General features: G+C 38.5%; 5 protein-coding genes and 1 long non-coding RNA gene across 8 annotated transcripts; 3 read left to right on the top strand and 3 right to left on the bottom strand.

The window, feature by feature from the left end:
- Window positions 1-2,216: 2,216 nt before the first annotated feature.
- Window positions 2,217-6,625, bottom strand: LOC119079740 (chromosome transmission fidelity protein 18 homolog). Of its 3 annotated transcripts, none has more exons than XM_037187806.1 (9): window positions 6,464-6,625; window positions 5,666-6,318; window positions 5,417-5,604; window positions 5,199-5,353; window positions 4,975-5,142; window positions 4,686-4,914; window positions 4,436-4,619; window positions 3,985-4,362; window positions 2,217-2,679 (listed from the first exon to the last, which is right to left on the bottom strand). In XM_037187806.1, exons 1-9 carry the CDS (start codon window positions 6,507-6,509, stop codon window positions 2,344-2,346), a joined length of 2,337 nt encoding a protein of 778 aa, XP_037043701.1. In that variant the 5' UTR covers window positions 6,510-6,625; the 3' UTR covers window positions 2,217-2,343. The 3 variants fall into 3 exon arrangements, with proteins under 3 accessions (XP_037043701.1, XP_037043702.1, XP_037043704.1); XM_037187807.1 differs by having other exon boundaries at window positions 2,401-2,674; XM_037187809.1 differs by lacking the exon at window positions 2,217-2,679 and having other exon boundaries at window positions 4,175-4,362; window positions 4,420-4,619.
- A 2,593-nt stretch (window positions 6,626-9,218) lies between these two features.
- Window positions 9,219-11,906, top strand: LOC119079733. The gene is made up of 5 exons (XM_037187797.1): window positions 9,219-10,417; window positions 10,487-10,630; window positions 10,682-10,827; window positions 10,887-11,208; window positions 11,270-11,906. Exons 1-5 carry the CDS (start codon window positions 9,219-9,221, stop codon window positions 11,904-11,906), a joined length of 2,448 nt encoding a protein of 815 aa, XP_037043692.1.
- Window positions 11,907-29,902: 17,996 nt separating this feature from the next.
- LOC119079766 (transmembrane protein 17B-like) lies at window positions 29,903-31,238 on the top strand. Its single transcript, XM_037187849.1, has 4 exons — window positions 29,903-29,990; window positions 30,067-30,173; window positions 30,252-30,365; window positions 30,944-31,238. The coding sequence occupies exons 1-4, from the start codon at window positions 29,939-29,941 to the stop codon at window positions 31,199-31,201; spliced, it is 531 nt and encodes a 176-aa protein (XP_037043744.1). The 5' UTR covers window positions 29,903-29,938; the 3' UTR covers window positions 31,202-31,238.
- A 1,519-nt stretch (window positions 31,239-32,757) lies between these two features.
- LOC119079764 (glycolipid transfer protein) lies at window positions 32,758-41,604 on the bottom strand. Its single transcript, XM_037187847.1, has 6 exons — window positions 41,347-41,604; window positions 40,258-40,527; window positions 40,126-40,181; window positions 36,845-36,966; window positions 36,642-36,783; window positions 32,758-32,958 (listed from the first exon to the last, which is right to left on the bottom strand). Exons 2-6 carry the CDS (start codon window positions 40,379-40,381, stop codon window positions 32,791-32,793), a joined length of 612 nt encoding a protein of 203 aa, XP_037043742.1. The 5' UTR covers window positions 40,382-40,527; window positions 41,347-41,604; the 3' UTR covers window positions 32,758-32,790.
- Window positions 41,605-44,823: 3,219 nt separating this feature from the next.
- On the top strand, window positions 44,824-47,803 carry LOC119079741 (zinc finger protein 62-like). Its single transcript, XM_037187810.1, has 2 exons — window positions 44,824-44,955; window positions 45,515-47,803. The coding sequence occupies exon 2, from the start codon at window positions 45,533-45,535 to the stop codon at window positions 47,768-47,770; it is 2,238 nt and encodes a 745-aa protein (XP_037043705.1). The 5' UTR covers window positions 44,824-44,955; window positions 45,515-45,532; the 3' UTR covers window positions 47,771-47,803.
- A 311-nt stretch (window positions 47,804-48,114) lies between these two features.
- LOC119079781 lies at window positions 48,115-55,442 on the bottom strand. Its single transcript, XR_005088231.1, has 3 exons — window positions 55,290-55,442; window positions 53,138-53,139; window positions 48,115-48,124 (listed from the first exon to the last, which is right to left on the bottom strand). It is a non-coding gene; the product is annotated as an uncharacterized LOC119079781 (long non-coding RNA).
- Window positions 55,443-57,700: the final 2,258 nt, after the last annotated feature.

Here is a 57,700-nt window from a genome sequence, read left to right as displayed (position 1 = left end):
GGCACTTCCACCAGTTACCATTCTCCTGCAAGCAACGTTTTTTTTTTCTCGAAGATATGCCCCTATCTATGAACGCGACTGTAATCCAAAGTTCACTTGCAAAAGTATTCACAATTTTACGAAACAATATTTAGAAAACACGGAGATGTAGGCAAAAAGTTCGGTTGAAATCGAAACACGAAATGTGTCCACATCAATTTTTTTTTTGGATTTCACAGTTTTGCACTGTATAGTGATATGATAACGGTTCTCAAAAGCTTTTCTTACCTTCCAATAACAATAAAATCGGTGATTGAAAACAAAACTCAGACTTAATCCGCCAATCGAATATTTAAAAACAAACCAACAACACACTATATACAAGCACAATGTCAACAATTTAATTTTCTCTAGAAATATTACTGTTCTGTTCGCTGAAACCTGTTTACGGTGCTAATCATTAATCAGTCTTTCTATCATAAGCAGACTGTCGATAAAAAAAAACAAGAAATCGAATCAAATTTCATTTATAAAATAGGAATTGAATTAAAATTCAAGTTGAATGCATTTCGAAGGATCTATCCTACTCAAGAATAAGGTTATGTAAAGCACGGGTGGAAGCACTGCCGTAATTCGCATGTCGGACTTAGTGCAAAATTTAAACAAAGAATTCTTTTGTTTAAATTTTGCACTAAGTCCGACATGCGAATTACGGCAGAGCACCAAACAAATTTTATCGAATTCTGAAACTTGTATGGTAATGACTTATATTGACTTGCCATACTAGCCTATGATGTCTAGTGTGGGTATTACCCAGATAAATATAGTGAGGAGGTAATGTCATAATTTAACCGAATCAGATGTGCGGTGGCATCAAAGTTCGATACAAACGCCATCTCATCCCTTCGTTGAAAGCAAAAAATGGAATAGGAAGCTGTGAGATAGTGAAAATTACCTCCTCACTATATTTACCTTGGATTTTACCCAGCGGGTACGTACACACAGTCTATTAGATAAAAGATAAATGTTTACACTTTTCTATTTGCATATTCGAACTAGAGTCTATTGGTAAAAGAAAATGATTTACGAATTATGATTACTGTCAAGTTAGTACATGAGAGAGCCGAGTACATGAAAAGTGAACGGACCCCAAATTCTCTCAGTACTCCGAATATTTCCAATATTTCTCTAGAATTGAAAGACGAATCCGACGACCTATCACTCATTTCAATTGGGGAACCCGTGTTCCCAAAGTTAATGAAATAACCTGCAGTTTTTGCGATATCACGAAAAGCTAAAAAATACACTGAAATGTCACTTCGCAATCTGTTGACAAATGAACAATGAAAATGTTATGAAAAGAATCTTGCATATGTTATGTACCAAGAAGGCGGATATCGAAAACGGTAGAGGTACAGCCGATCGATATTTGCGCAACATCTTATGATTAGAATTTTACTATTTTGTCCAATTTAAACTCAACACACGTTTTTAACGCTTTTGTTGGATTTCTCCATGTAATGCGTTCCATTCCTTCTACATGTATTTCATTTGCGTTTTACATTTCTCCCATTTCACACGAATTTCCTTCTCATGTTTGAAAGACCAGAAAAGCATTAGTATTTTACATGACTTGGTATAAAAAGATGAAAAGTATGGTTTTCGTGTGAATTTTGTTGATCCTCGCGCAGCCGAGGTGAATAAACACACAAAAACGAGACATTTCATCTTTTTATCCCGAGTGGATTTTACATGCTTTGGGCGTTGAAAGTAGTGCGTGAAACATGAAAAGTACCGTTTTCGACGCATGTAGCATGTAAAATACATATAGTAAACAAAAACAACCTACTAAATTGCTTACTGCCTTTGCGATCAAGTCAGATGTGATCTAAACTGTCCTTTCAGAATTTTGATTGACGCTACCTGGTACTTCTTTAACTGCTTGGACACGCGAAGTATATAGTGCCACCACAAGCAGATAATGAGAACTAACTACTTGTATGTCAATGGTGCCAATCGACAAAATCAAAATTGAAATTGAATTCGTTGGTTCAATTGAATGTGGGAAGTGTGTAGGATCTAAAAGTAATGCATCCTACAGCCCTAGTCATAATATAATTGGGTAACTGTATATTTTGTTAGACATGAGGACTATGTTGAGGCTGACAGCAGCCTATGGCCTAGGAATGTTCCTTGTCAGAACTGATTTCAAAAGTGAATTTTTTTTTCTTACGCACTTGTTTTTTTTCGGTTTGTACCCGCCGTTGTCCCCACCGTTCTCGGAATCGTCTAACATATTCAAAAAATCCCTCATTTTTCGTCGGTTTACGGGATCTTTTGGATTTTTCCGGAAGTCTTCAATCATCAGATCGACTGTCTCTGGCAAGACGGGTGTGTTTGCCCGTTGCGATAGTGGGCTGGGCTGGGCTCACTTGCCGAACTGTTCGGCCGCTGATGGGGTGGCGTCGACGGTGTGGATGCCGAACCTTCTGCCGGGCTGTTTGGCGAGTTAAATCGTTGTGGTGGTGGGCTCGGCAGCGATGGTAGGCTTTCCGGACTGTTTTGTGGCTGGGGTGGTGGCGTCGGCGGTGTGGATATTGAACATCCATCCGGTGAGCTGCGCCTCTCCTCCAGAGGATTCGAATTTATGTCCGACCCACCCCGCAACCGAAGGACAGCGGATCGCATTGGGTATCTGTTCTGAAATTTATGTGACGTATTAGTCAACTATCAGAAAAATGAAATTTGTGTTTCTACGTGTTTTCGCACAAATGCCTCATTTTATCGGTTAGTAAACCGTAGTCATCTTCTACATACATCAGTTATCTGCTAGAAAAGCTTAACATCGACAGAAATACCGAAATTTAAAAATTAAATTTCATTTTTCCTATAATTCGCTAATGTTTTGCACTACCATTTCGTATAACTTCGACGAGTTACTTTCTGATGACTAAAATATTTTCAGGATTCTAACTCAATGCGTTTCTGGAGACATCTTTTCTCAACACAATGGACAAAAATTTGTACGGATTGGTTTAGTTTTAAAGACAAACGGCATTTCGCCCTGAATCTTTGCATTTTTATGTCTGTGACCGTACGAAGTATCCATAAAAGCGTCATACAGGCCATAGATTTATGATGGAATCTCAGGAACCACCTTAACAACCCCGAAAGTACAGAAGATTCCCCAAAAAGCTCTTAAATCCTTCCGAATTCTAGAAATGGAAAGATGGTAGACCATTGGGAGCTGTGATTTGGAGAACCAACACATTGACACCTCACCAATCCTCAATAATAACCTCAAAATTCCCGAAGGGGACAAAGAAGAACATCACAAACTTCATATTCCTTGATTTCTAAAAAAATATCATTATTTTGGATGGGTGAACTTGATCCACTATCTTCCCAGGTGGATCAATTGGAGTTGTGGAATTTTTGAAGCAACACACTGCCAACTCAATAATCCTAAAAGTCCAGAAGTAACCCAAAAAAATAACCTAAGAAATCTTTCAAATTCTTTGAATCCTAGAACTGGGAAGACGGTGGGCCATGCTAGAACTTTGAGAACTAACATCCTTGAATTCAAGACCTGAAATTACACGATTTACGCTCACTCCGAGGGCTCTAGACTTATAGACTCATACACTTATTTTCCCCCGATTGGTTTAGTTCTCAACCAATTCTTTTCATTTTCATCTGCGATCGAACAGTTGTCATCACCTTTCATTTCAAGCAGCGTACCAGCAGTTCCTAGAAACCACTTATAGAACATCAACACATGTGAGAGAATGACGCTCAAACCTCCGATACTCAAAAATGTAAATTTACAATCGATTGTAAGTTTATCTTACATGCAGTGAGCTGCATAAAAAACACTTGTTTCTTATGCCAATTACGGCAGTGCGGGTAAACTTCACTGTTTCACTAAACTAACTTCACTAAATTTCGATTGACAGAGCTAGGAAACCTTGAATAAAGATTCAAACAACTCCATCGTCAACATACCTCGTATCCCTGCTTGGGAAACGTAATTTTCGGCCATGCCATACTCGCAAACAGCAAATGCCAAGCCACGAACCCGTACTGCATGTACGAGTAAACCGAATAGTTTTGTTTGTGATTGATAAACTGATTGACGCGATCCGAGAAGCAAAACCAATCGGCACCCTCCGCCACACCAGTCATGTTTGGGTCGGACATTTTCTGCTTCAGATAGTTCTCAAACACTCCGTTCATCAGCCGACTGTAATCGCCGTTCATGTGCAGTACGTGCAGGACATTAGCCATTCGTGATTTGGCCGATGTGTCTGTCATCGAGACCATTTGTTCGGAATTGGCAATCTCATTGTCGTGGTCTTTCAGTGTGCGACGTGGACGCTGAATCTGTTCGGAAGGGGGACAAGTTAGAGACAATGATGAAAATTTGCGATCGTGGCTCACCTGGAAAATGGCTCACCTGCATGTCCTTTTGTCCGATATTGCTTTTCAGCACATCGATGATGGTCAACGGTTTGCCAGCACTAACGAAGAACTGTAGCATCGACAAACAAGATCGCACGTCGTTTCCACTTTTCTCGGCCGATGCTAGCAAGGATGAGAAGTCAGCGGCGATTTTCTCCCGTCGACAGATCATGTGCAACCTTAGATAGCAAAAATAAATGGTTTTGAGCATCGTTTCGAAAGGAGCCTTAAGCCAGGGTCATTACCTATCCGCCAATCGTCCACTTTCCATCTGCGGAAAACTCACCACAAACGCTATCTGTCTGAGTTGACGCAGTGCCGGTACGTACATATCGTTACAGATGCATATGATCGGTCGGCGCAGCAGTTGTTTCGCTTTTCCCTTTCCTTTTACATTCGACGTTTGGACGACTTTCTCGCCAACGAATTTGAGTAGAAAGTCAATTGACTGTACGGGAGCGCCGTCAATTTCGTCTGGAAATATTTCATTGTTCACATCACAAATCACAGGGCCGTCGGAGACAAAACACCCACCCAGAATGATGCAGTTCGGTCGGTTGTCTTTCGCCAAAAACGATTTCATTTGGGTGCCATTTTCCAGCGCTAGTTTAAACGCTTCCGGGGTACGGTCGTCGGATGCATTGATCTCAACGATGTTGTAACCGGCGTGTCGTGCAATCGTGTGAGCAAGGGTGGTTTTTCCTGTTAAAGCGATTGGACAAATGAAGTGGAAAGTATCTCAGAACGTGAGAACATACCTAATCCAGGTGGACCGCACAACAAGGCTATTTTTTGCATGGGACGACCGTGTTCGTCGTAGTCGGTTTTGAGGGAGTTCCGTTCTTTTCGGCGAAATTTTTGGAGTTGTTGGAATTGGACTGTTTGTTTCTTCAGCGACTTGATGTCGACGTCGCTATAGACCGGGAGAGAAACAGTTGGCTTTAGCTGAAACGTTTGATTAGCTACACATACGTACCGTTGGAACACAACCTTGTCCCACATTTTCAGCCATTTCAACAAATTGCGATTGGTCGATTCATCGGAGAGAAGGTCCAAGTACTTCTTCGGTCTGTACTTCTCCACCCACAGATTTGAATCGATCAAATGGTCCGCTGTGACCACAACATCAGGTATCGACGCTGTTGCGGTCATCCGATCGCCCAACTAATCACAAATAAACAAATTCATTCCCTGACTCCATTCAGTGATGACCTTTCACTCATACCATTTTCTGAGCCGTAGCCCACATTTGTTCTTTCGCCGCCACCGACATGATCGAAACGAAACTTTTGCCACACTGAATCTCCTGAATCCGTTCCGATTCAAAGTCCTCCGAATGGAAACGCACATAGATCCGGTCACCGTCGCTGCGGATCGGAATGAACGGATACTTCGGAATGGAGCTGCTCAGATTTTGTTCTTTGAATTTCTGTAACGCTTCCAGTTGATCCAAGTCATCGAATTTCGCCGCATTCACTTCAACCACCAGCTGCTTCCTCAGCTCCAATATCCGTTCGATCATCTCCAGGTCGATTTCTTCCTCGGTTTTTTGTCGCTTTGCAATGATTGTCTCGCAAATGTTACGGTCGTCGATGTCATCAATGTGCTGTATATCACCGAACAACTCTTCCAGGCAACGTTTGCGCGCACCGAAACCACTGCGAAATATTTCCTGAGATAGTTGTGTCGATGTGGTGGGCATTCCTGGTGTTGATGATGTGCGGGGATTGGTGGGGTATGGCGAGTCAAACAATTTTCGGTTCAATTGACGAATGGGCTGATCGACGATAGACGAACTGGGCAATTGAACGGGAATGCCGGGTAACGTTGTTTGAGATAAAATCTCTTCCGGAATCTGTTCCTCAACAGCCTGACTTTCTGAATATTAGAGAAAGAAACAAAATCGCTGTCAGTTCGTCGCTCATTTTCTAGAGAAGATATTCGGTGCACAAATGACGAAGGTAAACACCGTCAACCTTAACCTCTCGTTGTCATTTTAATATCTTTTGATTAACACACGTACCGCGTTCTATTTCTCTTTCAATTTCCAATTCGTCATCGTAGAGCATTTCAAACTCTTCCTCTTCCGTTGGTTAGTAGGACATTTTCGTTAGATTTTCACTGAAACTTTATTCAATTTCTCAACTTTTCACATTCATCTTCTCTGTGTTATTCCATTTAATTTGTTTATGGCGCTAAATCCACTGTCAAGTGACGGATTACTTACTTACACACTAAACGCACTAAACCCACCATCAAAACTGGACGCATTCTTTTCTCCAGTTTGATGTTCAACATACAAATTGCGCGGAAATAATTCAAAAACCAAGCAAAAAAAATGAGTCGAAAAGTATATACTGGTTTTTAAACTTGTATACACTGCTGTTCGAGGTGTATATATGAGAGTATAATTAAATCAGCCAACTAAAACCCTCAAAGGGTATAAAAGTGACGCAACTCCTTTATCTTACTTACAAAATAACTGATATCGTTGAGGGTGCCGCATTCTGCGCCTGTACGCAAAAGTTTTACCAACACAAGATGAACCCAACAAAATTTAGAAAGAAAATTTTACAAAAAAAATGCGTCACATAGTATAATAAGACATGGGTAACTGCCTGCCTTCTGGTCATCTTGGACCAATCAATTATTCCCAGGAACAAAATTCTCGTAGTGATATCTCGGGAAGGCAGGCAGTTACTCATTTGAAATTTCGTATTTACATGTCTTATGATACAAGCTTTCGAACGAGTATAATAAGACACGGGTAACTGCCTGCCTTCTGGTCATTTTGGACCAATCAAATATTCCCAGGAAGAAAATTTTTGGAGTGATATCTCGGGAAGGCAGCCAGTTACCCGGTAGAAAAATTGTTTCCAGATGTCTTACGATACAAGCTTTCAAACGAGTATAATAAGACATGAGTAACTGCCTGCCTTCTGGTCATCTTGGACCAATCAATTATTCCAAGGAACAAAATTCTTGGAGTGATATCTCGGGAAGGCAGCCAGTTACCCGGTTGAAATTTTTTTTTCAGATGTCTTACGATACAAGCTTTCAAACGAGTATAATAAGACATGAGTAACTGCCTGCCTTCTGGTCATCTTGGACCAACCAATTATTCCAAGGAACAAAATTCTTGGAGTGATATCTCGGGAAGGCAGCCAGTTACCCGGTAGAAAAATTTTTTCCAGATGTCTTACGATACAAGCTTTCAAACGAGTATAATAAGACATGAGTAACTGCCTGCCTTCTGGTCATCTTGGACCAATCAATTATTCCAAGGAACAAAATTCTTGGAGTGATATCTCGGGAAGGCAGACCCGGTTGAAAAATATTTTCCAGATGTCTTACGATACAAGCTTTCAAACGAGTATAATAAGACATGAGTAACTGCCTGCCTTCTGGTCATCTTGGACCAATCAATTATTCCAAGGAACAAAATTCTTGGAGTGATATCTCGGGAAGGCAGACCCGGTTGAAAAATATTTTCCAGATGTCTTACGATACAAGCTTTCAAACGAGTATAATAAGACATGAGTAACTGCCTGCCTTCTGGTCATCTTGGACCAACCAATTATTCCAAGGAACAAAATTCTTGGAGTGATATCTCGGGAAGGCAGCCAGTTACCCGGTTGAAAAAAATTTTCCAGATGTCTTACGATACAAGCTTTCAAACGAGTATAATAAGACATGGGTAACTGCCTGCCTTCTGGTCATCTTGGACCAATCAATTATTCCAAGGAACAAAATTTTGTCTGATAATTAATGTCTTATATATGGAACATACGCTAAGTTGAAAGTGTACGACAATTACCATCTAATTGGTATGAACGATTTAGATCAGAAGAATTATTGTGGACTGGTATGTGAGAAGGCCCGAGTTCAATCCCAGCGGTGGGCAGTTTTTTTTATTAAGTAGGAGAGACGAGAGAGTGTGAGTATTCGGAGTATTGGAAATATTCGGAGTACTGAGAGAATTTGGGGTCCGTTCACTTTTCATGTACTCGGCTCTCTCATGTACTAACTTCACAGTAATGAATTATGCATACCTTTCAACGGTTTTCAAGTTAGGGGCCATTCACAAATTGTGCACTCTCAAAATTCGGAATTTTTGACCCCCCTCCCCCCTTGCACGCTTTCGCACGCTTTTGGCACACCCCCCTCCCCCCCTGAAATTACGCACGAATTTTTTAAAATAGAAAAAATTGAAATTTAATTCCAACATATTTAGTTTTATTGTAATAAAACGATTTTTTCGAAAGCACAAAGTGCAGCCTTCAATTTTACAATTTACACTATGTTGTTGATAACAGGTTTGGGGAGTAAACAATAGATAAAAGAATATCTAAGCGTTGGTGGTTGCAAAATAAAATTCTCTTCTCTCTCTGCTGTTAGCAATCAGTTGATAGATATCGGTCATCGTGGCGCGTTCTAAATGTGTTCGATATAAAATGGAAAACAAACGTTGTGACAATAAACTGAAAGAATTAAAACAAAAATATGCATTCGAAGCGAGTATTTGTGATTTAATTCCCTACGAAAATATACCAGATTCAATTAGTGATATATTACGTGACTTAGAAAGAATCAATTCAATTATTGAGAACAATGAAGACAGTGACGTCCGCAGCGTGCGTGAAAAATTAAAACAATTGTTGAACGATATCCTACAATATTTACAAGAAAAACTTGAAAATTTCCTAAAAATCAAATTAGACCTGAATGGTCAATAATCAGTAGTGATCTCGTATTACTCAACGTGTTGCGTGATTAAAATGAGTTCCATCAATAGAGGAAAATTGTATAAAGACTTATTTTGTGCTTATTCAAAAGCATATTCCGAAACAAAATCGAAACAATCGATTCAGGACAATGTGAACAACATTTGGTCAAACATCAAAAACGATTCAAATGTTGCTAGTCTAATTGAGGCTAGAATTTCTGAACTAAATAAAATTAAGGCAAGAAAGCAGGTTAGTCTTCATACACTTTGGCTTCGTCTTCTTCTTCTTCTTCTTTGGCTTCGTGCCAGTGAAAAAGGAAATGGTTTTAGTGTTAAAGCACCTGAAGAATCGACAAATCGATCAAGTCCCGTTGTCGAAAATGAAGAAATAGTACATCCAACGACTTCTCAAAAAACAGCCGCCTCGAATGTTATTGAAGAAGAAGGTGCACCATCAAACAAAGAAACACAAATCGATGTAACCGACCAGGTACAGAGCGTTAAAGCCAACCCAACTCCAGCTCAATGCAGCATAAAAAGTGAGATTGTGGTGTTACTATCAGATGTTAAAGCATTGAAAATGCGTCGAGATTGTGGACTGTTGACCGAAAATATGGAAAGTGAACTGAAATTAAAGACAAAGAATTTAGAAGCATTAAGGAAACGACTAAAAAAGAAAGAGCGTGATATGATTCGACACCGGAAACGACGCCTTAGAAAAAAGGCTTCGCTTGAAAATGCATGCGAAAATAATCCAGATCTAAAGAAGAAATTGAGCATTCGAGGCAAAGTGGGCCGACCACGTATCGAAGAAGATCAGCCGTATCTTTTAAAAGCTATTATTGACTTGGCCATGCATGGGTCTGCAGCGCACGAGAGGCGTCGAGACGATTCCATAAGAACAGTAAAAACCCTTGATGATCTAGTAACAAAACTGCGCGAAGATTATGGTTATAATTTGTCACGGAGTGCAACGTATTTGAGACTATTGCCTAAGAGAGCTAATTCAACCGAAGGAAAGCGTCATGTCAACTCTGTTCCAGTGAAGCTAATCCGACCTGACAACGACTTGCATAAAGATCATATGGACGGAAGGTTTGCCAAAACAACAATCAGTCATATTGACAGTATGGCTTCGTTATTAGGGCCGAATGAAGTGACATACATTAGCCAGGATGACAAAGCTAAGGTTGCAATAGGCCTACCAGCGGCATCCAAACAAGCGCCATTGCTAATGCACATGGAGTACAGGTATTTATCAGATCAGTTAATTTGTTATAGAAGTTCATAGCAATAAGTTATCTCAAAAATAATTTGTAGAGTCAAGCTTCCCGATCACGACTTTGTGATAGCGAAAGGACACAAACTGACTCCATCGGTTTATGGATTTTGTCAAATTAAGGCAAACGGTGGTGGCGATGCGTCAGCGATAAGCTATTCAGGTCCAACGTTTGTGGCTATAAGGTAATGCTTACTCTAGAAACTGCATATGAGCCTACAACGATTTTTGTGCAGGTCATCCAAGCACTCTTCGTCTACAGCTTTTTCGCACGCACGGGATTTGGAACAGATCTACGAAAAGTCTGAATTCAGCGAATTTACACATACGACGATCGGTGGAAAACTGAAACCAAAACCGGTTCTTGTTTGTATTGTGGACGGTAAATATTGATTTTCGACAGTTTTTTTTATATAAATGCTATAAAATGTGTTGAAACAGGTGGGCCAGACGAAAATCCGCGTTACGAAAAGGTTATTAGCATGGCAGTTCATCATTTCGTGCAACTAGACTTAGATGCCATCATGATCGCGTGCAATGCACCAGGACGTAGTGCCTTCAACCGGATTGAACGGCGTATGGCGCCGTTAAGCAGAGCATTGACAGGCCTGATACTTCCGCACGATCACTATGGCACTCACCTAAACAGTCAGGGACAAACTGTTGATATAGAATTGGAGAAGCAGAATTTCTCATACGCCGGCAAGGCTCTAGCAGAAGTCTGGTCAGATACACTTATTGATGGACATTTGACTGTAGCTGAGTGAGTATCTGACAGGAAACGAGATTTTCTGAAACCTTATTGTTTGCTACTTAACTTCCAGATATATAAAGCCTGAACAATCTGATATCGATCAGGCATCGATCATCTCGAAGGACGAAAAGTGGTGCAGCCGACATGTGCATCAGTCTCAGTATTTGCTTCAAATACTCAAATGTTCTGACAATCGTTGCTGTAAACCAAGGCGTAGTTCTCTGTTTCGATTTCTGCCCAAGGACGGCTTGCCACCACCGTCGCCTATAATACAGTCAAACGAAGGATTGAAACACGCCAACATCAACGATATTGAAAACTATGCGTCATTATTCGTGACGCTGGCACTACAAAAGATTGGGCATTCACATGCCATTTATGACACCTATTGTCCTTCGGTGCAATCAAAACTCGATTCACGAACATGCTCGTGCAATCAATATTTCAGTTCCGTTGTCTCGATGAAACGACATTTGAAAGACAATTTTATTTGTAAAAAAAACATAAAGATCGTGAAGCCTGTGAAAATTCTCGGAACACGAGGGAATGAGTCGTTAGTTGTAGTCCGCTATAATGTTGAAGAAGATGTCGAGTGGCTTCCGAGTGTGGAGGTAGACGGTGAATTTTTAGATAAAGACGAACAACCTTCGAGTAGTATAATTTATGACAATGAAACAAGATTAAAACCAATTTGGAGAACTGTTTAATAAAGTTTTTGTACACAAAAACAGTGCGCACGCTTTTGTTTCTCCCCCCCCTCCCCCCGCGCACGTTTTCGCACGCTTTTCGCTAACCCCCCCTCCCCCCTAAGGTGAGTGCGCAATTTGTGAATGGCCCCTTAGGTTTTGTGTGCTTCTGTGGTAGTTATGGCGAATACGGTATATGTGAATCTAGTGAATATCCCTTTACGCACTATAGTGCAATGACTTTGATCACATTAGTGTGCACATAAAAAAGTTTCGAATGATCTTGCTTATGCTCAAAACACACGAGACATTGAAAACGTGTTTCGGTCCTATTTTTCATGACGAAATTGTCGAAACTGTCAAATGAAGTTAGAACTTTTTCTATTCAAAATCGCGATTGCTGCATCTGTCAATGAAAACTAGGACCAAAACACGTTTTCAATGCCTCGTTTGTTTTGAGCATTACGATTCTTGTTTTTAGTTGTGCGTGTGTGTTACTGGTGCGATGAAGGATAGATCCATTAAGGTATATAGATCCTATGAAATGAAGTAAAGCCAAATTTACGTACAGCAGTGTGATCAAATTAGTGCGTCAATGGATTCTCACATATACGCACTAGTGCGTAAATTGACGTTTGTAAAAAATGTGGATCTCACTGCTGTACAGAAAATCTTGTTGCTAACACGTTAGTAAATGAGTGTTTTGCGCATACGATGTGTTGCCGAACTCGCCCTCACATCTATTGCGCAAAATATCCAATTTACTAACTAGTTAGCAAAAAAGCTATTTCCTGCCATTCCTATTTTGCAAATGAAAATTCCAAGGTAACGTCAGGTTTCTGAGCAATTTTGTGTTTTTAAAGAAAGCCTGAGATGGCGTTTGTATTGCACATCTGATTCGGTTACATATGGCAATACCTCAATCCATTTATGATATATCTACCTTGGAAAATTCATGCATGCCTTTTATTCTCGCCTCGCTAGCAATTTGATCATGATCTCTTGTTTTTATTAGACTCGCACGATACGAAGTAATCGTTAGAGTCTCTTTATTTTGCCCACCAACGTGTAAGTAAGTGAAATAATCGAAAAAGACCTAAGTTGTTGTGGACAATTATTATCAGGATGATAAGATAAGACGATTTAACCATGTCTTTCCGTGCATCCGTCGATAGAGCGACACAGACAGACTATCTACACTTTGGGTACCGATCTGATTCACTCTGCCCATCTACAACTGTGTCTGATAATAATTGATTCCATCAGAACTCAAAAAATGATAGGTCACAGCGACTCGCGCAACGACACATCAATCTAATTAGATTTTTAGTCCCGATCAAATTCACTCTGCCCAACTACCATTCTCACCGCTGATGGGTTAACATCTCCGCTAAAACATTCTACCTTTTAACCATTGATAGTTGACTAGCAATTACACTCAACTACGAAATATTGCGAAGAATGTTGTTTAGAAACGTGCGAGTAGAGGTGTGCGCCGATCTTAAAATAGTCGGCGGCGGTGCGCCGACTGGTAAGGGATCGGCGGCGGCGCGCCGGAAGAAATTTATAGTCGGCGGCGGTGCGCCGATCGGCGCGCCGATAAATTTACAAAAAATCTAAACTTTCGAAAATAATGCAAAAACATTTGAAAAAGCGTGCGCAATCATTTTTCCGAACACTGAAATCTTACTATCTTGCAATCTGAAGTATCAACCACTTATACAAGGGGAATCAACTGAGGCGTATCTCACCTTTTATATTGTGTACAATGTACAATCACCTATTATTTTGAAAACATCTAATTTAATGAATCCAAGAATGATTAGTGCGTTTGCGTAAATGACACATAAGCTATAAGTCAACTTATAAGTTGGAAATTTTAAGTCACATCTTCATACCAGATGTTCTGCAGGCTTCTTATTTCCAACTTATAATTTATGTCATTTACGCAAACTCACTACTATTATCTTTCGATTTATGCAATAACCGTTCCCGTTGCCTTTAGTCCATCTTCGATGAAGGAGTGAGATCGTAGTAGAAGGTTTTCGCAAATAAGAGATTTAGATAAACTTAAATTTATAAGTAATAAGTGCATAGACTACGCCAAAATGATTTTTTCCCCAAATTTTTTAAATAAAGCAGCTAAAAATTGAAAATAAAGATACCCGTGTCTCGTCTTTTTGACGAAAAAACTTGAAACCGGAAAGATTTTCCACTTTATAAATTCCTAAAACACATGATTTGCGCCATTTTCCACCCAAATTCCACATAAGGTCTTAAGTTTGCCCCTCTTACAGTAGTTTTGACTGATTCACTGAATTTTTTTCTCCTTCTTCTTCCTCTTATATGCACAGAAAATAGAGTAACGTACCCAAGAGTTCACGTTAAGTGAGGATACAGAAAAGACAAATGCTGTTTCGACCTCGGGTATCGATGGCGGTCTCGGGCCAGCGTGATCTGACCATCCTCAGTAGTATCCATCGATACCCTTCCCAAGACAGCAGCCAACTTTTTCTTTGGACTAGTATTTATATGGCGACCATATAAAAGACGAGCTATAGGTAGACCACCAGAGAGATGGACAAACGGAATTAAGAATATTGCAGGTACAAACTGGCAGCAAATGGCAATGGATCGTACGAAATGGAAAGAAGTTGGAGAGGCCTACATCCAGCAGTGGATAGAAACAGGCTGAAAAAGAAGAAGAAGAAGTATTTAAAAATATGCATAAAACACTTGCCATCTACTGATGGAAATAGGATACGTTATAGAAAGCTACTTCGAAGATAACCCTATCGTAGCATCAGAAACAAAATCACCGTCGTACAGTGCAAGTAAGAAGAAAAACCCAAAGTTTCAACAAATTTTTTTAAACAAAAAACTCCTTTCTACCATAGCCTATTTTAGGAATTAAATTCCCGAAAATTCTTGAAATTCTCGAAAATTCTAGAAATTCCCGAAAATTCTCGAAATTCCCGAAAATTCTCTGAAATTCTCGAAAATTCTTGAAAATTCCCGAAATTCTTAAAAATTATTAAAACACTAGAAACTCGCTGCGTTTCGATTTTATTGTTCTTCAAAGTGTGGTAGTCGACCTCTATGGTGTGGCTTTACATATTTCAAGGGACAAAGAGCTATTTTTAAGATTTTTCGATTTTCCGATATTGGTGTCACCGCCTTCGTGATCAACTCAGAGGTGTCTTACCTGTTATTTCAGAACCTTAATAGAACTGACATGTATGAGGTAAAAGTAAAAATTTTAGTTCACAGTTCGTAGTTTTTACCAATGAATGTACATACTAGTTATGGCAGATTCTTCAAAATCTGTCGATTTATACTGAACGCACTCATTATTTTTGTCAAGATAAAAATAAGCGTTAAAATCCGTTTTGAAAATCGTTATTTCCTCCGAGGTGACATTAGACCGTACCTGGGTGATTTATCCTGCATTGGTTTTTACGCTAAGAGGGATTCTTTTGAAAAACAGCCTACCGAAATCGGACGCATTTTCCAGTCGACTTTTTTATATGTGCCTAGAAAGGTATTCGACCCTAGAAGCCAAAACCGTTTTCAAAGTCCACTGGAAAATGCGTCCGATTTCGGTAGGCTGTTTTTAAAAAGAATCCCTCTAATTCAATATTCGAGCTTTTTATTTTTCACTTCTTGCTGCGCTGTGGCATTATTTTCAAGTGATCAGCTTTCTTTTTCTATATGATTTACGTTATTGAAAGTAATAGGATAGCGCAAACAAATGAAGATCAGCTCAGCCCTCAAAGTAAGGTCTGTAGTTCTAAATGTTTCATTTTAGACTTCACCATTCATGTTTCCTATCAAAACAATTTCTTTTTGTAAATATTCGGTTTTAATACCCTGACGCGCGAATTGAAATTTTCCCTTTTAACTCATGGACTCTTGCACTCATCAAACTAAAAAATTTGGTACGTATTTTTTACGAGATTAGGCAATGTAAAGTTAATTCGCAAACTCTACATAGTTTTTATGATAGATTAAAATTTCTCTTCAGACAATAATTGTCCATTCAGTGACCGAGCTCAGCGCATATTTTTTCCAGCGCAATGGGCACGGTACCGAATTTCCCATAGGGTAATACGCCTCTGAGTGGTTTAAAGGTGTCTTCGAAGAAGCACCGGCAAAGAAAACTATGAAACAAATTCCGAAAATCAATTTTAATTTTTTTCACTTCCTAATGTCGATATCTTTTTTAGTTGCTTATTCTAGAATTGTTATCAGTATACTTAAACCGGAAATTAAAATCAACGAATTGTTGAGCGAAGGTATATTTTACTTGCAATGAAATTCTCGAAATTCCCGAAAATTCTCTAAAATTCCCGAAAATTCTCGAAATTCCCGAAAATTCTCGAAATTCTCTAAAATTCCCGAAAATTCTTTAAGAAATTACCTAAAATAGGCTATGCTTTCTACGCATATAGAAACATAGCAGCATATAGAAACCTGACTTATAAATTAAGAGCGATAAACATTTGCTAAAACCTTGTACATGTACTCAGGCACACACTTTTGTATAGATTTTTCAATTTAAGTTTATATTTATTGTCGCCCATTAAAATTTCTGAAAGCACTAAACGTATAAAATTTCGGCGCGACGAAAATACAATCGGCGGCGGCGGCGGCGGCGTGAGCTATTATTTTTCGGCGGCGGCGCGCCGAAAATTTAGCAAAAAATCGGCGGCGCGCCGGCGTAAAATCGGCGGTGCACACCTCTACGTGCGAGTCTATTGGTGCCGCGCCTGCCTATAGAATGGCTAATTGATGACTGACGTAACATACCGGTATATAGCAAAGAACAGAAACTTATGTGGTTGACATTGTGCTCATACACAGTTTATGCGTTTTTCTGAAATACACGACGAGCGTATAAAGTTTAAGCTTTAATTTCGTTGCCATTTGAGCGTTGTTTTTAATCATCGGTTTTCTTGTTAGTAAAAGGTAAGAAGAACTTTTGCAATCCGTGTTACAACTTTAAAAGAGAAAACCGTGCAATTCAAACAAACTTTTATCTCAAGAGGAATCTACACATGGCTAAATTGTTGCCTACATTTCGGTGCAAAATTTTTATTATTTTGATAGTAATTTTGGACTCGCATTCTTTTTGGAAAAAGTACGACCATCGTTTGGTGTTAAAATGTGTTAGCTTTCAGCAAAAAATGAAATGATTGTGGTGCTGTAACCTCAGTCCGAGAAAACTCAATATTTCACGAAAATTGACACATATTTTGAGTTTTCTCGGAGTTAGGTTACATCACCACAAACATTTAAATTTTTGCTGAAAACTAACACATTTTAACACCAAACGATGGTTGTACGTTTTAGAAAAAGGACGCTAGTCCAAAACTATCAACAAAATAATAATAATTTTGCACCGAAATGTAGGCAACAATTTGGCAATGTGTAGATTCGTCTTAAGAGGCACCGGTACTTAGCTCAATTTGAAGCCTACATTTGTGTGCCTTATATTTCATTTTTAATAATATCTTTCCATCAGACCACGAATGTGGAAGCTTTCAACAGAAAATACATTTGGTTGTAGTTATTTGACCAGCTCTGAAAAAAGTGAGCAGATTAACGAGTTTAACGAAATTTTCATAAACTGCTCACGTTTCTCAGAACCGGTCAAACTGCTACAATCAAATGTATTTTTTGTTGAAAGCTACCACATTCGGTTGGAATTGTGATCGTACATTTTTCAAAAAAGATTCTGATGGAAAGATAAACTAAAATCCAATATTTAAGAATCGCCCCAGTGAATGCTTTTCAGCAAAGCAAAGGTTAAATCAATCTGACCAGACAGACGTCGTCGCCGTGTCTTTGTTTGAAATTTATAGATATTGTTTGTAAAGTATAGTTTCCACTTAAAAAGAGCACTCCGTTTAGCCTCCGTCTACATGACAGTTGTAAAATAGAACAAAAGAACTGTCACGCAAACGGAGTGGAAATTGAATTTATTTCAATTTTTTTTACCCTGTTTACGTGACAGTTCCTTTGTCCTGTTTTACAACTGTCATGTAAACGGAGGCTAAACGGAGTGCTCTTTTTAAGTGGAAACTATACTTAAGATTGTGACAACAACACAGTGAAGCGGAAGTGACATCGTCGAGTCTTTTCTTATGCAGAATTTTGTTTGTAGAAATATGTAGCGATTAGTTACCAGAACAAACAGTTTTCATTATACTGACGGTACTTCAGCAAAATTTACTTTCAACAATAATGGAAGACTGAAGTTTTGACAAGTTATTTTTAATCGACGTAAAACATTATTCTAAACAGAAAATTGTTCAACTGGATGTCTCTAAAATGCACTCATCTTTTTATAAGTTCGTCGAAACGTCGAAACGTAAGAAAATTACAAAATGGCGGCCCTGTATTTTTGATTTTACACTGTTTTTAGAAATTCTTTTGATCAGAATTGTTGATACCCATGTAGTTCTTGTTGCAGAACACCTTACACAGAGCCTATTGTAGGGAATTTAATTTCCAAAATTTTCACAAATTTCACAAAAATTCTTAAAATTTCTAAATTTTGTTTTCTGTTAGATCTCATTCCAAAGTAATCAGTTAAGCTGAAAGACATGAAAAACACCTAAAAATGCAGTAAAAACAACATTTACGATGCAATCTGTTGTGTTTTTAGATAAAATGACGAAAAGTGATGAAAAAATTTAAGAATTTTTGGAAAATTAATTTCCTTAAAATAGGCCCTGCCTTACACATACTTATTTCATCGAGACTGGAAACGGTCTCCGGCACATTTTAGGCAGCTGACAAAATTGGGTCGTACTTCGTAAATAGCTAACGCCGACCCGTACGAAACACCTATTCGTATCAAAAGCCTTTAATGTGAAACTCTTCATTTCTCTTACTTCATTTTCTTCTCTGCTGAAAAACTATTCTTCCTTTTAAATCACTTACATTATCCACTCTTTGCCTTGTTATCATATACAATTAAATTGCCGGAGGCAATATATAGACAGCCCCGTACGAAGTCAAATTTCATAAATTCCTATTTAAACAGCTATATACCGCTATATTTACCTATATTTCACTGTAAATAAACATTTCACAGAGGAATATGCTATTATATAGCTCTATATGCCTGTATATAGCTCAATATAGCTGTATATAGGTATATCTAGATGTCCATATATGGAATCCCTGAAACCCCTCACACTTAACACATTATTTCCATGTTAACAGCAACTATCTAAGCATCATTTTTCCCACTTTATATCACTTTTAATAAAATCCAATATGGCCGCCGGCAGCCATTTTGTTAGGAAACCGAAAATAGTACCGACGCTTTACATTCGTTAATACCTTTCAAACAAAAAAAAATCATGAAATTCGGTCAAAATTTGCTCGAGATATTGACAAAATACACCACGTTCACTGTACGGCCGAGTAGCCAGATAAGAGCTCACTCCAAGAGACCTAGCTCACGCTCAGGAGAACATAATTTCATAAACTTTTTTTTCCCTGATTGGTACGGTCAATACCTATCTAATAAAGCTAAAACGAACGAAATATGTTCAAATTTGGCCGACCTACAAGCAAAAACTGCTTGCCGCCCTGTGCCTGGTTCACACCAATGGGTCTAACTCACGAGTCGGTCATCCGACTTCCATAAACTTTTTTTTTGTCGATCGGTAAATATCTTTCATTCGATGTATCATTTACGAGTATAGTGTTTAAATGTCCGGAGATATCTTCGAAAAACCGTAAAGCACTTATTGGGCCCCAGCTCAGGAGGGGTCGATCCAAAATCACTCATCTTCGAACTTAGCCTGTCTTTTGACATTACCAAACGGGAAAAAAAAGAATTTTCAAAATCGGATGCGTTTTACTCAAGTTATCGTGCAGACAGACAGACAGACGGACTCACACGAAAAGCATATCCGATCGAGTGATATACGTAAGCCTGAAGATAAATAACAGATACAGTGTCAAATTAATTCAGGTTTACGCACCCACGTCCACCCATGATGACGAAGAAGTAGAAAGATTCTATGAAGATGTCGAGAAAGCTCTGGACGAAAACCCATCACATTACCAATATCTCATCGGTGATTTCAATGCGAAGCTGGGAAAACGAGAAGAAGACTCCGAAGTTTCTATTGGCAGTTTTAGCAACGACCAAAGAAATGAGCGTGGAAATGTTTTACTCAACTTCCTACAGCAACACAATTTGTACGCAATGAATTCATTTTTTGCAGGAAAGCCTCAACGTAAATGGACTTGGGCTAGTGCAGATGGTGTAACGAAAAATGAGATCGATTACATCATAACTGGCTGTAAGTCAACCGTTAAGAACGTTACGGTCCTAAACAATTTTTCAACCGGTAGTGATCACCGAATGGTTCGTGCAAGAGTCACGTTAAATACCAGATTTCAAAGATCACAACTAGTTCAAAAAAGTGAAAGGATTGACGTACAACGGCTTTACACACAAAATGAAGAATTTGCTACGAAAATGACTGCCGAATTAGATAACGTCAACAATCAATATGAAACATTGGACGAATTGAATACCAAAATCGTCGATACAATAATGGGTTTCATGAAATCCAAATGCAAATCCGTCCAAGGGAAAGAATCAAAACTCAGCAGAGAAACATTAGATCTGATCGCAAGCAGAGCAGAGTTGGTAAAAAACGGAGGACGAGATTCGTTGGAATACCGGAACTTGTCTAAAAGTATCAACAAAGCAAGGAGATCAGATGAAAGAAAATAAAACGTCCAATTGGCTCAAAACATAATTGAAGCTAACTGCAATAATATGAAAGTCCTACGGAGAAAAATGACAAACGCCAAAAAAGAAATCTTCAAATTACGAGACAAAACAGGAACGATCCAAACGGATCGAAATGCGATATTAAACATTGCAACAGAATTTTATGAGAATTTGTTTTCTTCAGCAAGACAGAGCCCAACGGAAGAAACCGAAGATAGACCAATAATAAGAAACGTGGGATCGGAGGATATGCCCGACATAACTGTTGATGAAGTCAAAGCTGCAGTAGCCGAGATGAAAAACAAAAAGTCTCCCGGAGAAGATGGTGTTCCAGTGGAAGCCATTAAACTAGGTGGAGACTCATTATTAAAGGCAATCACGGCTTTGTTTAATCAATGTCTCCAATGGGAAGAAGTACCAGAAGCCTGGGAAAATGCGGTAATTACATTGCTGCATAAAAAAGGAGACATAACAAAGCTGGAAAATTACCGACCCATAAGCCTATTGTCAACACTCTACAAGTTGTTTATGAAAATCATTACGAAGAGGAACACTAACAAGTTCGACTTCTACCAACCTGTTGAACAAGCTGCTTTCAGATCTGGTTTCAGCACAAACGACCATTTGCAGGTGATGAGAACGCTTATTGAGAAGTGTCGTGAATACAACATCGACATAGTCTTGCTATTCATAGACTTCGAAAAAGCTTTCGATTCAGTGGAAACATGGTCGATATTGGACGCATTAGACGAATGTAGAGTAGACTCAAGGTACTCCAACACAATTCGATATGTGTACAAAAATGCTACTTCATGTATAAAACTTCATAAGAGCACGGAGAAATTCAGAATTGGCCGAGATGTAAGGCAGGGTGACACCATTTCACCGAAATTATTCACGGCGATTCTGCAGAGTATTTTTAGGAAGTTAAACTGGAGTAAAATGGGATTAAAGATAAATGGAGAGTACCTGAGCAATCTCCGCTTCGCTGATGACATTGTACCGATAGCAGCGAATCTAGGTCAGGCTCAGCTTATGCTACAACAGTTAAGTGAAGAGGCGAGCAAAGTTGGCCTCAAGATGAACTTATCGAAAACAAAAGTCATGACCAACATCGGGGACGATAGAGAAATCAAAATTGGTGACACTGTCATTGAACGAGTCGACAGCTATGTATATCTAGGACATAAACTGAAGTTAGGTCTGGACAACCAAACTGCAGAAATAAGACGTAGGATTGGTCTTGCATGGGCAGCGTTCGGAAAACTCAGACTAATTTTCAAAAGCAAAATGAATAATAGTCTGAAACGCAAAGTTTTCGACACTTGTGTCCTTCCAGTGCTCACTTATGGAGCGGAAACGTTAACTTTAACAAAAGCATCCGAAGATAAATTGAGAGTGACACAAAGAGCCATGGAACGGAGTATGCTTGGAATAACACTCAGAGACAGAATGACGAATCAATGGATTCGACAACAAACCAGGGTCGTTGATGTCATGGAAAGAATAGCATCTCTGAAATGGAGCTGGGCGGGACATATTGCAAGAAGAACAGACGAACGTTGGACCAAAAAGATCATGAACTGGCGACCATATAAAAGACGAGCTATAGGTAGACCACCAGAGAGATGGACAAACGGAATTAAGAATATTGCAGGTACAAACTGGCAGCAAATGGCAATGGATCGTACGAAATGGAAAGAAGTTGGAGAGGCCTACATCCAGCAGTGGATAGAAACAGGCTGAAAAAGAAGAAGAAAGAACATGCTTGTGATGGAGTATGAAATACCAAAATGACTTCCTTAGCTTTCTCCTTTAGCTAGCAAATCATTTTGGAGTTGTGTACTCCATTACAAGCATAAAGGAGTGGTTCAAATTTTCCTGAAGGCGAGGCAATCGAAAAATTTTATTGAAAAATGGACAAAAATGACGTTTTAAACATGTTTAAAGACGTAAATTTTGTGTTTCTATATATTTCTTACGATTTCAAAGCAATCTAAACAATAAAATCAAAAAAAAAATTTTGATCAAAAAACCGGTCTAAAAATCATAATTTTTTCATGAAAAATCAATGTGGCGCCTTCTTCTTCTTTTTCAGCCTGTTTCTATCCACTGCTGGATGTAGGCCTCTCCAACTTTTTTCCATTTCGTACGATCCATTGCCATTTGCTGCCAGTTTGTACCTGCAATATTCTTAATTCCGTTTGTCCATCTCTCTGGTGGTCTACCTATAGCTCGTCTTTTATATGGTCGCCAGTTCATGATCTTTTTGGTCCAACGTTCGTCTGTCCTTCTTGCAATATGTCCCGCCCAGCTCCATTTCAGAGATGCTATTCTTTCCATGACATCAACGACCCTGGTTTGTAGTCGAATCCATTGATTCGTCATTCTGTCTCTGAGTGTTATTCCGAGCATACTCCGTTCCATGGCTCTTTGTGTCACTCTCAATTTATCTTCGGATGCTTTCGTTAAAGTTAACGTTTCCGCTCCATAGGTGAGCACTGGAAGGACACAAGTGTCGAAAACTTTGCGTTTCAGACTATTATTCATTTTGCTTTTGAAAATTAGTCTGAGTTTTCCGAACGCTGCCCATGCAAGACCAATCCTACGTCTTATTTCTGCAGTTTGGTTGTCCAGACCTAACTTCAGTTTATGTCCTAGATATACATAGCTGTCGACTCGTTCAATGACAGTGTCACCAATTTTGATTTCTCTATCGTCCCCGATGTTGGTCATGACTTTTGTCATGACTTTTGTTTTCGATAAGTTCATCTTGAGGCCAACTTTGCTCGCCTCTTCACTTAACTGTTGTAGCATAAGCTGAGCCTGACCTAGATTCGCTGCTATCGGTACAATGTCATCAGCGAAGCGGAGATTGCTCAGGTACTCTCCATTTATCTTTATTCCCATTTTACTCCAGTTTAACTTCCTAAAAATACTCTGCAGAATCGCCGTGAATAATTTCGGTGAAATGGTGTCACCCTGCCTTACACCTCGGCCAATTCTGAATTTCTCCGTGCTCTTATGAAGTTTTATACATGAAGTAGCATTTTTGTACACATATCGAATTGTGTTGGAGTACCTTGAGTCTACTCTACATTCGTCTAATGCGTCCAATATCGACCATGTTTCCACTGAATCGAAAGCTTTTTCGAAGTCTATGAATAGCAAGACTATGTCGATGTTGTATTCACGACACTTCTCAATAAGCGTTCTCATCACCTGCAAATGGTCGTTTGTGCTGAAACCAGATCTGAAAGCAGCTTGTTCAACAGGTTGGTAGAAGTCGAACTTGTTAGTGTTCCTCTTCGTAATGATTTTCATAAACAACTTGTAGAGTGTTGACAATAGGCTTATGGGTCGGTAATTTTCCAGCTTTGTTATGTCTCCTTTTTTATGCAGCAATGTAATTACCGCATTTTCCCAGGCTTCTGGTACTTCTTCCCATTGGAGACATTGATTAAACAAAGCCGTGATTGCCTTTAATAATGAGTCTCCACCTAGTTTAATGGCTTCCACTGGAACACCATCTTCTCCGGGAGACTTTTTGTTTTTCATCTCGGCTACTGCAGCTTTGACTTCAGTTATGTCGGGCATATCCTCCGATCCCACGTTTCTTATTATTGGTCTATCTTCGGTTTCTTCCGTTGGGCTCTGTCTTGCTGAAGAAAACAAATTCTTATAAAATTCTGTTGCAATGTTTAATATCGCATTTCGATCCGTTTGGATCGTTCCTGTTTTGTCTCGTAATTTGAAGATTTCTTTTTTGGCGTTTGTCATTTTTCTCCGTAGGACTTTCATATTGCAGTTAGCTTCAATTATGTTTTGAGCCAATTGGACATTATATTTTCTTTCATCTGATCTCCTTGCTTTGTTGATACTTTTAGACAGGTTCCGGTATTCCACCGAATCTCGTCCTCCGTTTTTTACCAACTCTGCTCTGCTTGCGATCAGGTCTAATGTTTCTCTGCTGAGTTTTGATTATTTCCCTTGGACGGATTTGCATTTGGATTTCATGAAACCCATTATTGTATCGACGATTTTGGTATTCAATTCGTCCAATGTTTCACATTGATTGTTGACGTTATCTAATTCGGCAGTCATTTTCGTAGCAAATTCTTCATTTTGTGTGTAAAGCCGTTGTACGTCAATCCTTTCACTTTTCTGAACTAGTTGTGATCTTTGAAATCTGGTATTTAACGTGACTCTTGCACGAACCATTCGGTGATCACTACCTGTTGAAAAATTGTTTAGGACCGTAACGTTCTTAACGGTTGACTTACAGCCAGTTATGATGTAATCGATCTCATTTTTTGTTGCACCATCTGTACTAGCCCAAGTCCATTTACGTTGAGGCTTTCCTGCAAAAAATGAATTCATTGCGTACAAATTGTGTTGCTGTAAGAAGTTGAGTAAAGTATTTCCACGCTCATTTCTTTGGTCGTTGCTAAAACTACCAACAGAAACTTCGGAGTCTTCTTCTCGTTTTCCCAGCTTCGCATTGAAATCACCGATTAGATATTGGTAATGTGAAGGGTTTTCGTCCAGAGCTTTCTCGACATCTTCATAGAATCTTTCTACTTCTTCGTCATCATGGGTGGACGTGGGTGCGTAAACCTGAATTAATTTGACACTGTATCTGTTATTTATCTTCAGGCTTACGTATATCACTCGATCGGATATGCTTTTCGTGTGAATTATGCGATCCGACCACCGCTTGTTTATGAACAATCCGACACCGTGCATCAGCATCTGACTGTGGCGCCTACACTTTGCAAAATACAATTATACTTTCTTCGGAAAAATTGTAGCAAAGTACACAGAGAACAATATTACTAAAAAAAAATTTTTACTTCGGAACATATTTAAGAAATTATTTAACTTTAACCTTAAATTTAAAACATCAATTTGAAGAAAAGTCGGAAAAGTCTTAAACGATTTGGAAAATTCGGAAAATCTAACTGCGCCAAAAAAAACTTTGAACCTTTTCCTTTAAAATGAGCTATCACACGTATCTCTCCGTTTCACACAGCCCTGTCAATAATTCGACAAAGACACCTCTGCATTTAAACTTTGAAGGGGTGGGGACGCAGGGCCGGATTATCGTTTCCAGCGCCATGGGCTACGTGATAATTTAGCGCCAATACGAAAACTTAAGAGTCAATTCGCCAAAACTTCGGAGAACTTATATGGAATAGGGATTCAAGCCGACTTCGATCCAAACGAGCTGTGGCTCAAATGAATCGCCATTCCATTCTGTGAATTTCGTGGAACAACGTTTTTCCCAAAAAAATCTTGTTGGGCTGTCATGGCTCTTAGAAAAATTTTCTCCGAAGTGGTCGTGAAAATTGATTTTTATCAATAACTCCAACATGCAAGATTTGAATAATGTCAAATTGTATACGCATATGAAGGTCGATGAGAAGAATATTGTTGACCAACAAACGCCGATGACCCAGCCGCCAGAACAGGTGAAAAACCTCGAAACAACTGAAATTTTTGAAGAGCAGCTCTGTCACAGAAAGAAAGAGTTGATTTTTCGCAATGTAACTCAACCCATCAAATTTTTGGAAAATCGTTGAACTTTGACGTTCCCCTAATAACGATTTTTCGAGTGAATTTTCCTCTTTTCAGTTTTACTAGATGATAGTTAGTAAAACTAACGTGATACAGCTGGAAGATGTGTCATAGATCTTTTTTGTAGATGCCAAAATTCTAAAAATTTTTGAAAATAGTAAATTGAATTAAAATTGATTTGTTCCTGTTTCACCAACTCACATATATTTACAAAAAATTGCAGTTCCATGTGGATATAGTGCAATGTATCGAGAAATATCAATTTTTACAATTCACGTATTTTGGTTAGACCAACGCACTTCAAACATGAGTGGTACTCTAAATAGGATAATGAAACAGGACAGTGTATCGAGCAAATTTTTGCACTGTAACAAAATCTGGAAATATTTTTCATACAAAGTAGTACTCTATTTGGCAGCTGTCACTCGAAGCACCTTTGTTTGAAGTGCGTTGGTTAGACAGAATCGATATAATAGGAAGATCCCTTATCAGATAGACCAGAAAAACAATTTTGAGCTCAATTTACTATTTTCAAAAAAATTATGAAAATCTTAGAATTTTGGTCTATTTTGTCAGTCTGGCCTCTACAATAAAGATCTATGACCACAGCTCTGCTACTAGCTACGACACATCTTCCGGCTGTATCACTTTAGTTTTATTAATTATCATCTAGAGGAAGTCAGCTTGAGGAAGTCACTCGAAAAAACGTTATTTGGGGAACGTCATGGTTCAACGATTTTCCAAAATTTAATGGCTATGGTCGAGTGGGGTATCAATGGATAGTGCTTTATGTCATCGTTGGAATTATTGATAAAAAAATGTTTTCACGACCACTTCGGAGAAATTTTTTGTAAGAGCCATAACAGCCCAACAAGATTTCATTTGAGCCATAGTTCGTTTGTATCGCCTTCCCTCTACTTGGTTCATGATGGAAATCCCAGCGCCACTTTTTTCCAGCGCCAGTGGGCCGGGCCCCCCTAGCCCATATGGTTAATCCGGCGGCTCTGGGTGGGGAGAGGAAGGACGAGGAGGAATTTTTTGTCTCTTCTTCAGAAAATTGTTTCTTCGATGTACCCAACTCCAATCACTCTTTTGCCGGAACTCCCTCGGTAAACGTTCCTTAACAGAATTTGCGTTATCGACTACACTATTACATTTTCAGAAATAAACTTTTAGGCTACCCTCGGTGAATTTTGGACGCTTCATTACCTTACTGGTAAGAGTATTTCCCGTCAATTTGGTTGCTTATATGGTAGCTATACGCAATTTCTAAGATGTACACACTTCATAATAATTTTACTTTAACTACATTTACGGGCGCAATAGGCTCACGTACGTAATAGATAAACGGGTTCGTACGGGGCTCAGTCGCAGCAAACGCTCCGACTGTTCTGATAAACAATTTAAACAACATTCTATTCGGCCTTCGGTTACCTGCCAAATCAAGCAAAAATTACGAAAAACGAATGAAATTTACTCGAGATATATGTAAAATACACATAGGGCCGAGTAGCCTTTCACTTCTAAGGCCCTAACTCACGGTCGACTCACCCGATTAAAAAAAACTTTTTCCTTTATTTTTTCCTGGATTGATATTGACAATACCTATCATTTGCCGTGTCATTTACATTTCCATCGTTTATTTTGCCCTAAATATCACCAAAAGACCTTAAATCACTTAAGTGGCCCTAACTCACGAAGGGCCGACCCGAATATGACCATCTTCGAACCTAACCTCACTATTTGGACTATCTTTCTGGGGAAAGAAATCGGATTTCAAGCTATCGACGTGACAGACAGACAGACAAAATTTTTATTGTGGATTTGTCATCTATGAACATAGGCAAACATTTTGCTCTTACCGTCTGCTTCGAATTCCATCAATTACACACGGCATCATAATCCTATAAGCCCCTTTGTACTTCGTACGGGGCTAAAAAGTATCAAGATTTAAAGAAAAGAACGAATCATCTGCAAATTGTGACTAGAGGTGTGCGCCGACCCTGTTTTAGTCGGCGGCGACTGGCCGAGTGTTTGTGAGTCAGCGGCGACTGGCTGAAGCACAATTTACCTCGACTGAGCCGAGTGAGTCGGCTAGCCGCATAATTTTTTAAGAAAGATCTTAAATGAAATACAATGAAAAATATGAAAAGTTGAAGTTTGTTTCTCGGTGCAAGTTAAGAGCGTACAAGGGTTTAGCTTTGGACAAGAACCAAAATTGCGCGAAAAATTGGACATGTTTAGGAACATAATTCTCAGGATTCAAGAGATGGAATACAACAAAAAATGGACGAACGATTAATTTGAACCTTTCTTCACAAAAATGTGTTTTCATATTTATAATATTGTTTCATTTTCACGAATATTTTTCACAATTGAAACACGTCTGCAAGGCAAAATTTAGCCTGTTTCAGCCTGTTTCTATCCACTGCTGGATGTAGGCCTCTCCAACTTCTTTCCATTTCGTACGATCCATTGCCATTTGCTGCCAGTTTGTACCTGCAATATTCTTAATACCGTTTGTCCATCTCTCTGGTGGTCTACCTATAGCTCGTCTTTTATATGGTCGCCAGTTCATGATCTTTTTGGTCCAACGTTCGTCTGTCCTCCTTGCAATATGTCCCGCCCAGCTCCATTTCAGAGATGCTATTCTTTCCATTACATCAACGACCCTGGTTTGTTGTCGAATCCATTGATTCGTCATTCTGTCTCTGACTGTTATTCCAAGCATACTCCGTTCCATGGCTCTTTGTGTCACTCTCAATTTATCTTCGGATGCTTTCGTTAAAGTTAACGTTTCCGCTCCATACGTGAGCACTGGAAGGACACAAGTGTCGAAAACTTTGCGTTTCAGACTATTATTCATTTTGCTTTTGAAAATTAGTCTGAGTTTTCCAAACGCTGCCCATGCGAGACCAATCCTACGTCTTATTTCTGCAGTTTGGTTGTCCAGAAATAATTTCAGTTTATGTCCTAGATATACATAGCTGTCGACTCGTTCAATGACAGTGTCGCCAATTTTGATTTCTCTATCGTCCCCGATGTTGGTCATGACTTTTGTTTTCGATAAGTTCATCTTGAGGCCAACTTTGCTTGCCTCTTCACTTAACTGTTGTAGCATAAGCTGAGCCTGACCTAGATTCGCTGCTATCGGTACAATGTCATCAGCGAAGCGGAGATTGCTCAGGTACTCTCCATTTATCTTTATTCCCATTTTACTCCAGTTTAACTTCCTAAAAACACTCTGCAGAATCGCCGTGAATAATTTCGGTGAAATGGTGTCACCCTGCCTTAGACCTCGGCCAATTCTGAATTTCCCCGTGCTCTTATGAAGTTTTATACATGAAGTAGCATTTTTCTACACATATCGAATTGTGTTGGAGTACCTTGAGTCTACTCTACATTCGTCTAATGCGTCCAATATCGACCATGTTTCCACTTTGTGCGTTGCTGGAGTTAAACTATTGAGTATGAAATTCGATAGTAAAAGATACAAATTGTGCACAAAAAAAAACTGTCGCTCAATAGTAACTTCACCTTGTGTAATCCACCCAAGCCATCCTCAAACCTATAAGACCTCAGTACTTCGTACCGGTCTGAAAGTGCATAGTCCCCTAAACATAAGAGAACTATAACATATACCGAATATACCGAATGATATTATCACTTTGTGTGTTTTAGTGTTGCTATAACGACGCAACCAAACAAAATGCAATCGATACGAATGGAAACACTTATAGTTCGTCCTGCTAAAATGGAAAGTAAGTTTGTTGTTTTTAAATCGCAATTCGAACGAATTCACTGCCGACAATCAAAAATTCAAATTTATATTTGCAGTTCAAAAAGTTCGTACAAACATTTGGCTCCAGATTTCACTCTACTTGAACGCTTATTTCGCACCCATATGGATAGTTTCGTCCATATATTATTATCATATCTCAAAGGTGAAATTGCTTCGTTTATTACACATAGCACTGTTCTCAACACTCATAACATTACAACGGATTACATTCTATTCTCAGCAATTTATAGTATCACCGATTGAAGAGATATTGACGATTACAGCAATTACCATTGGTATACCTACCGAAATCAGTCGCTTGTACTTTGGATACTCTGGAAATTTACGAGAGCAAGTGAGATCAATGCGTATTATACGTAGAGCCACCTTATGACGAACCTTAGATCGTTGCTTTTTGTTGATTTGCCACTAAAGTTTGGGCATATGAAGTACTGGGGGCTTGGCTTATTGCACCGCCGTGATATGTGGTGATATGTGTGACTGTGGTTATGGATACCGAATTCTTAAAAAAAAAATTGTCCGTCTCTCTGTCCGTCCATCCGGGTACACGAAAACCGATTTTGAAATTTTTGAACTGTGAGATCTCAGATGAAAATGGGAAAAATCGGTCGAGTCGGTTCAAAGATATGTTGGAAACAGTGCTATTTTGAAGGCTATTGAATATTCTTCACAAATATTTACGGCAGTATAGCCTTTGATTGACAAAGCACTTCTAAATTCCTCGGAATCGTTTTATATAATCCAAAAAAAGCGATATCATTGATGAGTAGTCACCTTTAAAGTGACTTTATGTAGAAAAATAATTACGGGTGGCGTCACCGTGGCGGTATACTTCCACAAAGCACTGCACCTGTTCTCAATTGTTTGATTTTTACTTTTATTTCCTAAGCTCTACCAACATTTTTCAAACAGATACCGGACCTCGCCGCCTTCTTAATATCAACATCTTTCGTTCGATTGCCAATCCAATGTTATTTGCTACTTGCCGAGCACACAGCATACCGTACCGGATCATTAATTGTACAATCGATTGCGATGACTCTTCTACTATTACAAATGATCATTGGATTTTACGTAATTCGAGTTTATTCGAAGACTCGCGCCAAACAATTTCGAATGGAAATGTTAATCAGACAACAAAATGCTACAATGACGTCGACGGGGAGTTGATTCAATAAAATAAATTTAAAAACAATAACTAAATATGAACACTGTACTGTACTGTGCGTTTAAACATTCAACCAGTAATTACTGGTTACCTTTAGGGGAGACTATTTTCAATACCTCAGTAGTACTGAGTCAGTACACGATATAGGGAATCTATAGTCTACATCCAAACCAAACTGACTCTTAAAAATTAATAATTAATTCTACCTGAAACCCCGCACCCGCATGTTCATTTTTTACACCTTATCTTAGGGGCCATTCATAAAGTGCGCTACACTGACAAAAAATATTTTTTCACATTACCTGCGGCAGATAATATGGTAATGTTAAGAAAAGTTACCTGACACAGTTGATGTTTCAGAAATAAATCATCTGTGAGCAGTAACTTACCCCAAATTTTTCTGTAAGTAGACATAGCCAATCTGTCAAAAATTACCTGTGGCAGATAACGTGCGTTACATTAAAGGCTCTGACGGGTTATGTTAAGCTTGTATTCACTATAAAGCTTTGGAGGGTCTATACGGACCGAGCCCAGCGAATGTAAGATTGTTTTTTTGGTTTGAAACATTATCGGATGTCACAACAGATAATGTGTCGAAAATACCAAAGCTGCATACTTGGGGAGGTCATGCAGATACAGATACGCGGGTGGCATTCACAAAATTTGACAGTTTAATACATTTTCGTAGTATGTGGATTCTTAAATTTGACAGCTTCATAGGAGATGAATTCTTTGCGTGACCTCCTCCCCAAATATCCTTGGAAAATATTTACCTGCAGGCGCACATTACCTGTGACCGGCTGTTCAATTTTCTGTCAGTGCATACAGAGAAGTTGAGCCCAAAAATTAAATACCCAGATTTCGGACGAATGCAAAGTATATAAACTCTGAAGATAATGTAAACCCTCAGAGGATCAGAGAAATTACAGATCGCGACTTTCAGGTGAATTCATTTTTGTAATGTTGCCATCATCATATTTTGTTGTGACTGGTAAGTTTGAACGGAATCGAATTCACCTCACCAAATGAGGAAGAATGTCTCAGGAATCCAGCTTACTTCTCGCACGGCGAAAATTCTAGAATTTTCAGAAATTTTTCACGTTTTTTTGGGGTTTCTGGACTTTTGCGATAATTGAGGTGAGATGGTAGGTTGGTTCCTAAAATTCCTTGGTCTATCATCTATCAAGCGCAAGAATTGAAGGAATTTTCACGTTTTTTTGGTTTTTATTTTGGACTTTTAGGATCATCGAGATGGTGGCAGGTGGGTTCCTGAAATTCCACTGTCCATTATTTTTGCAGGGCAAGAAGTAACAGTCCTTCTGAGGATTTTGTTGGGTTTCTCGCTATACTTCTGGGAAGTATTGAAATGATAACGCCTAAAATTCCATGGCAAGGTACATTCACGGTAGTTAAATAAATTAATGAAGATGAAAGGTGTCAACACTTTTTGTAAAAAAAAATCTCTAAGTTGTGGGTCTAAGTCTGCGCCTAGAATGCGTAGGCCAAGGCGATACCAGTTATTTTGTAAGGAAATATAACTCATTTATTGGTACGTTTAACTTTTTAATTAAATTTATTATCTCATTCACATTCAAATGCTGTTGATCTTATATTGATGGTCTAAATTATGCTTCGAATAAAATGCATTTATTCCGTCCAAATGCGCTCGAAATGGATCCAAGAACGTCTTCAAGTCTTTCAAATTTTCATCATCTTTACCGATCAGTACAGATCGATCGGAAATAAATCGGTAGACCACCTGAAAGTAATTGCAAAACTGGACATTAGTGAAAGCGTTGTGTGATGATTTAACGCAGAGGTGTCAAATGTTTATCAGTCCCGCACATTGGCTCACATTTTAAATATAAGCCCCACCCCACATTGTTTCGCTACAGAACCGCCGACAAAACCAGAGAAATGTGAAATGCTCACATCACTGCTCTGTGGATGGGATTTTGTGCTAGTTTTGAATTGAATTCTCTCAATTTATCGTTGTAGCATGAACGGGGAGTAAACGGAGTGGTGTGGGCTTCGTGCTGTAATTGCACTTACGCCGTTTAGGTTTTCGGTTACTTTTCAACAATGACAGGTGGGAGGAGTTTCCATTGTTTGAAACAGAGTGAAATACGTAGTCCAGGGCCTATTTTTGGAATTTTTTTTCCAAAATTTCCAAAAAATTGCCAAAAATTTCCAAAAACTGCGAACGCCCAAAAACCACCATTTCGAACAGTTTTTGGCAACTCCTGAACTCAGTCTTTCGTGTTAGCTGACACTCATTTATTTTGTTTGATTCTTGACACTATCAGCTTCCAAATAAAGTCGAGCATGATTAATTTGATATATAAGAGCGTCAATAATCAAACAAAATAATTGAGAGCCGGCTAAAACACACACTGACAGAAAAATAAACAGCGGTCACAGGTAATCTACGTCCCCAGGTAATGTATTTTCATAACATTATCTGTGACAGGTAATCTTGTATAAAATTAGCTGTGACTGGTAATGTAAAAGCTTAACTTCGACAGTTAATTTGCAAATAAAACGAGCCATCAGAACAGTCGGAGCGTTTGCTGCGACTGAGCCCCGTACAAACCCGTATATCTATTGCGTACGTGACCCTAGTGCGTCTGTCACCCTACTTTGACCGTAAGCCTATGCGCCGGTTAAAGTAGTTAAAGTAAAATTATTATGTAATGTGTACATCTTAGAAATTGCGCATAGCGCAATTACGAAGCCCCGTACGACGTTCCTTTCAAATAAAACAAAACTTTCAAATAGCCCTAAAATTTTAATTTATTGAGTATAAATACACATAGGCCTAGTATCGGCCTCAGTCCGAGGATCCAAATTTTTTTTTTCAACTACATTCTATTCGGCCTTTGATTACCTTCCAAATGAAACAAAAAATACGAAAAACGTATGAAATTTGCTCGAGTTATATGTAAAATACACATAGGGCCCTAGTAGCGGCCTTAGTCCGAGGACCCAAATTTTTTTTTTTTTCAACAACATTCTATTCGGCCTTTGATTACCTTCCAAATGAAACAAAAATTACGAAAAACGGATGAAATTTGCTCGAGTTATATGTAAAATACACATAGGGCCCTAGTAACGGCCTTAGTCCAAGGACCCAAATTTAATTTTTTTTTTCAACAACATTCTATTCGGTGTTCGATTATCTTTCAAATGAAACAAAAATTACGAAAAACGGATGAAATTTACTCGAGTTGTATGTAAAATACACATAGGGCCCTAGTAGCGGCCTTAGTCCGAGGACCCAAATTTCATTTTTTTTCAACAACATTCTATTCGGCCTTTGATTACCTTCCAAATGACACAAAAATTACGAAAAACGAATGAAATTTACTCGAGTTCAATGTAAAATACACATAGGGCCCTAATAGTGGCCTTAGTCCAAGGACCCAAATTTAATTTTTTTTCAACAACTTTCTATTCGGCGTTCGATTACCTTCCAAATGACACAAAAATTACGAAAAACGAATGAAATTTACTCGAGTTCTATGTAAAATACACATAGGGCCCTAGTAGCGGCCTTAGTCCGAGGACCCAAATTTAATTTTTTTTCAACAACATTCTATTCGGCCTTTGATTACCTTCCAAATGAAACAAAAATTACGAAAAACGGATGAAATTTGCTCGAGTTATATGTAAAATACACATAGGGCCCTAGTAGCGGCCTTAGTCCAAGGACCCAAATTTAATTTTTTTTTCAACAACATTCTATTCGGTGTTCGATTATCTTTCAAATGAAACAAAAATTACGAAAAACATATGAAATTTACTCGAGTTATATGTAAAATACACATAGGGCCCTAGTAGCTTTTCACTTCTAAGGCCCTAACTCACGGTCCACTCACCCGATTTTAAAAAACTTTTTTTTCCTGGATTGGTATTGACAATACCTATCATTTGCCGTGTCATTTACATTTCCATCGTTTATTTTGCCATAAATATCACCAAAAGACCTTAAATCACTTAGGTGGCCCTAACTCACGAAGGGCCGACCCGAATATGCCCATCTTCGAACTTAGCCTCACTATTTTGACTATCTTTCAGGGAAAAAAAATTTTGAAATCGGATTTGATTTACTCAAGATATCGACGTGACGGACAGACGGACAGACGGACAGACGGCCCAAATTTTTATTGCGGATTCGTCATCTATGAACATAGGCAAACACTTTGCCCTTACCGTCTGCTTCGAATTCCATCAATTACACACGGCATCGTAATCCTATAAGCCCCTTCGTACTTCGTACGGGGCTAAAAAGATGCACGCACTGGATTCGATCCGGGGACCCTCAGATCATGAGTCTAGCGCGTTATCACTGAGCCATTCAGTACGTAACGTTTCATAGTTTTATTGTGAATATAAGCTAGAACATTACCAGTCTCAGCTATGTAGGTTACCCACCACAGATAATGTACATTACCTGTCACAGCTAACATTTGACGGATACATTATCTGTCACAGGTAATGCTTCACAGATAGCCTACTTACAGGAAGCTTTGGGGCACGTTACCAGTCACAGATAATTTATTCCTATAACATTACCTGCGTCAGCTAACTTTCGTAACATTACCATCTGCAGGTAATCTTTTTGAAAAGATTATCTGTCACAGGTAATGTGAAAAAATATTTTTTGTCAGTGTAAGGCTGAGCTCACGAATTGCCAAAACCGTTCGAAATGATGGAAAAATTCGGTTTTCGGACGTTCTCAGTTTTTGGAAAATTTTGTCAATTTTTTGGAAATTTTGGAAAAAAATTCCAAGAAATTTTCCAAAAATAGGCCCTGGCATAGTCTACCTCTATTGAAGTGCGTATTAAAATTCTTATTAAGTGGTTGTGCTGTTCATAATGAATAAACCGAATTGCTGTCTCATTAACGCGTTTGAAACCATATTAAGATTTAAAGGAAAAATAATATTTTTGTCGTGTGTCAGATAAATTCTCCAAACTTCCATTCGTGCCGCTATAATTCTTTTATTTTATTGATTTTCTGACCCCCTCCCCCTGCATCACACAATAAGGGTCTGAATTTTGTTACAGCGGTCACGTTTTCTGGTACACCCCCTACTCCACTCAAGGCGTGACGTCATGTGTATACGGCCCCAGACCAATAGCATCGTCGACTGCATCACCAAGCACCATCCGCCCGATGACAATTTTAAGTTTTTGAGGGTTTGGACGGGGCTATCAAGTGAATCGTCACAACGGTTTTAAGCTGGCAGTTTACTTCCGACGCCTGCCCCTACCTCAATATATGTACACAAGGATATATATGCAAATACCGAATGGAGGACTTCAAACTTTAAATGCACTGTGTGCCTACATTTCGCTAAAAAGTTTCGTCAAGAAAAACCATTCCTTCCTGAGAGACTGATGTATACAGTGGGTCAAATGTTTTAAAAAGTAATTTACCGAGAATGCTGTCTGTACAATAATGCCATGGTATGGTTTCAATGTCACTTCGTATGCCTCCTTTAAATAGTATTTCAGTCTTTCCTGCAATGTTTCGTCGTAGGCGACCTTACGGAAAAACACCTCAATCAGTTCTAAGGCTCTAAAAAGTTTTCAAAATGTCATGAATGCGAGCTTAGAGAATAATCTGAAATTGGTGTCACCTTTTCAGCCAGAGCAGGGAATCAAATATTGCACTCTGTTTCGTGTGTTCCAATTCGTGACGCAGTAGGTCTTCCAAGTAAGGACTCTGGAGCGATCGTTCTATAAAAATTTTGTTGATTTTCTGGAATTTGAAAGAAGAAAAAATCAAATTTAAGCTAACTAGCCAGCCATGTTTGCTCTCAACTCCTTTTATTTCCGTTTCATTCAACGTCTTCAGCTAACACAACAAGACAATCAAGACTTGAGAATGTAATGAGAGTTGGTGTTTGTCTCCTCATCCAGATACTGTCATTGAATGTTGTGTACACTTTGCGCATAAGACGAGGCATAAGATATCTTTGACTAAACAACACTGCCTGCAGTACCTGCACCAGCATCCCTCACGACCTAGATGCAGTTAAATAAGCCATATAAAAGAATTCTTAAAAAAGTGGTCGTGGGTTCACTTCTATCAAGAGTATCAATTAACCAAACAGAAATTCCTATCACCTCGTTTGCACAGATTTGTAAAAACGTCTGAGCATCATATTCTCGACTTGGGTAAGGGATGGACGAATTGCCCTGTTTTTTGTGACTCTTCAATTATGCTAACTATACTGTAAGTGTTAGAGTGTGCGTGACAAGTCCGCTGCTAAAGCACTGAAAAAAACGCTTCCGTAATTTTTAATATCCCCCACTGGTATTGTTTGTTTTATTATCATCCGCACGTTAGTAAGCGGGCGTGACGCAAGTCCACCACCAAAAAAGATAAAAAAAAAACTATTAACAGCAACTTTTTGACTCCCCCTTGCCACTTAGATGGCTTAGATATTTGGAATCCAGATGTTGAGGAAAATAGTTGAAAAATGTACTGAAATAATTTAAACGAAAAAAAAACTCGAATCATCTGTCATTTGTGACGTAAATTTCTTTTTGTAAAATTTTCTTTCACAATTTTTTTTTATAAAACTTTTGCGTAAGGCGCACAATGCGTGACCCTCAGCGATATCAGTTATTTTGTAAGTAAGATGAAGGACTTGCGTCACATTTACCCTTCAAGGGTTTTTTTTTGTCTGATTAGGGTTATTCCTTTTTCACTTTAGAGTCAGTAAAAGAGATGTGCGGGTCGACCGAAATTCATCTGCCCGGTGATAAAAATACGTGCCGGGCTTTACTAAGAAAAATTCGCGGTCGGGCTCGGGTCTTAAACATTAGACCGAGCCGAGCTGGGTCGGGCTTTAAAAACACGTCGGCTCGCACATTTCATTAATTAAATGATGTAAATTACTTGGTCTAGACATTTATCATCAGAAACATTTACTATTTAAATTATAGTTACAGTCTCTAGGAGTAATTATTAAGCCAACTTCCTATTTAGTAACTTCCTATTTACATATCTACGAGAGAAAAGACCCAAAAATGCCAGTCGGCACCGAAAACTCGGTTTTCAAGTGTTCGCACGGAAAGTTCGAACTTATTTTTTTTATCAGCAATTTCTTGCTCAGAGGTCAGTTCTAGATGGAACATACCGCCAGGCCTTAAAAATTAAAAAACTTTTTGTAAAAAAACTAGACCCTGGGTACAGTACAACCACTAAAATCAACTTTCTTCAAAAGGCGCCCAGTAAAATATTTTCAATTCATATCAAAACTACTTGTGGAGATCCCCGCTAGTGATTTCATTCAAAATTAGCGATGGCTCATGATCTTTCAAAAAAAAAGTTGTTCAGCCGCACCGTGGATATTCGATAATTGATATTTGATAATTAAAAAGCATCATATAAAGAGCGATATCGTGAAATCTTCGAACCTTATTCGATTCGTTGAACTGTTACGTTGAATAAAACATAGTACTACGTTTGAAAAAATTCATTCATTATCCGCCACCAACCAAAGGTCTTAAAGTAACGGTCTGTCAAAAGTTGGTCTAAATCGTTTTTTTTTTATATAACTCTAGTGAAATATTTTAGAGAATTTTTTTTTTTCTAGGCTTGTGGGTCTTGACGAGACGCACAATTTGAGTATGCATACCACCAGGTCCATGTTGATCGTTGTCCCGACGCCCTGGCCAGCTGGAGTGTCCATATTCCGTGACGTGTTATATATGGTAAGAAAGCCTAGCCTCTGTACTACCATACCATGGAAAAACATCCTTGGTATAGTCCCACTGCAGCGGACGGGAGCATACCCAAAATCGACAAAATTTTTCCACTTTTTACCACTAGTTATATTAAAAAAACGATTTTCACCAACTTTTGACAGACCGTTACTTTACGACCTTCGATGCCGAATCATGAATGAACTTTTTCAAACTTAGTACTATGTTTTACTCGCAACAGTTCAACGAATCGAATGAGTTATAACTCAATCCGATCCGTGATGAAGATTCAGATTAAAAATCTAATACCGAAAAAATTACTTTTTTAAAGTAATCCCCTCGGACCTAAAAATTCTGATCCCATATTTTTGTCTGTGTACAGCCCGGAGGAAATAGCGATTTCATATAAAAAAAACTCATTTTTCAGTGATTTTCATTGAGAGGTGAGTTTGTTTATATGAAATCGCTCTTTCCTCCGCTCCATACAAAGTTTGACATTAGACCATACCTATAGGTAGAGTATACTTTCATTGGTTTCATGTGGTAATTAATGTTACACAAATTAGTTTGGAGAGTTTTGACCCATTCTTTGATCAAAAATTTCAGTTTCGCAATCCAATTGTCTACAATACAGTCTGATCAAGATATTGAAATCAAGCATTTAAAAAAAGGAAATTTTATCTTCTTCTTGTGAATTCCCGCACCTTCCCCGGTACGACATAGCATTTGATTTTTCGTTTTGATTGTTTCGTTCGATTTATAGTATCGATAATTTTGATTGTCGCCCAAGCCTAATTATCAACAATACACAGAAAACGAAATTACAATTTTTTTTTTATAAAAACAAAACTGGTTGATGAAAACATTAATTATGTTAGGCACTAGGTCCATTGAATTTTGTTGAAACTGATGGGAAATAAACGATAAGCTCGCTTGTGTTTCTATTTTTTTTTTAAATATCGATTAACAGCGGCAAGGAGAACAGATAGGTTTATTTATTTGTGAGAATTGAACATATTAATAACCATTATGCAATTAATTGTAAATAAGAAGGTGATTTCATCATCAGTAGTGTAGTTAACCTACTGTATGATAACGTACAACGACAAACAAAATATTTCGCTCGGTGTGCTCATACACTGACTATAGTCAAAGACTTATAATCATGTTGATTACAGAAGAAAAAATGATTTTCGTTAATTACCTCAATATTGCCGCCCATATCATAAACGACTGGCATAAAAAGAGCACCAAAATCCTCTAGAATAAAATGCAATTAATAAATTTAAATGGTGCGTGTTTTACTCAAGGGAAGACAATTAAAATCGAAACTCACCAATCAATGAAACGATTTCCCTCGCACCGTCAATAAAACATTGTGTTTGAATTTTCGCATCACCATGCAATGGTGGAAAACCCTTCAATTTTCCGAAGATTATTTTGCCATTCAAATACGCCATGCCTCAACAAATTTCAGCTTTTTTTTTTTGATAACACGAAATATATATCGACACTTTCAGGTATACAGCAGCGTCACACAAAGGTACGGGTATAAATCATCGAACGGAAAACACGATAAATTTTAATCGTTTTTTACCTGATAACACTTAGTAGCCAACAGGGGTGTAACTTAGAACAATTTTGTTGTAGCTGCCTCAGTACATTTTTGATTTCTGTGGTCAGCCCTGTTCAAAATGATCGACTCGTTCACGGGTACCACTTTACCATAAAAATTGTCGTAAAATACCATCGATTTTAGGCAATTGCCGAAGACAATTAAAAGTTACTATAACAGAAAATCGTTGTTGCCGAAAACTATAAACATTAACGAACTACATGAAAAAGGCAGCAGATTTTGGTTTTGATTTTGTCAAATTGAATTTCAGTGTAGATTACCAACCCATTTGATCGATTACCATCTATTTCTTTAATTAAATTAATTAAAATTTGATATTATTTTTAAAAAAAACCTTGGAACGAGCCGAACAATTCTTATGATCTGGAATTTCCAATTGTATCACAGAAATCGGTTAAATTTGCATTTAAAATGTTTGTCGATTTATTTGACTGGGTCTGCGTTGGGTGATCAAAATTCCAGATCATAAGAATTGTTCGGCTCGTTCCAAGGTTTTTTTTACAATAAGAATCAGATTTTAATTAAATTAATTGGAGAACTAGACGCAAATGCGACTTTAATTCGCCACCCACCGGTTCAAAAAATATTTCGGTACATGTTGTGGTATTGTCGGTAATGAGCTGACATTCAGAAAATTAAAAAACGATTCCATGTTTTTGAACGACATTCAACAGGGCTGGTACAAAAATCAAAAATGTTCTAAGCAGCGACAATAAAAATTGTTCTAAGTTACACCCCCGTGCGTGTAATTACAAACAGAAATATTGAAATCGATTCGATTTGACCTACACTATGAGTCACAATAATTGGTCACAGCCTTTAAGTTCACACAGTATTTTACGACAAAATTAATAATTTTTTGTTTATTTTCGTGTGCTTTCCGTTTCTTTTAATGTTTTTCAAACAACAAATTTTAATCTTGATTCACTTAGTTAAGACAACAGTGTTAACACCGACTTCGTTATTTACTATTTACAGCAGCACATTAAAAGCGCAAGTCTGAATGACTTTCTCGCTACTGTCAATCCAAACTTAGAAATCGTACTGATAAGTTTTGCCATCATGCTATAGGTAGACCTGTGTACATACCTTACATTAGGCGGGAGGCTCATGAATTTGTCGTCATTGTGAATTCGAAAAAGTCATATTGGGATTGATTGTTTGAGTGAGACGAGAAAATAATCTAAGGTGGAGTTCAAAAAATGGTTAACACCCAGTGCCGCATCTAGCATATTTAACGATCTGGACCAATTGGTTTTTATGAAGGTGTGGCACTGGCTAACGTCATTGACGGGTGGAGGAAGACTGTAAACTTTGCGACGCAGATATGGGTATCCAAGATGAAGAGATTACGCCGACCGTCATTTTTTGGCCGTATCGCATTTCATTTGCATTTCAGAACGAAATTTCAACTGAGCTGAATTTACGCTACAATTTTGTATGACAATTACAACAAAGTTCAGTGTATTTTTGCTCAAAACGTGACGGTTCTAACAAATTTAGGTCAATTTTGACACTTTTTGCGTCACAGGTGGAGGAGGTCGAAAATTTCTCAGAACGGCGTGACGTCATTTGTGAATTAAATATCGAATGTTACCGCGTACGCAGCCTGGCTTACGAGGTCCTGATCAAGGTAGATATATAGTAGGTTGGTAGGTAATGTCATACGTAACCGAAGCACGTATATTCGAGACAAATGCCACCTCTTCCATTTATTTGCAACCAAAATAAATTGCATAGAAACTCGGGCCATCTGTTTTGAGATAGGCACAATATTTTGTGAGTTACATTATACTTAATCATCGTCAATCATCTAAAAAAATGTGCTAGGCCATGCGTCTGAATGGCATTAATTCCCCAACTATATCTGACACTCACTCCACGCGACACCCGAAAAGTTTTCTGAGCCCGACAAAAAAACGACTGCCTAATTAAGTGCCCGAACAATTTTGGCATACACGCTCATTTCTACATTCTACGAAAGTCATCCTTCATCATAAGCATTCCGAGAACATGATGTATGTGATTTAAGAAAATATGTTGATATATGGTCGTACGGGTCGCCTGTCGTCTGCAAAACATATGATTTGTACGTGTAAAATACATTTGTATTACAATACTCGTGTAAAATCGTACCTTTTAGTTTTTGTTTGTTTGTATAAATTTATGAATCAACTGGATCAACTACAAATAAATGTGCGTCGTTGTCTCACGTCGTTTGTAGACGTTGATTTTATTTGCATATATTATAGTTGGGCTCCTAATGCGAATAAACTACACATTTTCGTGCATTGTGATGAAGTTTTGGACATTTCTTTTTGTACGTCCACACAGCCAAGGGTGTTTTTTTAAAATGAGAAAGCCATGTGGAGAGCGACACACTCCATCTATTTGGCTGTGCAGGTATGTTTGATTGTACAATATTTATATTCATTTTGATCAGTTAGCAGAACTCAGGGAAATTCAGTAAGTAAATTAATAGGGGAATTCCGTTCATTTTATTTATACTGAGTATATCGCGTATATTCTGAGTATATCCAGTATATCGAGTATATCTTTGTATATTCCTTATATCGAGTATAAGTCGCACGTGTTTGACAACAGCCACATGTAGAAAAATGAAATTTTTTACGCAATGGATTTCGATCAAACAACATGCCAGTGTGTAGCTTGTGATCTCATGAGTCTGGCAAGGTAATTAGTTTTTCAATAGGACCAATATCGGCTGAGCGATAAGACTTTGGAAAATGTTTGTTTTTGTATGTGATTGGCACATGATTTCAGAGTCTTATCGCTCAGCCGATATTCTTCTTTTTCAGCCTGTTTCTATCCACTGCTGGATGTAGGCCTCTCCAACTTCTTTCCATTTCGTACGATCCATTGCCATTTGCTGCCAGTTTGTACCTGCAATATTCTTAATTCCGTATATTAGTCCGATTGAAAAACTAATTACCAGACTCCTGAGATCATAAGCAACACACTTGAGAGTTTGATCGAAATCCATCGCGTAAAAAATTTCATTTTTCTACATGTGGCTTTTGTCAAACACGTGCGACTTATACTCGATATAAGGAATATACAAAGATATACTCGATATACTGGATATACTCAGAATATACGCGATATACTCAGTATAAATAAAATGAACGGAATTCCCCTAATGACAATCGGGAGCCAGAGAAAAACAATTTAGTTTTGATAAAGAATATCTGGAATATATGACGATGTTGAGACATCATTCGAAGACGCACTTCATGTACCAAAAGAGCATCAATTGGAGACTGCTGGTCGTGCGATCGATACGAATAAGCCCGATTTAAGCATATATGCAAAAAAATATGAAATGTCAAACACGCATTTGCTACTGATTGAAATGAATCAATCTATGAAATTTGGTAGCAAATGCATATTTGACATTTCATCCAGTTCGGGTTGAGTAGCGTTTCACTCCTGGAGCCCTAATTCACGAGCCCACCGTCGAACTCGACCACAAAATTTCGGCTACTTTCAAGGAAATTTTTTTTGCAATTGGATTTGACTAACTCAAGCAACGCACTACAACCAGGCACGAGAAAATATTGAAAAAACAACTCGACGCAGTAGTCACAATTTTTTTAACGGGGTAAAGTGGCAATGGCAAGAAGGAGTAAAAAAATTGGGATAACGTGTCGACGACGTTTTGGTATGACCCATACCCTATCTGCAAATGTAAAATTTATTAACTGACTCGATTCGGAAAAGATTATTATTTAACTTTCGAGCAAATAGAGTGTTAAAGGATGCATATTTGTGTAACCGAGGTCTACAATCCTATTCTAAATTATTAAAGAAACTTTGGTTGTCAATGCGACAGCATTTGGAATTAGCAAGAATTCTGTGATACCCTTCTGTACTGAGATTATCGAGGTGGCAGATTGGTTCCGAAAATTTCATACAAAAACAAATTCTTTAATTAGGAGAAGTTGAAGGTAAACGGATGTAAGGAGGAGAGAAAATTTCTATGGACGTTAAGATCGGACCTTGTGTCTTGAAGAGGTCTAACAATATCGCCAGCAATTTAAATAAAAACGAGGTGCTTTCGAAATGATCTCGTACGGGTCCGTGTAGCTTATGTTTAACGTTACGCTTTGGCAACACCTTCACAGTACAGTACCAACTATACTCTGTAACTTATATCGATCATCTGATTTTTTTTAGAAATTGCGACACCCTACTTTACAAAACTAAACTATTGTCTTTTCACTGGCAACACTGGCTTTCTTCTTTCATGTGTCAGCACCGTTTTGACGTTTCGTTCGAATGTGTCATTCGTATTTACAAAAAATTTTTACACAAACCGCTGGGAGTGTTATTACTAATTTTGCTACAGATCGTGCACAGGATCAGAAATACTGAAAGGTAGGACTGGAAATTGATTGCACTGACCTGTCCGTTTTATGTGTCCCAAAAACCAAGTTGTTGGGAATATAATTGAAGACCGTCGTCCTTCCTTTGACGGCAACCTTTTTATTCTAAATTTTTGATTTGAATTCAAATTTCTTTCAGTGAAGTCAATTCCGGTCGTTTTTTAACAATACCGGTACACGGTATGCGTGGAATTTGAATTACACCCGGTATATTAAAAACTACCATCAAATTAGATCTTGTGGACGTAACGAGATCTAACTAAAATTAAGGTTTTTTTTCGCACAAAGATTTTTCTGTTGTTTCTCTCCATGATGACACAATCGGTCAAGGAAGAAATGCGGTATCCTGGTAACCTTGTTACCGGGAAATCAAACCACCGGGAACTGTATGAACGGGGAAGGTCCATTTTAGGTTTACCGGAAAATTTTGACTCAGTAACAGGGGCAAAAAACATTGCGTCCACGCCCGATACGTACTGAGCCGTTTCACGTTAATTTCTTCCTGATACAATCGGTTGTCTTATAACAATAAAAATTGGTCTTTGTTCTAGCAATTGTAACAGCCACGGATGATGGAAGAAGTGCTGCTGAAAACTGAGCCAATCGACGAGGAATTTGACACTCATCTCTACATAAAAACGGAAAATGACATCGATACAAACGATGCCATCGATCCACCATCAATGGTCAGTTCAGCGTGCGTTCAGGTCAGAGATGAGGTACAGCAAATCAAATGCAAATCAACAGAATATATGTCACTGCAGTTGCCGCCGAATACAGAGCGACAGTCCACCAACGCTAATACAAAGAAATCGGACGAGGAAAGCTATGAAGTGAAACCACCCAAGAGAAAAAAATTGACTCGTAACAAGGCGCCGTTGGTCTGTGCTGAATGCGGTAAAGAATTTAAGACAATGTACCGTCTCAACCGTCACCAACTGACGCACAGCAAAGAATCCAAGAGAAGAAAATTGGGTCAGGAACCGTTGGTCTGTGTTGAATGCGGCAAAGAATTTAATGCAATGTACCGTCTCATCCGTCACCAACTGACGCACAGTAAGGAGAAACCGCACATCTGTACCGAATGCGGGGCGTCATTCACTCAAAGTTCCTCATTGAAAACACACCGACTGATCCACACATCCGACAACCAGAGATTCTTTTGCGAACAATGTGGCAAACGATTCGCATCCAAATCCTATCTGCTCATCCACCAACGGTCACAACATACCGGCGAGCGACCATACGTTTGCGACGTTTGCGGTGAGGCATTCACACAGAAAGCTAGTCTTGCCAGACACAAACTTGAGCACAGCGGTGAAAAGCGGTTTGAGTGCAGCGAGTGCGGTATGCGATTCTACGAGAATAAAATGTTGAAATCGCACATGAAGACGCACACCGATGGTAAGGCGTACACTTGTGTCGAATGCGGCAAAGGATTCTATCACAAGGCGAGTCTCGAAGCGCACAAACGTTCACATTTACAGGTACGACCGTTCGGCTGTGATGTGTGCGGTAAACGATTCACACAAATGGGCGGCCTGAGAATACACAAAGTTATACACAGCGACACTAGGCCTTACGGCTGTGATGTATGTGGACTGCGATTCACACAAAAATTTACGCTAAAAACTCATCAATTGAAGCAACATGGCTGCTGTGCGATAGCATCGGTACAGAAAAAGACGATACATACCGGATCATCTGCAGAACGCAGTGACACTTGCGAAAATTCATCGTCAGGTGACTGGGAACGCGAGGCGACACAACAGTCAAGTGAAAAATTCGAGCAAGAGTTGATTGTACCGGTCGATAAGTCGAACGAATTGCCGACCGAATCCCATCAACCAGATGACATAAACGAAATCGAAATGGATCCACTATCGCCGGAGAGCGGAGCAGACATCAAAAGTGACGGACTCAGTGAGTCTGAAGATAAATTCGCAACGAAAATGTTGCAACCCGGACGCGTTGACGAAATGAATTTGGAGCGAATCAAAGAAGAACCAGTCAGTACCGAGCAACCAATCGCCGATACCACAAAAACTGAACGAAATTCCGGTGAAAATTCGAGTGTCAGCGACACAGTAAAGAAAAAACGCAGCCGAAATTCAGGTGGCAGCCGGTCACGAAAGGCTTCATATGGCTCGTCGTTCTCTTGCGACAAATGTGACCGAAAGTTTGTGTTCATGACGGGTCTGCACAAACATCAACGTTCGCACAGTGGCGATGCGTTAGTTTGTGACGAATGTGGGAAGACGTTCAAAACCAAGCAAAATCTGAAAATTCACAAACGCATCCATTCCGGTCGTAAGCCATACACGTGCGAAGTATGCAATTTAAGCTTTACACAACAGGGCAACTACAACACGCATCAGCGCAATCACAGCGGTTATAAGCCGTTCGTGTGCGATGTGTGCGATAAGAAATTTGCCCTCAAAGAATCACTGCGAAAGCATCTCACATCGCATTCGGATGTCAAAGCGTTCGACTGCTATGTGTGTGGTAAGAAATTCGCTTACCTATCAGGCGTTCGCAGCCATATAACGATAGCGCATGGTGGCGAGAGACCTTACGGTTGCGACGTATGTGGCAAGCAATTCTCGCGGAAAACGTACGTGAAATATCATATGAGATGGCACACCGGATATAAGCCGTATGCGTGCGACGAATGTCCCTCGAAATTTACTTCGAAATCGGATTTGACTCAACACAAAAGCTGGTCTCATCGTCCAGTCGGCGTCCCTTCACCACACGTAAGGCGTAAGTTGCTTAAGATGATGAAGGTAACGGAAGGTATTGTGTAACTGAATTGTTTTTGGCAAATAAAACGACAAAATTTAAGACGTTTAACGCTTTATTGGAGAGTTTTGTTGGGTTCCCTTCTGGACTATCGGGACTATTGAGGTGATTAATGTCTCTTGCCGAGTAGCTTATCTCAGACACAAACCTTCGAGGCAGGTCGGGCGTTTGGCAAAAAACTAAGAAAAGGCAGAGTTACTACTCGTACACAAGAAAATGAAATGAGATAGATTCCAATTACAAACTGTAATACAAAAACCTAGTGTTCCCTTCTGCAAAATGTAACGTGAAGAGCTGGTTATTACGTTTTTATAGAACTGATCACTCAGTAGAAAACCTTCGAGCTGCACTGCCGTAATCTGTTGAGACTGACCTTTTTTAAGAACAATAAAAATTCTTTTCGTTAAAAAAAGTTAAGTTTTTTACGGAAACTACGGCATTGCAATAGATTTATCAGTTTGGTACGATCAGTGAAGAAACACGATCTGTTATGGTTCCATAACGGCAGTACAGTAGGAGTGTCCAAAAAACTAAATTGTCAATTGTCAATGTTTGGGGCACAGGACATTTAGAGGACAGCTTAGTTTATATTGGTGTAAAATCAACAAAGCTGGAAAATTACCGACCCATAAGCCTATTGTCAACACTCTACAAGTTGTTTATGAAAATCATTACGAAGAGGAACACTAACAAGTTCGACTTCTACCAACCTGTTGAACAAGCTGCTTTCAGATCTGGTTTCAGCACAAACGACCATTTTCAGGTGATGAGAACGCTTATTGAGAAGTGTCGTGAATACAACATCGACATAGTCTTGCTATTCATAGACTTCGAAAAAGCTTTCGATTCAGTGGAAACATGGTCGATATTGGACGCATTAGACGAATGTAGAGTAGACTCAAGGTACTCCAACACAATTCGATATGTGTACAAAAATGCTACTTCATGTATAAAACTTCATAAGAGCACGGAGAAATTCAGAATTGGCCGAGGTGTAAGGCAGGGTGACACCATTTCACCGAAATTATTCACGGCGATTCTGCAGAGTATTTTTAGGAAGTTAAACTGGAGTAAAATGGGAATAAAGATAAATGGAGAGTACCTGAGCAATCTCCGCTTCGCTGATGACATTGTACCGATAGCAGCGAATCTAGGTCAGGCTCAGCTTATGCTACAACAGTTAAGTGAAGAGGCGAGCAAAGTTGGCCTCAAGATGAACTTATCGAAAACAAAAGTCATGACCAACATCGGGGACGATATAGAAATCAAAATTGGTGACACTGTCATTGAACGAGTCGACAGCTATGTATATCTAGGACATAAACTGAAGTTAGGTCTGGACAACCAAACTGCAGAAATAAGACGTAGGATTGGTCTTGCATGGGCAGCGTTCGGAAAACTCAGACTAATTTTCAAAAGCAAAATGAATAATAGTCTGAAACGCAAAGTCTTCGACACTTGTGTCCTTCCAGTGCTCACTTATGGAGCGGAAACGTTAACTTTAACAAAAGCATCCGAAGATAAATTGAGAGTGACACAAAGAGCCATGGAACGGAGTATGCTCGGAATAACACTCAGAGACAGAATGACGAATCAATGGATTCGACAACAAACCAGGGTCGTTGATGTCATGGAAAGAATAGCATCTCTGAAATGGAGCTGGGCGGGACATATTGCAAGAAGGACAGACGAACGTTGGACCAAAAAGATCATGAACTGGCGACCATATAAAAGACGAGCTATAGGTAGACCACCAGAGAGATGGACAAACGGAATTAAGAATATTGCAGGTACAAACTGGCAGCAAATGGCAATGGATCGTACGAAATGGAAAGAAGTTGGAGAGGCCTACATCCAGCAGTGGATAGAAACAGGCTGAAAAAGAAGAAGAAGAAGAAAATCATCCCTCGAGAACAATTTTCAACTTTTCCCGTGTATCCACACTGTGTCCAGGGAGCGCTTGTCGAAGATCATATTCATAGCGCTTATTCTCAGTGCTAGGCCATATCGGTTAGGACGTATTGAATTTTTGCGAATTTTAAGGTTCTCGATAGCGGGTGTGCGGAAAACGTATTTAGATCATCAAAAACTGTGTTCGGGCATGTGGTTGATAGTTCCGGTAGATATATTTACGAAAAATTGAACTTCGCAGCATAGCTTACCAGCACCGATGTTAAGCAATCTCTGTAGGGACACCCTGGGGACCATCGGTTTCTTCGGAAGTTTTGTAAAGTTATCAACGCACTTCATTACACTAGAACATTGTTTTCAAGCATACTCTCAACTTTCCGAGTTATGACCATCGGAAACTCAAAGACGTCTGGGGGGCTTCTTTCCGGGGGGAGCCGGAACAATCAACCACAAAACGACTTACGTTGTCAGTACACAGGTCATCGTGGAACTTAAAATTCGATACGTCCTACTATCAGTGACGAGCAATGCCCAAAAAATTATGATGTGTAAATTCCCCCCTCTGAAATGTCTATTAACGAAATGCTAACACTATAATAAAAGCAACGAGAATAAACAGAGCTCTTGCTCTTCCATGGTTCACGTCGAGGGGTGGACAAACCTAAATTTCGTTCGAACATTGCTTTTAGCCCCGTAGAAGTACAAAGGGGCATCCTACGATGCCCCGGTGAAAAAAAAACGTATTTGAGACCGTTGTTGAGACCGAAACTTTTGTATGGCCGTGAGACTATGTATTTCGAGCTTTTGAGAATATTTGCAAGACCAATCCTACGTCTTATTTCTGCAGTTTGGTTGTCCAGACCTAACTTCAGTTTATGTCCTAGATATACATAGCTGTCGACTCGTTCAATGACAGTGTCACCAATTTTGATATCTCTATCGTCCCCGATGTTATGTTGGTCATGACTTTTGTTTTCGATAAGTTCATCTTGAGGCCAACTTTGCTTGCTTCTTCACTTAACTGTTGTAGCATAAGCTGAGCCTGACCTAGATTCGCTGCTATCGGTACAATGTCATCAGCGACGCGGAGATTGCTCAGGTACTCTCCATTTATCTTTATTCCCATTTTCCTCCAGTTTAACTTCCTAAAAACACTCTGCAGAATCGCCGTGAATAATTTCGGTGAAATGGTGTCACCCTGCCTTACACATCGGCCAATTCTGAATTTCTCCGTGCTCTTATGAAGTTTTATACATGAAGTAGCATTTTTGTACACATATCGAATTGTGTTGGAGTACCTTGAGTCTACTCTACATTCGTCTAATGCGTCCAATATCGACCATGTTTCCACTGAATCGAAAGCTTTTTCGAAGTCTAAGAATAGCAAGACTATGTCGATGTTGTATTCGCGACACTTCTCAATAAGCGTTCTCATCACCTGCAAATGGTCGTTTGTGCTGAAACCAGATTGTTCACTTTAAAGGAATTCATCCTTTTACGAAATATAACGTAAAGGTTACATTTCGTAAAAGGAGGATTTCTCTAGGATTCTACAAAACACATTTACGTTACATTTGGTACAAGGATGAATTCTCCAGTATTCTACAAAACTCATTTACGTTACATTTCGTAAAGGGATGAATTCATATTATTATCGAACAATTCGCCTTTAGGATGAATGGGGGACTGAAGTTTTGACAAGTTATTTTTAATCGAAATAAAACGCTTTTTCTAAGCAAAAAATTGTTCCGATTTTTTTATAAACGTTACTGAAAAAATTCATTTTACCTAAAATGTAGGCAGTATAGGCGCCTAAATCGAAAGGGGCGCCCAGAAAAAAGTAGTATTTGATCATTAAAATAATTTCAATTACTCTGCGAAGTGAATATCTTGCAATATATTTTCAATTCAAACTGAAAAACAGCTTGTAAGGGTCTATTTGGTCGTATTGGGGGCTGTCCTTTTGGGGTAAAATAAATTTTTTCAATTAAGTTTGTAAAAAATCGGTGCATTTTAGAGGCATGCCGTTAATTTTTTTTTTGCTTAGAATAATGTTTTACGTTGATTAAAAATAACTTGTCAAAACTTCAGTCCCTCATTTCCCATGTTCCAACAACACACCTTAACGTTTCATTTCGTAAAGGATGAATTCCCCAGTATTCTACAAAACTCATTTACGGTACATTTAATATCAAATTTTAATTTTCTTAGTTTCAAATCTCCGAAATTCGAAAATTTCGAAGTTTTGAGGTAAAATTTTGGAGATTTCGAAAAAAGTTTTGAAGGTTTCGAAAAATTTTGACGTTTCTCTCTCGGCGTTTATTCCAAAGTATATAAACATACATATATTAACAGATCTATTCTAAGTGTTTTCTTCGCATTTTGGTACGAGTTTCACAATTTCTATATTTCTTGCAGTGCCAATATTCTCTTTATGATACAGTGGCTAATGGCACCGGGTGCCAATAGTCTCTTTATAATCCTGTGGCTAATGGCACCGGGTGCGATTAGCATTAGTATAATAAAGAGACTATTTGCACCCGGTGCCATTAGCCACTGTATCATAAAGGGACACAGTATTATAAAGAAACTATTGGCACCCGGAAATATTCCTGAAATATTAGGCTCTGAGTATACGCATAATTCTCGTGCATGTACTCGTACCAGCCAGGGCATATACTCTAGGTCTTTCCAAAGCCGACATTAGTATAACATTACAATAACTTAAAATAATTGTTTCTTGAGTGAAATAAATGTTTTCTGAACCCTCTTACATGCTTTCACCTTTGAACGCTTTAGCCGATTAAAAAAAATATTCGAAAAAAAATGAACGATACGTGTTCTCTAGAATTGAAAGACGAATCTAACGGGCTATCACTCATTAAAATCGGAGACCGCATGTTAATCCAAATAATCAAAATAATCAACTTTTCATTTAGCAAATACCATCCAAATACCAGTAGCCTCAAGAGTGATTCAAACGTCCTAAAAAAAAAAACTCAAATAAGCACCAAATAATCCTCGAAATAATCACGAAATATATTTTCTTTTTTGCTTCGAGTTGTTCCTCAAAGTCCAAATTAACGTATTACACCACTAGGGTAACCAAAGTAGTTATTTGGAGCTTACAGCGTGTAAAATACGTCAAAAAATTGAAAAATCAAGTTTCGTGTCATTATTGACCCGAGCTTCGCCTCTTATCAACAAACTTTACATGAAAACAGGACTTTTGACTTTTTATCACTTGTTATGTAAACTTTGAAATATTATTTTGAGAATATTTGGGTACAAATAATCACCAAATAATCCAAACAATACTTCGAAAAAGTGGTTCACCCCTCGGATGTTTACTGAATATATTATTTTCAATACAGCCAAGGACATTCAAAAAAGTATATTTTTATGATTTTCGTGTTTATCGATTTCAGCTGCTTTAATAATACAAATTACAATGGCAAAACAGCTGAAATCGATGAAACACGTATAGAATAAAAATGCACTTTTTTGACTGTCCAAGGCTGTATGTTTTGTTTTTTTCTTTTTGGGAATTTTAGGGAATTTAGAGAATTAATTCCCAAATATTAGGCTCTGCTGACGAATCCGCAATAAAAATTTGTCTGTCTGTCTGTCACGTCGATATCTTGAAATAGTTCGAAGATGAGCATATTCGGGTCGGCCCTCTATGGCAAAATAAACGATGGAAATTTAAATGAAACAGCAACAGATAGGTATTGTCAATACCAATCCAGGAAAAAAGATCGGGTGAGTGGACTGTGAGTTAGGGCACTAGAAATGAAAGGCTACTCCTAAGTGTATTTTGCATAAAATTCTTGTAAATTTCATCAATTTTTCCTAATTTTTGTTTCATTTGAAAGGTAATGGACTAAGGCCGCTCGAGTATATAACTCGAGTAAATTTCATCAGATTTTACTAATTTTTGTTTTATTTGTAAGGTAATTGAAGGCAGAATGGAATGTTGTTGACAAAATTTGAGATTTGGGTCCTTGGATTTTGGTCGCTACTAAGTGGCCTATGTGTATCAATAAATTAAAATTTGAAAGGAACGTCGTACGGGGCTTCGCAATTTCTAAGATGTACACATTTCATAATAATTTCACTTTAAGAGCGCTCACTCCTTGAAAAATTTCTAGCCTACATTTGTGCGCAAAAATATTCGTTTTTAGACCCGTACGAAGTACTGGGGTCTTATAGGTTTACGCATACGTTTGTAACACGTCGAATTGGACTCCCTGAGTAAGGGGAAACCTATTGTGGTTGTCTAGAGATGCCAAATCAGTGAAAAAAAATATGTCCGTCTGTCCGTCTGTCTGCACGATAACTTGAGTAAAACGCATCCGATTTTGAAAATTCTTTTTTTTCCCGTTTGGTAATGTCAAAAGACAGACTAAGTTCGAAGATGAGTGATTTTGGATCGACCCCTCCCGAGCTGTGGCCCAATAAGTGCTTTACTGTTTTTCGAAGATATCTCCGGACATTCAAACGTTACACTTGTAAGTGATACGTCAAGTAAAAGGTATTTGAACATATTAGATAGGTATTGACCGTACCAATCAGGGAAAAAAAAGTTTTTGAAATTATGTTCTCCGGAGCGTGAGGTAGGTCTCTTGGAGTGAGCTCTTATCTGGCTACTCGGCCGTACAGTGAACGTGGAGTATTTTGTCAATATCTCGAGTAAATTTTGACCGAATTTCATGAATTTTTTTTTGTTTGAAAGGTATTAACGAATGTAAAGCGTCGGTACTATTTCCGGTCTCCTAACAAAATGGCTGCCGGCGGCCATATTGGATTTTAGTAAAATAGAAATATCTTGGGAAAAATGATACTTAGAGAGTTTCTGTTAACATGGAAATAATTTGTTATGAGTGTGGGGTGTTTCAGGCATTACATATATGGACATCTATATATATATCTATATTCACCTATATTGAGCTATATACAGGCATATAGAGCTATATAATAGCATAGGAAAATATAGGTAAATATAGCGGTATATAGCTGTTTAAATAGGAATTTATGAAAGTTGACTTCGTACGGGGCTGTCTATATTGCCTCCAGCAATTTATTTGTATATGCTAACAAGGCAAAGAAAGATAATGTAAGTGATTTTAAAGGGCGAATAGCTTTTCAGTAGAGAATGAAGTAAAAGAAATGAAGAGTTTCACAGTAAAGGCTTTTGATACGAATAGGTCTTTCGTACGGGTCGGCGTTAGCTATGTTTTGATTATTTATCTGAGCCAAAATCTTTTTTTGAAAAAGTAAAACCATTAAACCATTAAACTCGTAGCTCTTTCGAATTGACTTCGTCACACTAGAGCTACGCAGATGTTTTTTGTATTTGTAATTTTGAAACTGAAATAAATGAAATGAAATGAAATGAAAAATGTGGTACTTTTAAAGGAAAAATTGGTTTGTGAGTCATAATTTTACGTACTAATAAAAAATACGTTCGTCGAGTCTCTACCCACACGTGTTTGGTATCGATGGAAAGGTGGCTAAAACCTTTGATTTTAAGGTCTAATTACACTTATATGCAGGCCTATTTATTCAGGGTCGACTTAACAAAATAATATTCCATATGTGGGGATTTCCCACTATAGTCCCTTGTGTCAATCCGCTCGCTTTTCGTTTTTCGGGCTTGTCAGTTATCATACATGATTGGGTATGAAAAATTGTGGAACAAATTTTCTTTTTCGAAAATAGACTTTTTGCAGTACATTTCTGGCGAACGGAACCATTTTTTCGGACACAAGGGCGAAGTTATGTGTGAGCCAAGTCATCAATCAAACAATTTTTTTCTTTTTCATTTTATCTTTTTATTCTCACCGCACTACACACAACATCGTGTTCAGCATATACACAAATAGTAGATAACTAAACCAGGGATGTAATTTGATATCTCGTATCCATATGAGGCATTAGCCTCAGGTACTTTTACTCATCCTGATACGAGGTATCAAATTATTTCCCGTGTGCAGTATGCCATTTTACTTTACGAGCGAGTGAAAGGGTTTTCCTTAAGGAAGGGAATGGGCCTATTACCTCCCTAGTAAAGTAAACGTTCATTAACATTCTACTTACATAATGACACAGATTCAATTATTTTGTAATCACTCTATAATTGGAAAATATTTTCCATCAAAAAACTATTATTTATCGATTAACAGAAAAGCGAGTCAATACAAACAAACAAATTAATCATTCGAGAGATAGTGTAGATCAACAAGGGAATTTGAACGTTATGCATGACGAAGAACGTCACCAGAAAACTGACATGGCTAACACTAGACAGCTTATATGCCATGCGCGGTCAATATGGCCTGTTAATGAAGCTAATGGCACCCTCTAGAAGTCTCGATCAGTTTTTTTTTTCGACGTTTCATGGTACTTTTTTGGCTAATTATAAAGAGAATATATGCAAAGAACTGTGAGAAAGTTTATCTACAATACGTAAAATATTTCAATTCACCAAAACGCTTCCATGCCATTTCAGCTGCCAATACAATCACGCTTCCGAACCATCCATATACAATAAACATCGGCACCGGAAAATCCGTATTAGAATTTTGTAGACTTTTGTAATGTTCGACATTTTGTTTCAGAAGCCTGTTCTCAAATGCACTGTCATCTTCACGCCACCATTGGTCATATAAGCCTGCATCCCGTATCCAATGAACAATCTCATTTAGCCGTTCGATAAATGGAAATTCATCGTTTATGAGATAGGTGTAGGCATATTTTGAATAACGTGTTTGACAAATATGATATCCTTTGATATTTAATCGCTTCTGCACTCTGAGCAGAGTGTATACGTAGGTCAATTCCATTAGAAACGAAATTGATTTATTGTAATTTGCGATCTGGTGCCATAGCAATCCGAAGTCTTCAACTGCATGGATTTTATTGTTCCAGCCGTCATGTTGCGATAGATTTTCTAACGTATGAAGCAATTCTTGTCTCTGATTTTGGCTCCAGGTGATAATCGGAAACGGTGACTTGAAAATATCGGGAATGGTATCAATTTGAGGCTGTTTGATGGGGCGCATGAGGTAGCTTTGAAAATTTGACAAAAGACCGTTCACAAAAATTAGGCCAGCAAAGGTTAAGGGAAGTATGAGACAGAGCTCGACACGAGACAGTTGCTGGTATTTGATAGCTGCGTTATCATTCATTATGAGATTGAGAACATCTGCTATACTCTCGAAAAATAATATTTTCGACTGCTTGATGTATCGAAAAAGGCTCAAGAGAAACATCAAAATGACGATGATCACGATACAGTAACCGAAACGGCTATGTGTCGTAATGGTTTGTAGATAAGCCGCAAACTCTGAATATTCTAAGGCCTCAGGTACAACGAGTACTGTTGGGCTGATATAGACGGGATACATATTGAAGTGTATGCCTTCATTGTGATTGTGTAACAGGGGCGAGATATCAATGTCATTCTCCAAACTTGTTGTATTACTGTTCTGAACCTTTGTGAATGAAGCATTCATAACGCGAAATACACTTAGCCACAAATATTCGTCAGACACCCAATCGAACGATTTTCCCATACCCAACACAAGTGGATGTTGCTGAAAGTTGGATCTCTGACTGAGAAAAAATGTGTCGAATGATTCACTGCCGGTTACATTTATTAAATCAAATGATCCGAAGGGATTGTAAGTGAAAGTATTTAAGGAGCTCTCGTCGCTGGACAATGCGTCAGATGAGTGAGACCCGGCAAAAATGTTTATAATTCGATGCTTCCAACACCACTCGAATAACAATTGTAGATCGTCTCTCGCTGCGATGTGAGTGAAAAACATTGCGATTTTCATATTGATCTGCTGTCGTTGAATTTTCTTTACTTGTGCTAGTAACTTATTGCTTCCATCGAATTTGGAACTTTCAGGAACCACAATCATCAATGTATTTTTGGTCCTTATTTTGTCCAGCGTTTCCAATCCAGTAATGTTATCGGCTCTGTTGCTCTTAAAAGCATAAAAGGTGTGAGGCGT

Source organism: Bradysia coprophila, unplaced genomic scaffold (assembly GCF_014529535.1).
Source record: "Bradysia coprophila strain Holo2 unplaced genomic scaffold, BU_Bcop_v1 contig_333, whole genome shotgun sequence".
Taxonomy (NCBI): Eukaryota; Metazoa; Arthropoda; class Insecta; order Diptera; family Sciaridae; genus Bradysia; species Bradysia coprophila.
This window is presented reverse-complemented; position numbering and strand designations above follow the sequence as displayed.

Bases quoted from the DNA above. Each gene is read 5' to 3' on its own strand.
- LOC119079740 (XM_037187806.1), bottom strand. From the start codon at position 6,509: ATGCTCTACGATGACGAATTGGAAATTGAAAGAGAAATAGAACGCG. The intron at 6,319-6,463 runs GTACGTGTGTTA...TCTAATATTCAG, and splicing joins TGAAAGAGAAATAGAACGCG to AAAGTCAGGCTGTTGAGGAA. The intron at 5,354-5,416 runs GTACGTATGTGT...CCCGGTCTATAG, and splicing joins GACAAGGTTGTGTTCCAACG to CGACGTCGACATCAAGTCGC.
- LOC119079733 (XM_037187797.1), top strand. From the start codon at position 9,219: ATGAGTTCCATCAATAGAGGAAAATTGTATAAAGACTTATTTTGTGCT. The intron at 10,828-10,886 runs GTAAATATTGAT...GTGTTGAAACAG, and splicing joins TCTTGTTTGTATTGTGGACG to GTGGGCCAGACGAAAATCCG. The intron at 11,209-11,269 runs GTGAGTATCTGA...CTTAACTTCCAG, and splicing joins GGACATTTGACTGTAGCTGA to ATATATAAAGCCTGAACAAT.
- LOC119079766 (XM_037187849.1), top strand. From the start codon at position 29,939: ATGCAATCGATACGAATGGAAACACTTATAGTTCGTCCTGCTAAAATG. The intron at 30,174-30,251 runs GTGAAATTGCTT...TTCTATTCTCAG, and splicing joins ATTATTATCATATCTCAAAG to CAATTTATAGTATCACCGAT. The intron at 30,366-30,943 runs GTGAGATCAATG...TTTTTCAAACAG, and splicing joins CTGGAAATTTACGAGAGCAA to ATACCGGACCTCGCCGCCTT.
- LOC119079764 (XM_037187847.1), bottom strand. From the start codon at position 40,381: ATGGCGTATTTGAATGGCAAAATAATCTTCGGAAAATTGAAGGGTTTT. The intron at 36,967-40,125 runs GTAATTAACGAA...TTCAAATTCCAG, and splicing joins ATATGGGCGGCAATATTGAG to AAAATCAACAAAATTTTTAT. The intron at 32,959-36,641 runs GTAAATTACTTT...AATTACTTTCAG, and splicing joins TTGTACAGACAGCATTCTCG to GTGGTCTACCGATTTATTTC.
- LOC119079741 (XM_037187810.1), top strand. From the start codon at position 45,533: ATGATGGAAGAAGTGCTGCTGAAAACTGAGCCAATCGACGAGGAATTT.